The following is a 62,872-nucleotide window of genomic DNA, read 5'->3' on the forward strand; positions in this document are numbered from 1 at the left end:
AAACATAGTGTAGACATTGATAATGTTGTAAATGACTACTGTAGCTGGAAATGGCAGATTCTTTATGGAATATCTACATAGGTGTACAGAGGCCCATTATCAGCAACCATCACTCCTGTGTTCCAATGGCACGTTGTGTTAGCTAATCCAAGTTTATCATTTTAAAAGGCTAGTTGATCTGTCACGCCTGCTCCCGCTCTTCCCCTCTGGTGCCTGAGGGCGCCAGACTGCCCTGCATTACGTACTCCTGCCACCATAATTAAGCACACCTGCCTTCCCTCATCACGTGCATCAGCGATTTATTGGACTCACCTGGACTCAATCAACTGTTAATTACTTCCCCTATATCTGTCTGTCCCCCAGCTCTGTTCCCCACTTCTGCATTATAGTTTGCATGTCATGTTGTTACCTGTGTGCTGACGCTATTCCTGTCTTGTTCCTTATTAAATGTTTGACTCCCCGTACCTGCTTCTCGACTCCAGCATCGGCCCTTACAGAATGCAGCAGCCATCAAATGAAGCATCGGGGAGTGCTGGCGGTTCTGTTGGTGGTGACGTTGGGTCCGGGGCTACCGCCGGTGGAACTGGGGGTGCTTTAGCTGGATCGTCGTGTTTCCATGCCCTAGCCGACTCAAGAGGTTTCCTTGCCCCAGTTGGCTCGGAAGGGGCCCATCCCACGTAAGGCCTCAGCTAGATCGTCAGGTTTTTACGCCCAGCCGGCTCGTCAGGCTGCTACATCTCAGCCGAATCATCGGGCTCCCACGCCTCAGCGGGATTGACAGGCTTTCACGCCTCAGCCGGATCGTCAGGCTCCTATGTCTCAGCCGGCGCGCCAGGCTCTGCCGTTTTTGGGGGATTTTACGCCTACGCCTAAATGTCAACTCCCGTACCTGCTTCTCTTCTGCAGCGTTGTTTCTTACAAGAAAACCCTATTGCAATTATGTTAGCAAAGCTGAAAACTATTGTTCTGATTAAAGAAGCAATAAAGCTGGGCTTCTTTAGACTAGTTCAGTATCTGGAGCATCAGCATTTGTGGGTTCGATTACAGGCTCAAAATGGCCAGAAACAAAGACCTTTCTGATGAAACTCGTCAGTCTATTCTTGTTCTGAGAAATGAAGGCTATTTCATGCAAGAAATTGTCAAGAAACTGAAGATCTCGTACAACGCTGTGCACTTCTCCCTTCACTGGACAGCGCAAACTGGCCCTAACCAGAATAGAAGGAGCGGGAGGCCCCGGTGCACAACTGAGAAAGAGGACAAGTACATTAGAGTGTCTAGTTTGAGAAACAGACACCTCACAAGTTCTCAACTGGCAGCGTCATTAAATATTACCTGCAAAACACCATTCTCAACATCAACAGTGAAGAGGTGACTCCGGGATGCTGGTCTTCTAGGCAGAGTTCCTCTGTCCAGTGTCTGTGTTCTTTTGCCCATCAGTCTGAGATATGGGTTTTTCTTTGCAACTCTCCCATGATGCGCAGCTCCAGCCACAGGACAACGCCGGCCAGAGTGACGGCTCTGAGGACGAGGAGCGGGCCGGTCTGAGTGGCAAAGATGGAGATCACGGATGATGTTGTGATCCAGAATGTCCTCCACCAGAACCCAACACCACTCCTCTGGACTGTACCCCTCCCAGTCCACCAGGTACTGCAGCCGACGCCCACGATGTCAGGAGTCCAGTAGGGATCTAGCGGCATAGGCGGGACCTCCCTCGACATCCACGGGGGGGTGGAGGGGAGTCGTGGGGGACAGCCTCAGCCAGGGGACCAGGGGACCAGGGGCCACCGGCTTGAGAAGGGAGACATGAAACGAAGGTGAGATGCAGTAGTCACTGAGGAGCTGTAATCTATACGTCACATCACTGACCCTCCAGAGAACCTTGAACGGACCTTGGGGGCTCAGCTTTTTGCAGAGCAGGCGGAGTGGGAGCTTCTTGGTAGAGAGACATACACGATCACCAGGATGGAACACTGGAGTCTCACTGTGGTGGCGGTCTGCCTGCTTCTGACAGTGGATGGCGTGCTGGAGTCTCACGTGAGCTTCGCCCCACACTTCTGTGCACCTGAACCACTCATCCACTGCAGGTTTCGCTGGTCTGGCCCTGGGTCCACGGAGTCAGGAGTCAGGAGTTAGGACCGGTTGATAACCCAGAACACACTGGAAGGGAGTCAGGACCGGTTGATAACCCAGAACACACTGGAAGGGAGTCAGGACCGGTTGATAACCCAGAACACACTGGAAGGGAGTCAGGACCGGTTGATAACCCAGAACACACTGGAAGGGAGTCAGGACCGGTTGATAACCCAGAACACACTGGAAGGGAGTCAGGACCGGTTGATAACCATAGCAAATCGACACATACACCAACACAGAGTTACACATGGAATAAACAAAACATACAGTCAATAATACAGTAGAACAAAATAAAACAAAAAGTCTATATACAGTGAGTGCAAATGAGGTAAGTTAAGGCAATAAATAGGCCATGGTGGCGAAGTAATTACATTTACATTACATTTAAGTCATTTAGCAGACGCTCTTATCCAGAACGACTTACAAATTGGTGCATTCACAATTAAACACTGGAATGGTAGACGTGCAGAAGATGAATGTGCAAGTAGAGATACCAGGGTGCAAAGGAGCAAGATAAATAAATAAATACTGTATGGGGATGAGGTAGGTAGATAGATTGGCAAGTTACAGATGGGCTATATACAGGTGCAGTGATCTGTGAGCTGTTCTGACAGCTGGTGCTTAAAGCTAGTGAGGGAGATATGAGTCTCCAGCTTCAGAGATTTTTGTAGTTCGTTCCAGTCATTGGCAGCAGAGAACTGGCAGGAAAGACAACCAAAGGAGGAATTGGCTTTGGGGGTGACCAGTGAGATATACCTGCTGGAGCGCGTGCTACGAGTGGGTGCTGCTATGGTGACCAGTGAGCTGAGATAAGGCGGGGCTTTACCTAGCAGAGACTTGTAGATAACCTGTAGCCAGTGGGTTTGGCGAAGAGTATGAAGCGAGGTCCAACCAACGAGAGTGTACAGGTCGCAATGGTGAGTAGTGTATGGGGCTTTGGTGACAAAACGGATGGCACTGTGATAGACTGCATCCAGTTTGTTGAGTAGAGTGTTGGAGGCTATTTTATAGACAACATTGGAGATGCTTAATGTGAGTCTGGAAGGAGAGTTTACAGTCTAACCAGACACCCAGGTATTTGTAGTTGTCCACGTATTCTAAGTCGAGTACTGACGCTGGACGGGTGAGCAGGTGCCGGCAGTGATCGATTGAATAGCATGCATTTAGTTTTACTTGCATTTAAGAGCAGTTGGAGGCTACGGAAGGAGAGTTGTATGGCATTGAAGCTCCTCTGGAGGTTAGTTAACACAGTGTCCAAAGAGGGGCCAGAGGTATACAGAATGATGTCGTCTGCGTAGAGGTGGATCAGAGAATCACCAGCAGCAAGAGCAACATCATTGATGTATACAGAGAGGAGAGTCGGCCCGATAATTTAACCCTGTGGCATAACCATAGAGACTGCCAGAGGTCCGAAAAAAACAGGCCCTCCGATTTGACACATTGAACTCTATCAGAGAAGTAGTTGGTGAACCAGGCGAGGCAAACATTAGAGAAACCAAGACTGTCGAGTATGCCAATAAGAATGTGGTGATTGACACAGTCGAAAGCCTTGGCCAGGTCGATGAATTCGGCTGCACAGTAATGTCTCTTATCGATGGTGGTTAAGATGTCGTTTAGGACCTTGAGCGTGGCTGAAGTGCACCCATGACCAGCTCTGAATCCAGATTGCATAGCAGAGAAGGTACGGTGGGATTCGAAATGGTCGGTAATCTGTTTGTTAACTTGGCTTTCGAAAGACCTTAGAAAGACAGGGTAGGATAGATATAGGTCTGTAGCAGTTTGGGTCTAGAGTGCCACCCCATTTGAAGAGGGGGATGACTGCGGCACCTTTCCAATCTTTGGGAATCTCAGACGATACGAAAGAGAAGAACAGGCTAGTAATAGGGGTTGCAACAATTTTGGCAGATAATTTTAGAAAGAGAGGGTCCAGATCCTTACCACAGATCTACTCTGGAAACCGCAAATAAGCTAAAGGTATTTTACAAGATTTAGTCTTGGCAAGGTAGCTGCTTTGGTGTCCCCTGCAGTTGGCATGATCAATGGCCAACGTACATGATGACACAAAACATAGAAGAACAAATCAAGCAGCAATCATGGGGTTCAAAAGCACTATTGTGCGCAAGGGAGAGCAGGTGTCTATGTTACATTATTACTATGCTATGCCTTCTATTGTATAGTATTGTATTGTATATCCTATTAGGCTGTTATAACAAAGTTATACAATCTGGATATGAGGGTCATTTACGGGTCTCCAATGTTTGTCATTTGAGGAACCCTCATTGCACTTGGTACAACCAACGATGTGTACAGAACAAACCCTGAATGACTGAGAGCTGGCGCTTTATTGAAGAAACCACACCGTTATCTTGGTACTCCTCCTCAATTGTAAAAAAAGATTTTGGAAGCAATAGAAATGCATTTATTAATTAATTTATTAATTGACACCTTTATTATATTACAGACGCCTTAATGCATTCTTTGAAATGATATTACGTGAACTAAACATTTTTTAAAAAGGAAAAAAATGTAAAAACATTTTCCTTAATGTATTTTCTTTAGAGAGTACCAATGTTACTGTCCCCACTACAACAAACAAATACTTAAATACATGTCATTTTGTCCTTTTAATTAAAATACTGTAGAATTCCATTAATTCCTATGGAGGACTGCTCCTACTTGGGAGTGCCAATATGGCCGACCAGTGGTTTCCAAAGCCTCTCAATGGGCAATACATCGCTTCAGCAAGCCAGGGTTTATATACATCATGCTTTACAATTGCAACCTCTTTGTACATGCATAAGCTTACCACTCAATGTTATGCTGCTGGGATCCCCAGAAACATGTTAGGGGGATATGGACTCAGTAATGTAAAGAGTGACTAAAAAGTAGGCCAACTCTTATTGGTCAACTGGGCTATTAATTATTTTCAAATGACATATAAATCTAAACTTTCCATTCACTCTGCCTCCGACCAGCAGGGCAATGTCAGTGTGACGAATGTGTGGTTCGCTCTGTTTAAAGAGTGGCCAGCCACCCCATTACTCTCAAAGCATCTACCAAATAGTTCTCTGATGCAATGGACACAACTGTCATGAGACTGGAGGGGATTTATGACACCAATTAATCACTGGGATAAGCTCCAAATTTGTTGTGAACATTTAAAAAAAATATATATAATTGTAATTAGGTGGGGCAAGAGTTTATATGGAAAGCACTTTAAACACATGGGGCTGGTATTATTGAGCCAAGCTAATCATTGATACAGCATATTGTATAAACAAAATAGTGAAGAACAAAAACAAACACTTTAAAGTGAAATATACAAATTATAATTCAAGATAAATAGCACAATAACATTACACTGTACATTTGTGTTGGTACAAAAATACATACAAGACTTTATATTGCCATATGTCAAACACTTTGAAATGAGAATAAATTGACGTCTGGTTTGAGAGATCTCCGCACCCGTCTCTGTCTTCAATGTGACCGTCTAGGTTTATATCTGATGGCCAGGTCTCCTTCGGGCTGCAACATTCCAAACCCATAGCGACTGGAGTTCACCTCTGGCATCTGAGCCTCTGGATCGCACAGCTCCAGTTCTAGATGAGACAGCACCAGGTACACAAACCTGAACACACAGAGAGAGACACAATAGGTAAGTTGTTGACATAATACATTACAAACGTGTCTAAACTGTAACATTTTCTGTTTGCATATACCAGTTTTTGCATACCCCATTTGTATTTTCCTTTGGAATGGGCTATTTGCATAGCAGTGAAATTCATCTCACTGGAACCCAATCTTGCATAGACACCTGGAGGAGTCTGCATAGTCACAAACAGCTGCTAAGCCTTCCATCTCCCCAAATCAATTGTCTGTCCCAGAATTTAGTTTGTCCTCTGGTGAGGTGCCCCCCCCCCCCCCCCCACGACTTCCTCTGCCCTCCCCTAACACCCACAGGGAACACTCAGACACTCACTGTCTGATTGAGCTGATAGCAAAGCGTTTGCCCACACAGCCATTGGTGCCCGCGCCCCATGGCATGGTGTAGTACTTGAGCCGTCTCCCTCCTTTAAAGAAGTCCTTCTTCACAGAACCTTCCTGGTTGAGGAAGCGGTCATACTTGAATCTCTATGACAGGAAACACAGGGAGGTAAAGCAGTGAATCCAGCTCATACTGACAAATGATGATCAAACATGACTGTTCCCCCACGCTTCCTGCAACACGCAACCATATCATATCGGATGGCAATATTAGCCTATTATTTCAATTTCCCTGCATATTCCACTAATTGGATGGTACTGTAGGGTGGAGAAGGACAACAGAATGACACAGCCGTGTAACTAAATCCCTTCCCATACAGGGTAATCCGCAGATGGACTTGAAACTAATCTTTATTGTCCAAAAATTAGGGAGCTATTCTTTGATAATGTGGGAGGGACAAGTGACATCCATACTTGTGGTTCCAGGTGGATCTCAGGGTCCATCTGAGGGCTTATGAATGGGAACAGACACACTCTGTCCCCACTCCTGAGTTTGTACTCCTGCCCATCAGCCATGTGCAGGGTCTTTGCCTGTACTACCTCTCTGGTAATGAAAGGGGCAGCACTGAGCCTCAGCGTCTCCTCTAAGGCACTGTCTGGGATGGGGAGGGCAAAGAAAAGAAGAGGATTAACACGAATGTACTCATTAGGCATATCAAATCAAATTGTATTGGTCACATACACATATTTAGCAGATGTTATTGCGGGTGTAGCAAAATGCTTGGGGTTATGTAAGGGTTATGTCCTCATAATAGATTCACCAATATACAGTGCCTTGCGAAAGTATTCGGCCCCCTTGAACTTTGCGACCTTTTGCCACATTTCAGGCTTCAAACATAAAGATATAAAACTGTATTTTTTTGTGAAGAATCAACAACAAGTGGGACACAATCATGAAGTGGAACGGCATTTATTGGATATTTCAAACTTTATTAACAAATCAAAAACTGAAAAATTGGGCGTGCAAAATTATTCAGCCCCTTTACTTTCAGTGCAGCAAACTCTCTCCAGAAGTTCAGTGAGGATCTCTGAATGATCCAATGTTGACCTAAATGACTAATGATGATAAATACAATCCACCTGTGTGTAATCAAGTCTCCGTATAAATGCACCTGCACTGTGATAGTCTCAGAGGTCCGTTAAAAGCGAAGAGAGCATCATGAAGAACACACCAGGCAGGTCCAAGATACTGTTGTGAAGAAGTTTAAAGCCGGATTTGGATACAAAAAGATTTCCCAAGCTTTAAACATCCCAAGGAGCACTGTGCAAGCGATAATATTGAAATGGAAGGAGTATCAGACCACTGCAAATCTACCAAGACCTGGCCGTCCCTCTAAACTTTCAGCTCATACAAGGAGAAGACTGATCAGAGATGCAGCCAAGAGGCCCATGATCACTCTGGATGAACTGCAGAGATCTACAGCTGAGGTGGGAGACTCTGTCCATAGGACAACAATCAGTCGTATATTGCACAAATCTGGCCTTTATGGAAGAGTGGCAAGAAGAAAGCCATTTTTTAAAGATATCCATAAAAAGTGTCATTTAAAGTTTTCCACAAGCCACCTGGGAGACACACCAAACATGTGGAAGAAGGTGCTCTGGTCAGATGAAACCAAAATTGAACTTTTTGGCAACAATGCAAAAAGTTATGTTTGGCGTAAAAGCAACACAGCTCATCACCCTGAACACACCATCCCCACTGTCACACATGGTGGTGGCAGCATCATGGTTTGGGCCTGCTTTTCTTCAGCAGGGACAGGGAAGATGGTTCAAATTGATGTGAAGATGGATGGAGCCAAATACAGGACCATTCTGTAAGAAAACCTGATGGAGTCTGCAAAAGACCTGAGACTGGGATGGAGATTTGTCTTCCAACAAGACAATGATCCAAAACATAAAGCAACATCTACAATGGAATGGTTCAAAAATAAACATATCCAGGTGTTAGAATGGCCAAGTCAAAGTCCAGACCTGAATCCAATCGAGAATCTGTGGAAAGAAATGAAAACTGCTGTTCACAAATGCTCTCCATCCAACCTCACTGAGCTCGAGCTGTTTTGCAAGGAGGAATGGGAAAAAATTTCAGTCTCTCGATGTGCCAAACTGATAGAGACATACCCCAAGTGACTTACAGCTGTAATCACAGCAAAAGGTGGCGCTACAAAGTATTAACATAAGGGGGCTGAATAATTTTGCACGCCCAATTTTTCAGTTTTTGATTTGTTAAAAAAGTTTGAAATATCCAATAAATGTCGTTCCACTTCATGATTGTGTCCCACTTGTTGTTGATTCTTCAAAAAAATACAGTTTTATATCTTTATGTTTGAAGCCTGAAATGTGGCAAAAGGTCGCAAAGTTCAAGAGGGCCGAATACTTTCGCAAGGCACAGTAATTCTTAATTGATGACTCCCTGCAGAGGAATTGCACATTAAAAAGGGCTAGTCAGGTTACTATATTCAGGTTAGTGTCATTATTTGCACTAGAGGTTAGACCACCTGTTGATGGTGACATGGGAGCCATTAGCTAATTGAGAGCATCTTTCATAGTCGGAGCAGGTGGATCTGCTCTGGTCTTTTAGTCATTGAGTTCCTTGTCTTTGTGCAGATTACCCAGGAAACAAGTAACCCTCACCAAACACAGGTGTGTGCTGTAGCCTGTCTAGTAGGGGACACTGTGCTGAGTCCTGCCCTGAGATCTTGCTGAACTCCTTCTTCACCGCCCTCATGGCCTCAGGATTGGTCAACAGGAAACCCAAGAGCCAGAATGCAGCAGGTCCAACGTTACCCTGGCCACAAATGAAGATAGACATGAAGGCAATGACAGTGAGTTCCCTCTCCGATAGTTCACAGAGAGATTGTACAGGTAGCAATTATGTAATCGGAGAAGAGAACATTACACACTACATGACAGCTCTTATTATTTTCTCTCATAGTCGTGTAGTTCACACAAAGGGCAACTAACACTTGTCTGTACAGTTAAATCCTTTCCTGTGTTTCTATGATAGAAAACCACGTCCTGGCTACTGTCAGGAAGTAAGTGCTGTAATGGCTTACTTCAAAAGGAAATACATTAGACACCAAACAGAGACTCAATATGGAGGGTTTGAGGGCACACTGGCCTGTCCATGGCCATCTCTCTGTGTTTGTACATGACTGGAAAGACCACTGAATTTACATTGCCTCCAGACCAAACAATGTTTGCTATGTAACAAACTGCACACAATATAATACCACAAGGAGGAGACCGGGTTTGGTGAGGATATTGTTGGTAACACTTTTTGTTCTTTACTAAATTATTAGTGTTACTGAAAAAAAGGGAACTGAAAGATGGCAATCAAGAGTTGCATGATGATGGTAGATCATGTGTCTGCGGGAAATGTTAGAGGCAGTTGTCAGTTCTCAATGGGTGAAGTAATGTCTACGCAGCACGGTTGGGGTCAATTCCATTTCAATTCAGAAAGATAACATTGACCCCAACCCTGCTAAGAAGAGTGTACTCGGAATGTACTTAAGTCTCAGAATGTGTTCAGACATCTTTGCATTTACAGCCTACTTTTTCCATCTTGGGATTCCAAGGGTTCATCTAGCTGACATCATACACCTTTCTCTACATAAAGAGGCTACCAGTGCACTCTTGTGGTAAAGATGAGTATTAAACTCATGTCTGTCTTTCTGTTGTGAAGTACTTATAAGAGCAGGAGGAGCAGACTGCAGTGTCACTCTGTGACAACAATTCCAGCACGGAAGAGCAATACAGCTTGAGACAATCCCACTGAGGCCATGTACCACTGGGACTCGCAGTAGTCTAACTTAGAGATAGTATATCTGCCCTCTCTTAGCTAACAACACTAAAATAAGGTCTAACTGTTCTGGGGGTTTTCCATACACTCCAGTGGTTGAGAATACAGCGTTAGTATTAATCTTAAAGCACTGCAATTATTTATAGTCTTTCAAGAATCATCACTTATTATAAAATCATTCTACAATGGTTGGACAAGGCGTAAAATGTGGCAGACAAACAGGCACAGTAGAATCCGAATTTGAGAGGCACACTGTGTTGGAAGCCGAATTTTACAAAGGCTAACCCTAACCAATCGAGACTAGCATCTGACATTGGCATGTGAGCGTCTTTGTATTGGAACATTGTCATGTTTAAGATGGCTGCCAGCCAAAAGGGTGTGCTGCTGAATAACAGGTTTTCCGACTTACAAAGCATGTAGATGTCTGTCATTTTTATCATAGGTACACTTCAACTGTGAGAGACTAAAATCCAGAAAATCACATTGTATGATTTTTAATTAATTAATTAGCATTTTATTGCATGACATAAGTATTTGATCACCTACCAACCAGTAACAATTCAGGCTCTCACAGACCTGTTAAGAAGCCCTCCTGTTCTCCGCTCATTACCTGTATTAACTGCATCTGTTTGAACTCGTTACCTGTATAAAAGACACCTGTCCACACACTCAATCAAACAGACTCCAACCTCTCCACAATGGCCAAGACCAGAGAGCTGTGTAAGGACATCAGGGATACAATTGTAGACCTGCACAAGGCTGGGATGGGCTACAGGACAATAGGCAAGCAGCTTGGTGAGAAGGCAACAACTGTTGGCGCAATTATTAGAAAATGGAAGAAGTTCAAGATGACGGTCAATCACCCTCGGTCTGGGGCTCCATGCAAGATCTCACCTCGTGGGGCATCAATGATCATGAGGAAGGTGAGGGATCAGCCCAGAACTACACGGCAGGACCTGGTCAATGACCTGAAGAGAGCTGGGACCACAGTCTCAAAGAAAACCATTTGTAACACACTACGCCGTCATGGATTAAAATCCTGCAGCGCACGCAAGGTCCCCCTGCTCAAGCCAGCGCATGTCCAGGCCCGTCTGAAGTTTGCCAATGACCATCTGGATGATCCAGAGGAGGAATGGAAGAAGGTTATGTGATCTGATGAGACAAAAATAGAGCTTTTTGGTCTAAACTCCACTCGCCGTGTTTGGTGGAAGAAGAAGGATGAGTACAACCCCAAGAACACCATCCCAACCGTGAAGCATGGAGGTGGAAACATCATTCTTTGGGGATGCTTTTCTGCAAAGGGGACAGGACGACTGCACCGTATTGAGGGGAGGATGGATGGGGGCCATGTATCGCGAGATCTTGGCCTACAACCTCCTTCCCTCAGTAAGAGCATTGAAGATGGGTCGTGGCTGGGTATTCCAGCATGACAACGACCCAAAATACACAGCCAGGGTAACTAAGGAGTGGCTCCGTAAGAAGCATCTCAAGGTCCTGGAGTGGCCTAGCCAGTCTCCAGACCTGAACCCAATAGAAAATGATCTGGAGAAGGTCTGTATGGAGGAGTGGGCCAAAATCCCTGCTGCAGTGTGTGCAAACCTGGTCTAGAACTACAGGAAACGTATGATCTCTGTAATTCCCAAACAAAGGTTTCTGTACCAAATATTAAGTTCTGCTTTTCTGATGTATCAAATACTTATGTCATGCAATAAAATGCAAATTAATTACTTAAATATCATACAATATGATTTTCTGGATTTTTGTTTTAGATTCTGTCTCTCAGAGTTGAAGTGTACCTATCATTAAAAATTATAGACCTCTACATGCTTTGTAAGTAGGAAAACCTGCAAAATCGGCAGTGTATCAAATACTTGTTCTCCCCACTGTATGTGTGTAATGGAACAACAGGGATTTTCACCAATCATTCATGAGACCTGTTCAGAACAGCTATAAATAGCTGGGCAGCCCTTGCTTTTTAACAATGACAGAACTCACAGGGAGCTGAGTTCAGGGATTGAATGTGACTCACCTGTGTGGCCCAGAGCTGCAGCAGCAGGGCTCTCCTCTGTGTCTCCTCGTCAGCTCCCTCCTCCTGCAGAAGGTGCCTGTAGCATCTCAGCCAGGTGCTGGACCCCGAGCCCTCGCCCAGCCCCACCGGGGCCAACAGATCCCACAGACGCACCCGTACACTGTGGGCAGTCCTCTTCTCCTCTGACCGACAGACAGACACCCACGCAAAAACACACAGGCACAGACAGTCAAGAGTAAACACAAAAAACACACACACACACACACACACACACACACACACACACACACACACACACACACACACACACACACACACACACACACACACACACACACACACACACACACACACACACACACACACACACACACACACACACACACACACACTAAACAGAGTTAATGTGATTAGTGCCGTGAAAAAGTATTTGCCCCCTTTCTGATTTTCTCTATTTTTACATAGTTTTACTGAATGTTATCAGATCGTCAACCAAAACCAAATATTAAATAAAGGGAACCTGAGTGAACAAATAACACAACATTTGGATACTTTTTACATTTATTTAGTGACAGTGAAGCATGGTGGTGGCAGCATCATGCTGTGGGGACGTTTATCAGCAGCAGGGACTGGGAGACTAGTCAGAATCGAGGGAAAGATGAACGGAGCAAAGTACAGAGATAGATCCTTGCTGAAAACCTGCTCCAGAGTGCTCATGGCCTCAGACTGGGGCGAATGTTTACCTTCCAACAGGACAACAACCCTAAGCACACAGCCAAGGCAATGCAGGAGTGGCTCCGGGACAAGTCTTTGAATGTCCTTGAGTGGCCCAAGCAGAGCCCAGACTTGAACCTGATCATTGAACCTTGAACATCTTTGGAGAGACCTGAAAATAGCTGTGGAGCGACACTCCCCATCCAACCTTGCAGAGCTTGAGAGGATCTGCAGAGAAGAAATGGGAGAAACTCCACCAAATACAGGTGTGCCAAGCTTGTAGCGTCATACCCAAGAAGACTCGAGGCTGTAATCGCTGCTAAAAGGTGCTTCAACAAAGTACTGAGTAAAGGGTCTGAATACTTATGTAAATTTGATATTTCAGTATTTATTTTTAATACATTTTCTAAAATGTTTTTATTTTATTTTTTGATTTGTCATTATGGGGTTGTGTGTGTAAATTGATGAGGGGGAAAAAAGCGATTTAATCCCATTTAGAATAAGGCTAACGTTAAAAAATTTGGGGGAAAATTTCAAGTGGTCAGAATAGTTTCGGAATGCACTGTATTTTACTAATGTAAATGAGCATGACATAAATATGAAGCAATGAGTGAGTCGTCGATGTGACATGAAACATCAATGATATCCACATGCCACATGAATGGAAAGAGGTGACAATAGAGACACGGGTGGGGCAGATACTATCAGAAACAGGAGATATGTGGTAGTAAGTCTGGAGGTAAAAACATATACAGTATGTACTGTGAGGAAAGAGTGCAATCGTAGATAAGAGAATGAAAGGGACAGGTGACAGTGAAATGGTGAGAGAAGACATAGGTGTGTCAGGTGACATCAGATAGAGCCTGTATGAAACAGGTGTGAGAGGAGACGACATAGCGACCATGAGTAATATGCCAGTGTGAATCGGAAATAGGATTCAAACATATGACCCGCTCAGATAAAATAATTCACTGCAGTGATCGCACCATGGCAACCGAGAAACAAACCTAAAGTCCTTTCACTGATGAGGTCACCACAGGGAGTCCATGGACAAATGACATATCAAAAACAGCCAGACGACTCAATGATACAAAAGCTGAGTCATATAAAGTGATAATAATACAGATTGAAAGCTCCCTCTATTCAATCTTTATAATACATTCAAAATCAGGGTAAAACATTCCATCTATAATACAACATTCATAATTAATTGAGCCCTAAGATCGGACACAATTACTCTTTATTTTTATCCACTCACATCCATCTGCCATTGTACTTTTACACAGATTTAAAACCTTGTGGATCATAATGTTTCTTTCAGAGACCATGTTTCATTTAGTCACCTGGTTTTAGCATGGTCCTGGCCATTTTGGTCAGGAGGTTGTCAAACTTCCGGTACTCCGCGTAAACGGCAATGGGGTCTCTTCTGTTACTTTTCTGCTCCCCTTCGAAATGTGTGAGGTACCCTGCCCTGAGGGAGAGAGAGTGGGTAGGTGAGTTTGTGGGTGTAGGGTAGTATGTAGTTTCCCTAGTCAGACAGGTTGCCTCCCACAATGTAACAATGTTCCGGTTACCTGAGGTCTCAGATATACAGTAGGGCAAAAAAGTATTTAGTCAGCCACCAATTGTGAAAGTTCTCCCGCTTAAAAAAATGAGGCCTGTAACTTTCATAGGTACACTTCAAATGTGACAGACAAAATGAGAAAAGAAAATCCAGAAAATCACATTGTAGGATTTTAAATTAATTTATTTGCAAATTATGGTGGAAAATAAGTATTTGGTCACCTACAAACAAGCAAGATTTCTGGCTCTCACAGACCTGTAACTTCTTTAAGAGGCACCTCTGTCCTCCACTCGTTACTTGTATTAATGGCACCTGTTTGAACCTGTTATCAGTATAAAAGACACCTGTCCACAACCTCAAACAGTCACACTCCAAACTCCACTATGGCCAAGACCAAAGAGCTGTCAAAGGACACCAGAAACAAAATTGTAGACCTGCACCAGGCTGGGAAGACTGAATCTGCAATAGGTAAGCAGCTTGGTTTGAAGAAATCAACTGTGGGAGCAATTATTAGGAAATGGAAGACATACAAGGCCACTGATAATCTCGTTGTGTTTGGAGGACAAAGAATGCTGAGTTGCATCCAAAGAACACCATACCTACTGTGAGGCATGGGGGTGGAAACATCATGCTTTGGGGCTGATTTTCTGCAAAGGGACCAGGATGACTGATCCCTGTAATGGAAAGAATGAATGGGGCCATGTATCGTGAGATTTTGAGTGAAAACCTGCTTCCATCAGCAAGGGCTTTGAAGATGAAACGTGGCTGGGTCTTTCAGCATGACAATGATCACAAACACACCGCCCGGGCAACGAAGGAGTGGCTTCGTAAGAAGCATTTCAAGGTCCTGGAGTGGCCTAGCCAGTCTCCAGATCTCAACCCCATAGAAAATCTTTGGAGGGAGTTGAAAGTCTGTGTTGCCCAGCAACAGCCCCAAAACATCACTGATCAGTGACAGTGTGACAGTGTGTGAAAACCTTGTGAAGACTTACAGAAAATGTTTGACCTCTGTTATTGCCAACAAAGGGTATATAACAAAGTATTCAGATAAACTTTTGTTATTGACCAAATACTTATTTTCCACCATAATTTGCAAATAAATTCATTAAAAATCCTACAATGTGATTTTCTGGATTTTATTTTCTCATTTAGTCCGTCATAGTTGAAGTGTACCTATGATGAAAATTACAGGCCTCTCTCATCTTTTTAAGTGGGAGAACTTACACAATTGGTGGCTGACAAAATACTTTTTTGCCCCACTGTACAAGCCTAGGTGGTATGCCAAACAAACCGAGCTTGCTAGTTTAAGTAGCAATTACGCATAGGAAACCATGTCAAAGAGTAGTCATTTCATTGATTGACGTTGCCTTAAGTGATGGTTAAGATGAATTTCCTATCGCTGTCCTCCCACTTAAGGTCAACAGGTACACTTCCTGTGTTCCACTGCTCACCCACATGATTAGTGTTCACAGCGCGGGCCATTACGAGTATAAACTTCTCTCACGCGAAAAGTTGTAATGGCTACATTATCTGCTTCGCATCAGGACGCTGAGTGTTTAAATGACCAACTCAAACATCTCTGGCATCGCTATAAATAAAAAGCCTTCTACAGTGTGTAGGCGTGGAGAGTGCTACAGGAAGGGCAGCCTAGAAGCATAGCGTTTGTGTGAGAGGGAGGCTCAAATAAGCATGGGTGGCACTACTCTTTCATTAGATGCCTCTTACGTGCCACTCAACATTCTTCTTGGTGTATTTACAAACAAAGTGGCTCGTGGAACGGGCTTGTGCGTAAACTGTTTATCCCAGGTGTTTGATGTAGGCCCTGGTTGATGCGTCGGTGAGTGAGTGAGTGAGTGAGTGAGTGAGTGAGTGAGTGAGTGAGTGAGTGAGTGAGTGAGTGAGTGAGTGAGATAGAGAGAGATGAATAGTGTTGGACATTTTTTGTGTCCTCGGTGTCTCTGCAAATGCGTGACTACATGTAACGTGTTGAGTCCTGATTATTGTGTTAGGATGTTCTGTGACTGCTCTCAGGGAAGGGACTGATCGAAGAACACAAAGAAGGGAACACATTGTTACTTTGGCCCAATGCCCAGAAACTGTGTGTGCAAGGTCATGATCAGCCTATTTAGTACTTACTTAGTTCTGGGAACTCCATTTTAGGATTTAGAGAATAGTAAGTGATTGAGTGGAATGATTTTTGTATGATTGACTAATTTACTGAAAAAGGGAAATTAGTTCACAGAATGATTGAGGTATGAGTAAAGTGTTAGAGTAACGTAAACTGATAAGGTATAATTAAAAGTAATAATGGGGAAATGGAACAGTAAAAGTATATATAAAGACCCAGATTGGGCAACAAAGGGACCCAGTAAAGTGATGGCAAAGAAATTTGGTAAGGGGCTACTGTGTCAGACAGCATGGACTGACCCTGCGAAAGATGCTGTGAAGTTTGAAGAGGTGAGAGCAATCATTTCCATGTATAACCCCCCCACCTGTGAAATTGAGGAAATACCCTGTCGGTGCTAGAAGTGGGACAAGTGTAAGGTAGGTTGGAACAGTGATGCAACCAGAGCCAACCATGCTGACCAACTCATTGCTGTGTTTGATAATGTAAAGACAACATACCCAAAAGCACACAGACTGGCAGAAATACATTCCACCATGATGAAGGCCGATGAGAGCTTTGAGGAATATCAGGAACGAATGGAGAATATCTTCCTCCACCACTCTGATCTGACCCCTGACCAAGAATGATATGGCAGCCTGCTGTGCCATGCCATGGTTACTAGCCTGCGACAAGACCTGAAGACAGCTGTGACCCCTACATGCATTTGGTGGGAGACAAAGACCCTAGCTGATGTCAAACCTTTAAATCACCCATGCAGAAAGACAGACTAAGTGAAAGAACTCCAAGACTGGAGCTAAACTACACGCTGCACAGTTTATGTTTTTCACTGGAGGAAGAGGATACCGTGGAGGTGGAGGTCAAGGATAATGCTGAGAGAGGAATGGGAAGAGGGCGAGGAGTGCAAGGCGCCTCTGGAGGAAGAGACTGGAGCTGCTACAACTGTGGCAAGCCAGGACATTTAGCAAATAAAATACAATTTTATACAACCGTGAAATGCTTATTTATAAGCCCTAAACCAACAAAGCAGTTCAAGAAATAGAGTTAAGAAAATGTGAACTAAATAAAAGGAACACAAAATAACAATAACAAGGAAATATACAGGGGATACCGGTACCGAGTCAATGTGCAGGGGTACAGGTTGGTTAGTCAAGGTCATTTGTACATATAGGTAGGTGTAAAGTGACTATGCGTAGATAATAAACAGTGAATAGCAGCAGTGTTTACTTCATGTGTAACTCTGTGTTGTCTGTTCACACTGCTATGCTTTTCTTGGCCAGGTCGCAGTTGCAAATGAGAACTTGTAGCCTACCTGGTTAAATAAAGGTGAAATAAAAAAATAAAAAGTGTAATAACAAAGGGAGCAGGGGGGGGGGGGGTCAATGTAAATAGTCCGGGAGGCCATTTGATTATTTGTTCAGCAGTGTTATGGCTTGGGGGAATTTATATATATTATGGGTAGAAGCTGTTGAGGAGACTTTGGTGGTACCGCTTACCTTGCAGTAGCAGAGAGAGCAGTCTGACTTGGGTGACTGGAGTCTGACAATTGTTTGGGCCTTCCTCTGACACCACCTAGGATATAGGTCCTGCATGGCAGGAAGCTTGGCCCCAGAGATGTACTTGGCTGTACGCACTACCCTCTGTAGCGCCTTACGTTCGGATGCCGAGCAATTGCCATACCAGGCGGTAATGCATTCGGTCTGGATGCTCTCGATGATGCAGTTGTAGGACTTTTTGAGGATCTGAAGACCCATGCCTCCCCTGAGTGGGAAAATGTGTTGTCGTGCCCTCTTCACAACTGTCTTGGTGTGTTTAGACGATGATAGTTTGTTGGTGATGTGGACACCAATGAACTTGAAACTGTCGACCCGCTCCACTACAGCCCTGTCGATGTTAATGGGGGCATTTTCAGCCCTCCCTTTCCTGTAGTCCACGATCAGCTCCTTTTTCTTGCTCACATTGAGGGAGAGGTTGTTGTCCTGGCACCACACTGTCAGGTCTCTGACCTCCTTCCTATAGGCTGTCTCATCGTTGTCGGTAATCAGGCCTACTAATGTTGTGTCATCAGCAAACTTATTGATGGTGATGGAGTCATGCTTGGCAACGCAGTCGTAAGTGAACAAGGAGTACAAGAGGGGACTAAGCATGCACCCCTGAGGGGCCCCCGTGTTCAGGATCAGCGTGGAAGATGGTTTGTTGCCTATCCTTACCACCTGGGGCGGCCCGTCAGGAAGTCCACAATCCAGTTGCAGATGGAGGTGTTTAGTCCCAGGGTCCTTAGCTTAGTGATGAGCTTTGTGGGCACAATGGTGTTGAACGCTGAGCTGTAGTCAATGAATAGCATTCTCACATAGGTGTTCCTTTTGTCCAGGTGGGAAAGGGCAGTGTGGAATGCGATTGAGATTGCATCATCTGTGAATCTGTTCGGGCGGTAAGCGAAATCGAGTGGGTCTAAGGTTTTTGGGATGATGGTGTTGATGTGAGTCATGACCAGCCTTTCAAAGCATTTCATGGCTACCAATGTGAGTGCTATGAGGTGGTTGTCATTTAGGCAGGTTACCTTCACTTTCTTGTGCACAGGTACTATGATGGTCTGCTTGAAACATGTAGGTATTACACACTCAGTCAGGGAGAGGTTGAAAATGTCAATGAAGACACTTGAGCATTGGGCCGCGCATGCTCTGAGCTTTTAGCTAGGTGCAGATCTTGTCTGTAGTACATGGCTTCTGGTTGGGATATGCACGTAAGGTCACTGTGGGGACGACGTAGTCAATGCACTTATTAATGAAGCCGGTGACTGAAATGTTATACTCCTCAATGCCATTAGATGAATACCGGAACATATTCCAGTCTGTGCCTGCAAAACAGTCCTGTAGTGTAGCATCCGTGTCATCTGACCACTTCTGTATTGAACGAGTCACTGGTGTCATGTTTGTCATTTATTATCATGTCTTGTCCCTGTGCTCCCCATTCTGTTCGTTTCCCTCTGCTGGTCTTATTGGGTTCTTTCCCTCCTTCTATCCCTCTCTCTCCCCCCTCCCTCTCTCACTCTCTCGCTCTCTCTTCTCTCTATCGTTCCGTTCCTGCTCCCAGCTGTTCCTATTCCCCTAATCATCATTTAGTCTTCCCACACCTGTTCCCGATCCTTTCCCCTGATTAGAGTCCCTATTTATTCCTTTGTGTTCCGTTCCTGTCCCGTCGGTTCCTTGTTTAGTATTCACCATGCTGTGATTGCGTTTCGCCCTGTCCTGTCGTGTTTTTGCTGTGATTGTGTTTCGCCCTGTCCTGTCGTGTTTTTTGCCTTCATCAGATGCTGCGTGTGAGCAGGTGTCTCTGTCTACTACGGCCTGCGCCTACCCGGAGCGACCTGCAGTCTGTGGCCGCTTCTCCAGTCATTCCCCCTCTACAGACTAGAGGATTTCTGTTATTCCCTGTTTGGACTTAAATAAACTCTGTTTCTGTTAAGTCGCTTTTGGGTCCTCTATCACCTGCATGACAGAAGGAACCGACCAAGGAATGGACCCAGCGACTTCAGACGCTCGTTACACTGCCGTCAAGATCCAAGGAGCCATGCTCGGCAGACACGAGCAGGAATTGTCTGCTGCTCGCCATGCCGTGGAGAACTTGGCCGCTCAGGTTTCCGACCTCTCTGGACAGTTCCAGAGTCTACGTCTCGTGCCACCTGTTACTTCCTGGCCTGCCGAGCCTCCAGAACCTAGGGTTAATAACCCACCTTGCTACTCCGGGCAGCCCACTGAGTGCCGCTCCTTTCTCACGCAGTGTGAGATTGTGTTCTCTCTCCAACCCAACACATACTCTAGAGAGAGAGCTCGGGTTGCTTACGTCATTTCACTCCTTACTGGCCGGGCTCGAGAATGGGGCACAGCTATCTGGGAGGCAAGGGCTGATTGCTCTAACAAGTTCCAGAACTTTAAAGAGGAGATGATTCGGGTTTTTGACCGTTCAGTTTTTGGTAGGGAGGCTTCTAGGGCCCTGGCTTCCTTATGCCAAGGTGAACGGTCCATAACGGATTATTCTATTGAGTTTCGCACTCTTGCTGCCTCTAGTGAGTGGAACGAGCCGGCGCTGCTCGCTCGTTTTCTGGAGGGACTCCACGCAGTGGTTAAGGATGAGATTCTCTCCCGGGAGGTTCCTTCAGATGTGGACTCTTTGATTGCTCTCGCCATCCGCATAGAACGACGGGTAGATATTCGTCACCGGGCTCGTGGAAGAGAGCTCGCATCAACGGTGTTTCCCTGCTCCGCATCGCAACCATCTCCCTCCTCTGGCTTTGAGACTGAGCCCATGCAGCTGGGAGGGATTCGCATCTCGACTAAGGAGAGGGAACGGAGGATCACCAACCGCCTGTGCCTCTATTGCGGAGTTGCTGGACATTTTGTTAATTCATGTCCAGTAAGAGGCCAGAGCCCATCAGTAAGCGGAGGGCTACTGGTGAGCGCTACTACTCTGGTCTCTTCATCTAGATCTTGTACTACTATGTCGGTCCATCTACGCTGGACCGGTTCGGGTGCTACATGCAGTGCCTTGATTGACTCTGGGGCTGAGGGTTGTTTCATGGACGAAGCATGGGTTCGGAAACATAACATTCCTTTCAGACCGTTAGACAAGCCTACGCCCATGTTTGCCTTAGATGGTAGTCATCTTCCCAGTATCAAATTTGAGACACTACCTTTAACTCTCACAGTATCTGGTAACCACAGTGAGACTATTTCTTTTTTGATTTTCCGTTCACCGTTTACACCTGTTGTTTTGGGTCATCCCTGGCTAGTATGTCATAATCCTTCTATTAATTGGTCTAGTAATTCTATCCTATCCTGGAACGTTTCTTGTCATGTGAAGTGTTTAATGTCTGCCATCCCTCCCGTTTCTTCTGTCCCTACTTCTCAGGAGGAACCTGGCGATTTGACAGGAGTGCCGGAGGAATATCATGATCTGCGCACGGTCTTCAGTCGGTCCCGAGCCAACTCCCTTCCTCCTCACCGGTCGTATGATTGTAGTATTGATCTCCTTCCGGGGACCACTCCTCCTCGAGGTAGACTATACTCTCTGTCGGCTCCCGAACGTAAGGCTCTCGAGGATTATTTGTCTGTGTCTCTTGACGCCGGTACCATAGTGCCTTCTTCTTCTCCGGCCGGGGCGGGGTTCTTTTTGTTAAGAAGAAGGACGGTACTCTGCGCTCCTGCGTGGATTATCGAGGGCTGAATGACATAACGGTTAAGAATCGTTATCCGCTTCCCCTTATGTCATCAGTCTTCGAGATTCTGCAGGGAGCCAGGTGCTTTACTAAGTTGGACCTTCGTAACGCTTACCATCTCGTGCGCATCAGAGAGGGGGACGAGTGGAAAACGGCGTTTAACACTCCGTTAGGGCATTTTGAGTACCGGGTTCTGCCGTTCGGTCTCGCCAATGCGCCAGCTGTTTTTCAGGCATTAGTTAATGATGTTCTGAGAGACATGCTGAACAACTTTGTTTTTGTCTATCTTGACGATATCCTGATTTTTTCTCCGTCACTCGAGATTCATGTTCAGCACGTTCGACGTGTTCTACAGCGCCTTTTAGAGAATTGTCTCTACGTAAAGGCTGAGAAGTGCTCTTTTCATGTCTCCTCCGTTACTTTTCTCGGTTCCGTTATTTCCGCTGAAGGCATTCAGATGGATTCCGCTAAGGTCCAAGCTGTCAGTGATTGGCCCGTTCCAAGGTCACGTGTCGAGTTGCAGCGCTTTTAGGTTTCGCTAATTTCTATCGGCGTTTCATTCGTAATTTCGGTCAAGTTGCTGCCCCTCTCACAGCTCTTACTTCTGTCAAGACGTGTTTTAAGTGGTCCGGTTCCGCCCAGGGAGCTTTTGATCTTCTAAAAGAACGTTTTACGTCCGCTCCTATCCTCGTTACTCCTGACGTCACTAGACAATTCATTGTCGAGGTTGACGCTTCAGAGGTAGGCGTGGGAGCCATTCTATCCCAGCGCTTCCAGTCTGACGATAAGGTTCATCCTTGCGCTTATTTTTCTCATCGCCTGTCGCCATCTGAGCGCAACTATGATGTGGGTAACCGTGAACTGCTCGCCATCCGCTTAGCCCTAGGCGAATGGCGACAGTGGTTGGAGGGGGCGACCGTTCCCTTTGTCGTTTGGACAGACCATAAGAACCTTGAGTACATCCGTTCTGCCAAACGACTTAATGCCCGTCAAGCTCGTTGGGCGTTGTTTTTCGCTCGTTTCGAGTTTGTGATTTCTTACCGTCCGGGTAGCAAGAACACCAAGCCTGATGCCTTATCCCGTCTGTTTAGTTCTTCTGTGGCTTCTACTGATCCCGAGGGGATTCTTCCTTATGGGCGTGTTGTCGGGTTAACAGTCTGGGGAATTGAAAGACAGGTTAAGCAAGCACTCACGCACACTGCGTCGCCGCGCGCTTGTCCTAGTAACCTCCTTTTCGTTCCTGTTTCCACTCGTCTGGCTGTTCTTCAGTGGGCTCACTCTGCCAAGTTAGCTGGTCATCCCGGTGTTCGAGGCACTCTTGCGTCTATTCGCCAGCGCTTTTGGTGGCCGACTCAGGAGCGTGACACGCGCCGTTTCGTGGCTGCTTGTTCGGACTGCGCGCAGACTAAGTCGGGTAACTCTCCTCCTGCCGGTCGTCTCAGACCGCTCCCCATTCCTTCTCGACCATGGTCTCACATCGCCTTAGACTTCATTACCGGTCTGCCTTTGTCTGCGGGGAAGACTGTGAGAGCCGCCAATAAACGCAGGAATAAGAGTCCAAGGTATTGTTGCGGCCAGAGAGTGTGGCTTTCCACTCGCAACCTTCCTCTTACGACAGCTTCTCGTAAGTTGACTCCGCGGTTCATTGGTCCGTTCCGTGTCTCCCAGGTCGTCAATCCTGTCGCTGTGCGACTGCTTCTTCCGCGACATCTTCGTCGCGTCCATCCTGTCTTCCATGTCTCCTGTGTTAAGCCCTTTCTTCGCACCCCCGTTCGTCTTCCCTCCTCCCCTCCCGTCCTTGTCGAGAGCGCACCTATTTACAAGGTACATAAGATCATGGACATGCGTTCTCGGGGACGGGGTCACCAATACTTAGTGGATTGGGAGGGTTACGGTCCTGAGGAGAGGAGTTGGGTTCCGTCTCGGGACGTGCTGGACCGTTCACTCATCGATGATTTCCTCCGTTGCCGCCAGGATTCCTCCTCGAGTGCGCCAGGAGGCGCTCGGTGAGTGGGGGGGTACTGTCATGTTTGTCATTTATTATCATGTCTTGTCCCTGTGCTCCCCATTCTGTTCGTTTCCCTCTGCTGGTCTTATTGGGTTCTTTCCCTCCTTCTATCCCTCTCTCTCCCCCTCCCTCTCTCACTCTCTCGCTCTCTCTTCTCTCTATCGTTCCGTTCCTGCTCCCAGCTGTTCCTATTCCCCTAATCATCATTTAGTCTTCCCACACCTGTTCCCGATCCTTTCCCCTGATTAGAGTCCCTATTTATTCCTTTGTGTTCCGTTCCTGTCCCGTCGGTTCCTTGTTTAGTATTCACCATGCTGTGATTGCGTTTCGCCCTGTCCTGTCGTGTTTTTGCTGTGATTGTGTTTCGCCCTGTCCTGTCGTGTTTTTTGCCTTCATCAGATGCTGCGTGTGAGCAGGTGTCTCTGTCTACTACGGCCTGCGCCTACCCGGAGCGACCTGCAGTCTGTGGCCGCTTCTCCAGTCATTCCCCCTCTACAGACTAGAGGATTTCTGTTATTCCCTGTTTGGACTTAAATAAACTCTGTTTCTGTTAAGTCGCTTTTGGGTCCTCTATCACCTGCATGACACACTGGTACTTCCTGCTTTAGTTTTTGCTTGTAAGCAGGAATCAGGAGGATATAATATGGTTAGTTTTGCCAAATTTAGTTTTTTTCCTCTCTGGTGAAACATAAGAAATTGCAGTTTTTAATGTCCCATTTGTAGGATTGTCTTAATTGTAGATCATCCAGTTTATTTTCCAGTGATTGAACGTTGGCCAATAGGACGGATGGTAGTGGCGGTTAACCCACTCCCCGACAAATTCTCACAAGGTACCCCGATCTCCGCCCCCTGTATCTCAGTCTTTTCTTCATGTAAATGACAGGGATTTGGGCCTGGTCTCGGGGAAGCAGTATATCCTTCGCGTCGGACTCTTTAAAGAAAACATCTTTGTCCAGTTTGAGGTGAGCAATTGCTGTTCTGATGTCCAGAAGCTCTTTTCGGTCATAAGAGACTGTAGTAGCAACATTATGCACAAAATAAGTTACAATGTGAAAAAATTATAATAGCACATTTGGTTATGAGCCCGTAAAACGGCAGCCATCCCCTCCGGCACCATTATCTCAATGGGACTGTCCTGGTGATGGAGATGACCAGGGTGAATGGGAATGGCCAGGACTACCTGGAGATGTAAGGGTTGGAAATCCCTTTGGTGGGAAAAAACATAAGATGAGGTGGAAACAGAAGAAGACTGATGATGAAGAACCACATGCTAGATGTTGACACTTACCACCTTGCTGAAAATCCCCTGATAGAAATTGAAATACTTGGCCAGAAAATTAAATTCCTAGTAGACACCGGGGCTGCTATCTGCCCATCTAAATTAAACTTTTGAGCTCCTCGGACTGCCCTGTCAACCTCCTGGGAAGAGATGTGCAAGATAAATCTGACTGCTGTATGCACTGCTGAAGGCGTGTCCCTCCGTTCCCCTACAAATGAGATATACCCGTGCAAGTCCCAGTGTTATTATGCCTGGCATTTGAACGATCCTGAGGTGGCAGGTGAACTACGAGAGATCACTTACCTCACGTCCCAGAACATTTTCACTGCACTGCAGCGGTCCCCTTGTGTGAAGAAGACCCTGAATATCAACAAAGATGGACAAAGCAGAAAAGCAGAATGGAAGTGACAATTGATGGGATATACTACGGTGAGGAATTTACAGCTGCCGGAGTTTTGCTGTCTGATGTACAGAGAGCACTGTATGAAGTAACAGGTGTTGTCCCACACTGTTGTATTTTTTTTAATGAATAATTGAGAATGTAGAGATGTTGACCCTTGGATGAAGAGTGTGATGACAGCCACTGATTGGGTGGCCTGGGAAGATGATGGGAAGTGGTCACCATCAACAGCAACCTTATTCTCCTTTCTGGTCTACCACCCGAACGATACCAAAGAAATAACCTATTCCTACCGAGACTATGATGGTTGTGTCTCAAGATAACTCCCACATACTATGGCTGGATGAAGTGCCAGAACAGCTCTGGGCTGTCTCCAAGATTGATATTGGGAAGATGAGAGGTGCCACCCCAGTGAAAGTTGTCCCGAAGAATAATCACAGACCATATAAAAATCAGTACCCTCTGAGCAAAGAAGCAAAAATTGGTATTATTCCCATCCATGAGACCATGGTTGAAAATGGGTCTTTGATCCCATCCCCAAATTATCTGTGTTAACACCCCTATTTGACCTGTTAGGAAGCCATTTGGTGAATATAATTTTGTGCAAGATTTTCGAACAGTTAAGAATGCTGTTCACGTAAGAGCACCCGTGGTGCTGAACACAGTTACTATTATTCCCCAAGTTCCCCCAGGGAGCTATTGTTTTTCGGTTATAGTTTTGGCTAATGCATTTGTCAACATCCCTGTTGACCCTAGGTTTGGTTCTCTTTTACTTGGACAGTGATGCCACAAGGCTACATTGAATGACCTGCCGTTTCTGCCCAGGAAATGTCGAGGAACCTGGAAGGTTGTATTCCCTCTTTCTAGATAGATTGATTGATTTGAGAAACCAAAGTGCGTATCATCCTCAATCTGGGGATGCGGTAGAATGGGAAAACCAAACCCTAAAAGATGTATTGATTAAACTGATTGGTGAAACAAGCCAGACATAGGTGAAGGTGCTTCCATTGGCACTGATGAGCATGAGAGGCAGATCCCACACAGTGACTGGTCTCTCACCCCAGGAGGTGCTGACAGGGCAACCAATGAGAATGACTAATACGCCATTTCCTCAAAAGAGGTTGCCGTTGCAGGGAATGGAAGAAGACTTGGGAGCATACTGAGTCTCACTTAACAATGTTCTTAAGACTCTTCCCACAGATGAAGGCTTCTCTGCCCAACCTATCAGGAGGAACTGAGCATTGTCAGTGCCCTGAAGACTTCATTGTGTTAAAAGACTACAGAAGAAAGAGCTGGAAGGATCCTTGTTGGAGAGGACCATATCAGGTTTTCCTGACCACCCGAACTGCAGTAAAAAGGTAGCTGAGAGGGACACCTGGATTCATGTCTCGCACTGCAGACAAGTTCCTGCCCCTGAGGAGGATGGCTGGAGTCCCATCCCTTAGGCTGTGTGGCCTCCCTGGATCGGAACCATTGTGCTGATTGGAACCGTTGATTGCCCAACAGTGAGTGACCGTTCAGGTGAAGATGAAAGTCCCGAGCTAAAGGGACCACTGCAGACTCAGAGTAGTGGTCCAGGAGGAGAAGTCAGCCAAAGGAAAACTGAGGTAAAAGGTCAAGATGAGGGAGGGAATCTGTTCCTCTCTCGAGCTGGAATGGTGGCAAATGTCACCTCATATAAGACTTCTTGTTGGGTATGTGGGTTGGGTCCAGTGGGAGTAGGTAAGGGTCTCCCATATGTAGGGGTTTCCTTGCAGGGGTAAACTTAACTATTCAACTGTCCTTAAAATTGTCATTGGCCATGACTTGTTTTGTGATATACAATGTTACTGTCAGCCTTGTATATCCTAGACCAAACAATTACAGTGACCCATGCATACCTACAGTAGGATCCCTGGTAGCCCTCTGGTGTATTAGAGGAATTGGGAGTAACAATTTGGGTGAAAATGTTTGTAACTGTACTATGGGGATACTATGTTGGTGAATGGTAGCAATAACTGCTCTCTTGTACATGATTCTGTTACAGGAGCACCAGGAAATGTGAGTTATACAATTATTGTTTAAAAAAAGTCTATCAGACTGAAAGGAGCCCCAAATGGTACCTATTGGTTATGTGGCAGATTTGCTTATTATAGTTTACCACCTAATTGGTGAGGGAGGGTACTGGGTACTGTTGGGTTTGTGGTGCCGGCCATGGGAGTCCTTGGAAACACTGAAACAGAATTGAGGTTTCTGTTCAGAGACTATCATCAACCGGCCACTAATTTTAATAAGTAATCCCTTGCAGATGTCACTCAGGTGCAGACTTTCTTCTCCCAATTCGCTCATGTTTTGCTGCCCCAATATGGAGTTGCATGTGCCTCAGATCAAATTTGAGATTTGGCTATTAAAAGTTGAGAAAATGGAAAATCCTACTGGAGACGCCTTTGTTGTTCGGAATGGGGAAGTAAAAGCAAGGTGCAAAGTAAGGTGGCCCTGCAAAACAGGGAGGCACTTGACTACTTATTGGCTGGTCAAGGGGGTACTTGTGCAGTCATTGGCGACGTATACTGCACTTTTGTCCCAGATGTGTCATCAAATGTGACTGACCTTGCTGACTACATTGCCATAGTTACAAAGTCTCATTCTGGGAAATCAGAGTGGTTGTTTACTGGTTGGCTGAAAGGCCTCTTTGGAGCTTGGGGCTCACAGATAGCTAAGTGGGTGATAGCTGGAATCTTTTGTTTGAAGTGTTTGATCATTTTGCTTTCTTGTTGTAAGTCCTTTTGTACTTCCCTGGCAACTGGAGTCTCAGCAACTATCATATTCAATGCTACTAAAAGAAGGCGATACTGATAACTTGCTGTCTTTCCAGGAACTCCCCTTTTCCCCTATAATAGATGATAATATGCAAGAATGAGTTAGTATCCATGTTTGATCAAATACCTGAAGGTTTTAAGTTAGGTTGTTAAACAACAGCAACCTTATAATGTAAAGGGTAATGGGAAAAGTATTAAATATGAAGATACATTTTTGTCTATTGTATGTAAGAATCAGCATTTACTAAATGCACTCCTGATATTGACCCAAAACATACAGCCAAGGCAACAAAGGAGTGGCTCAAGAAGAAGAACATAAAGGTCCTGGAGTGGCCTAGCCAGTCTCCAGACCTTAATCCCATAGAAAATCTGTGGAGAGAGCTGAAGGTTCGAATTGCCAAACATCAGCCTCGAAACCTTAATGACTTGGAGAAAATCTGCAAAGAGGAGTGGGACAAAATCCCTTCCTGAGATGTGTGCAAACCTGGTGGCCAACTACAAGAAACGTCTGACCTCTGATTGCCAACAAGGGTTTTGCCACCAAGTACTATGTCATGTTTTGCAGAGGGGTCAAATACTTATTTCCCCCATTAAAATGCAAACCAATTTATAACATTTTTGACATGTGTTTTTCTGGATTTTGTTGTTGTTATTCCGTCTCTCACTGTTCAAATAAACCTACCATTCAAATTATAGACTGATCATTTCTTTGTTAGGGAGGGTATGGGAGGGTATGGCCGGTAGGGAAATCCTTGTCTCATCGCGCACCAGCGACTCCTGTGGCGGGCCGGGCGCAGTGCGCGCTAACCAAGGTTGCCAGGTGCACAGTTTCCTCCGACACATTGGTGCGGTTGGCTTCCGGGTTGGATGGCGCTGTGTTAAGAAGCAGTGCGGCTTGGTTGGGTTGTGTATCGGAGGACGCATGACTTTCAACCTTCGTCTCTCCCGAGCCCGTACGGGAGTTGAGCCCGTACGGGAGTTGTAGCGATGAGACAAGATAGTAGCTACTAAAACAATTGGATACCATGAAATTGGGGAGAGAAAGGGGTCAAATTCACACACAAAAAGAAGAGGGAGTGTAGTGGACATTTTTAGTGTCCTCTGTGTCTCTGCAAATGCATGTAGCGTATTGAGTCCTGATTATTGTGTTAGGATGTTCTGTGACTGCTCTCGGGGGAAGGGACTGATAGAAGAACACAAAGAAGGGAACACATTGTTCCCTAGAAACGCCTAGAAACTGTGTGTGCAAGGTCATGATCAGCTTATTGCACCCTGAGAGCAGAGACACCTAGTTATAGGTATAAATATATATTGAGTATAAAGAGTGCTGAAGGGAGAGCATCCCTTCAGAGCTTCTGACAAACTTGTACTTAGAGTATTAAGTTGGTTGTAACCTCTCCGGCATTGATACTAAAGACCTGATAATTTAACTTTAAATCCTTAGTGGTAATTTCCATGACAATTTGAACTCCTCCAAAAATACCTGAAGAGAAGACTGTAACAGAAGCTGAAGAGCCCGTCCGTGTTCCAGTCAGTCTGGTTGTGACAGGGCCTCTGGGCTTGCAGCAGCAGGGACTGGAGATGGCAGTGCATAGTGCTGGTCAGGCAGGACAGGCTCTCCCCCTCAAAGTGCCTGAGGACACAAAGGTTTAAGTCAAGAAACTAAGGTCAAGAGAGAGGAACGTTCATCATCCAGACCAAACCCGTAATTCCCTCCTACCTAAATTATATGAATGTGGAAAAACACCATAAAACACCTGTGGTCCTAGAATTAAGAAACACTATCATATGGCTGTGTAGTAAACATGTGTGGCAGGGTACAAAACACTGATACTGTGGTTTCAAAATCCACTCCACAGAGCCAAGTAAGCACTGTAGCACTGTAACCAACACAATGACGATATGGCTGAGAGACTGAGGTAGTTCCACAACAGTGCCCAGCAACAGCATGGTGGGGGGTGAGCACATTTGTTGTATGCACCAGGGGTTGGAACTGGTTCAGGGAACAGAACAGAAAACTGGAAAATAATGATATTTTTCAAGGAACAGAAACTGAACCTGGAATGAAAGTGATCCTGAACAGAACCATTATTTTAAAAGCATGGTAACTGGTTAATAACGTTATTTTACCTTCCATTTATTTCTAGTCCCACAACAAAACGCAACAAAGCGCCTATGCAAAGTCCTCACTGTGTCCCTCAAACTTTTGTCAGTGTGTGCCTACAAGATGAAAATCTTAGCCTGTGTGTGTTTAGGTGACCTGCCCCTCCCCTCTTCAATTCAGAAGATAGGGAGAGATATTTTTAAGTAGCTAGAGAAGAATGGGGTAACTTTTTCAATGCTAGTTAAGAATACTATAGGCCGAATTATCATGTTTCACGGAAGGTAAGACGTGTTTTGAATTTTGGTGCCACTCTGCACACCCAAGCTTGTTAGGTAGCTAGCTCAAAGAACATTAAAAGTTCCTCCATAGAAGCCTCCCTCCTATGTATAATTCTGTGGACCTATTTCAGATAATGCAAGATGCCCAGCTCTTCAAGCCTCCTCCTCAAACCTTTTTATGAGCATGGCCTTATTTCTATTACAGCAGATTGGATAACTGTCATTCATATTCCATTCACTCCACTCAGCTCAATGTAACATCAATACATTTACAGTGCCTTGCTAAATAATTCATCCCCCTTGCAATTTTTCCTATTTTGTTGCATTACAACCTGTAATTTAAATTGATTTTTATATGGATTTCATGTAATGGACATACACGAAATAGTCCAAATTGGTGAAGTGAAATAAGAAATAAAAAATGTTTCCAAAAATGTAAAATAATTAAAAACAGAAAAGTGGTGCGTGCATATGTACTCACCCCTTTGCTATGAAGCCCCTAAATAAGATCTGGCATAACCAGTTACGTTCAGAAGTCACATAATTAGTTAAATAAAGTCCACCTGTGTGTAATCCAAGTGTCACATGATCTGTCACATGATCTCAGTATATATACACACACACACACACCTGTTCTAAAAGGCCCCGGAGTCTGCAACACCACAAAGCAAGCGGTACAAAGAAGACCAAGGAGCTCTCCAAACAGGTCAGGGACAGTTGTGGAGGAGTACAGATCAGGGTTGGGTTATAAAAAAATATCAGAAACTTTGAACATCCCACAGAGCATTATTAAATCCATTATTAAGAAATGGAAAGAATATGGCACCACAACAAACCTGCCAAGAGAGGGCCTCTCACCAAAACTCACAGACTAGGTAAGGAGGGCATTAATCAGAGAGGCAACAAAGAGACCAAAGATAATCCTGAAGGAGCTGCAAAGCTCCACAGCGGAGAATGGAGTAAATGTCAATAGGACCACTTTAAGCCGTACACTCCACAGAGATGGGCTTTACATAAGAGTGGACAGAAAAAAGCCATTGCTTAAAGAAAAAAATAAGTACACGCATTTGGTGTTCGCCAAAAGGCATGTGGGAGACTCCCCAAACATATGGAAGGAGGTACTCTGGTCAGATGAGACTAAAATTGAGCTTTTTGGCCATCAAGGAAAATGCTATGTCTGGCGCAAACCCAACACCTCTCATCACCCCGAGAACACCATAGCCACAGTGAATCATGGTGGTGGCAGCATCATGCTGTGGGGATGTTTTCATCAGCAGGGCCTGGGAAACTGGTCAGAATTGTAAGAATGATGGATGGCGGTAAATACAGGGAAATTCTTGAGGGAAACCTGTTTCAGTCATCCAGAGATTAGAGACTGGGCTGGAGGTTCACCTTCCGGCAGGACAATGACCCTAAGCATACTGCTAAAGCAACAATTGAGTGGTTTAAGGGGAAACATTTAAATGTCTTGGAATGGCCTAGTCAAAGCCCAGACCTCAATCCAATTGAGGATCTGTGGTATGACTTAAAGGTTGTTGTATACTAGCGGAACCCATCCGACTTGAAGGAGCTGGAGCAGTTTTGCCTTGAAGAATGGGAAAAAATCCCAGTGACTAGATGTGCCAAGCTTTATAGAGACATACCCCAAGAGACTTGCAGCTGCAATTGCTGCAAAAGGTGGCTCTACAAAATATTGACTTTTGGGGGGGGGTGAATAGTTATGCACACTCAAGTTTTCCATTTTTTTTGTCTTATTTCGTGTTTGTTTTACAGTAAAACATATTTTGCAATTTCAAAGTGGTAGGCATGTTGTGTAAATTAAATGATACCCCCCCAAAAATCAATTTTAATTCCTGGTTGTAAGGCAACAAAATAGGAAAAATGCCAAGGGGGGTGAATACTTTTGCAAGCCACTGTAGGTACTCACATTTTCCCTGTACCCATTACAAGGTTGCTTCAACCTAGCCTATGAACGAGTTTACAATGTAGGTGCACAGGTCAAAATATTATATATATTTTTTTTTGTAATCAAGGTGACAGACAGTGACACATTCAATACTGCCTTTCACACTTTTCTATTAGACAAATGTAGGTATGTTTATCCCCGTTTTGTTCCGTTTGCTTCCGTTTAAGAAACATTTTACAACAGAATTGGCTGATTGAATACACCCCTGATCACATGCAAACATAGTTCACTTTCATAGCAGCCACATTAAAACAGCATGATCACTTTGCTCATTGTATATATATATATATTATATGTTTGCTTCTCACAACTATCTACGCGCTCTCCTCTTCTCCTCCTCTTCGCTTGTGGACTTCAGTGCACAACACATACATCAGCTGTCTGACCAGGCAAAAAAAACCTTTCCAAGCCAAACCTTCATATCATGACTGCTAATTGCTACACACAGCCTACATCATTGTCATGTCATAGTCAACATAGCTACTACAACTAACGTGTTAGTAAACCTGCTACAATCATGCACTACAGTGTAAAGTCAGAAAGCAGTTACACCGGTGGGCTCCGGTGGCAATAAATTAATAAAACTAAAAGCCACATAGCTAACGTAGCATCCTTTTTTTTAAATACAGCCAAATATAGCTAGCCAAATCTCTCTCGCTCTCTCGAAATAAATTAATTTGTTCAAATCTGTTCAACTATTGTCTTTCTCTCTCTCTTTGAGTCAACTACTCACCACATTTTATGCACTGCAGTGCTAGTTAGCTGTAGCTTATGCTTTCAGTGCTAGATTAATTATCTGATCTTCTGATTGGGTGGATAACATGTCAGTTCATGCTGCAAGAGCTCTGATACTGTAGGTTGGAGAAGGAGGTGAGGAAGGGGGTGAGAACCATATGCCTCCTAGGTTTTGTATTGAAGTCAATGGACCCAGAGAATGACAAACGCTAGCTGTCCTCAGGCTACACCATTGTGCTACCCTACAGAGTGCTGCTGAGGCTACTGTAGAACTTCATTGCAAAACAGTGTGTTTTAATCAATTATTTGGTGACAGGAATATGTTTAGTACAGTTTTATCAAAAAAGGATAACTTTTTAAATATTTCACTACTCTATTTTTATGAAATTCCCCGGGGAGAATGGTCCTTCCCTTCTTCCTCTGAGGAGCCTCCATCTGGTGTACACATATGTTGCAGATGTTATCGCGGGTGTAACGAACTGCTTATGTTCCTAGCTCCAACAGTGTAGTAATAACCAACAAGGGGCTAGGAGCTAGGAACAGAGCGTCCATGTCTTACGCTAATGGTAGTGATATCTGTGATGGTTGATGTAGTATTCCCTGGTCCCAGACACCTCTGTCTCAGGGAGGGAAACATTTTGATTTAGACTACGGTGGAGCCAGGCAGCAACTTTACACACACAGAGTTGTGTATTATACCTGTGTAAGGATTCAGTAATTGGCTGGATAAGGCTGTCCTCAATTGTCTTATTTAAAAACATGTCCTTTTGAACTCTGACCATATCAATAGGCATGTAGAGCTGTTTTTGGGCTGCCCACATAAAAGAGCGAGTGACAATGTGCTAGGGATAAGGATAGGGACGTACTGTTTCATCATGGCCTTCTCTACAGCAGGGTTGTGATGGGGGAGCCGCAGGCTAAAGATCCTGTCCATGAGAACCTGTGCATAGCGTGTGAAGTCCAGGGACACAGAGTCCTCTATCACAGCATCATAAGAGCTGGGGTCCAGCAGCACTGTCACATAACGTCCAGCCACACGCACCTACACACACAGACACAGACACACACACACACAGAGACACAGACACACAATTAATAAGGGTGACACAAACAAACACTCACCTTGAATGGTGAAGAATTGAATCTACTATAGATGTATTTGAGAATTAAGGCAAGAACAGATGATCAGGTTAAGGTACATTTACATATATGATATTGAGGCTAGTGTTTTATGTCCTCCTGAGACCCCAAAACAGTGTTTGGGGTAAAATGAAAACGTTACTAAGATTGAGATTTTGTAAAATATTGTTATTTATCTTTTATTGTAAGTGCAAAACTGTCCCCTGTAACGGTCATTAGGAAGTAAATATGAAAACATTTAACATTACAGTCAATGGGTACAGTAGGTGAAAAACATAGTTGCGGCATCCGGTTGTCCACTACAGACGATATAAGCTCTTATTTAATGTGAAAAAAAAATTACACCGCCCTGACAACTCACTTAACTATTCCTGAGGTATTCACTTACTAGAAAACAATTTGAATATCAAAGTCGCAAAAATAATAATTACACACTTCTTTTCAAATTTCTATAAAATGTGCTAATTTTGACAGCAGCCATTTTTTTAGGAACCAGGAAGATAACGTTGTCAAAGTCACACCTTCACACATGTGATATCATTGAAAAGCCCAGAATGTCATCTCAAAGGGACAACAGGACTTAATACTGTGGCTTATATGGCCTTAGAGATATGGACCAAGAATTGATGTCCACTTGAGGACAAAAATGAATTGCTGGGTGTCAGGAGGATATCGCCACTCTTACCGTGAAGATATCACCATGCTTCACCTTCATACGGGTTAGGAACTTGGCAGCATCTCTTCCAAACTCAAGGGCATGGCCTAACCAGGGAATAACTCCTTTGTCTAAAGGTGGCTCTTTCTCTGACCTGTATAGAAAAGAACAGAATTACAATTCATTTTGAACAGCTAATATTCACACCTATATTTGTTCATATCAACATTACTGATTGCACATATTTTGTATTTTAATATAGTGACTGTACCCATGTATCAATTGAATCAATATTTGCATGCCTGGCTCTTATCAGTACATTGTGTAACACAGCTGTGTGTAAAATATATACAGTTTTTCCAGGCTGTTTTAAAGCCGGAACTCTCCCATTAACATTTAGAATAGAACAAGCCCACCAGTTCCTCACAACCAAGGATACAGCAACAAGGATGAAAACAGATGTGCCTTCATGAACCTTTGATACAAAATCTTTGCCAAGTTTACATTTAACTGGCCAGCAGAAATAGTCCTTAATTAGACAGAAGTTTCGAAGTCTGGCTGTTTAACCAAACTCCAAACACAGCATTGAGTGGGAGGATAAATTGGTATATAACAGGCCACTAAACTAACAGATTGAGTCATGTTGTTTACTTCTTATAATAAATCCATTGGTTTTAGGTTTAACTCAGAATTATCTAAATTGTGCCTCTCAAAAATGATTGACAGGCGACAGCTCATATATATACATCGCTCAATACAACTATGATATTATCAAGATCTATTTAGATTATTTTAGGTTTATGGTAAATACTACTTTATGCTGGGTTAGTTTATACTGGGTAGGCAATACATATATTAATAAGTAGGCTAAGCAAATATGCCCACAGGTGAAAACAAATTTGAAAAGGCTACAATACAGTATTATACAGAAAGCATGCATGCTATGTTTAATGTATGCATTGCAAAAGTATAAATAAAATCGAATAAAACCGTGATTTTTGAAAAGGGTACTCACCTAGAGCGTTTCGAAACAAGTATGAATAAGATAAGGATGCCCTGGACAATCAAAAGTATCGTCCAAATCATAGCTCGTAGTCTTGACGATTTACCTGCACGTTGGTGCGCAGCAGTGAAAACATATGAATATTTTAAAACGACAGGGTCCACCTGATATAGTGCCGTTTTATGTCATCCGATGACGGCGTTCCAGGGTGTTCCCCGACCTCACCCTGCATGTTTCCTCATCCATCTTCCTATCCGCAAGAGCTCACGTAGGACGCCTTAAAAGCCCATTTACGCTTGATCCGCAATTGTGGACGAAGGGTGTGACGCAATTGCAGAGTTTCTGGAGGCATGCAGAGGCCAAATCAAGCTCTGTAGCGTATTGCTGCGCGCCTCTCAAATGTAACAATGTGGAGGGCTCAGTATAGCTCCAAATTGAGATTATTGGTTGACAGTAGGTGTGGGCGGGAGGTCCTGTATAAACACAAACTCACTTCCTTGACAACATCTCTGCAAAGCGCAAAAAGTATGTTTGCTCTGACTTCTGCGGAGGCCGCATGCAGTAAATGCTCTATGGCCACAGAAGATGACAATTGACCATGCAGAGCCTTTTAGTGGGCAGTTCACTAAAGATTGGTTCATTTTGAATTTCTCTTTTTACTGACTGAGAGTCACGACTCCTTCATTTTAAAGCCAGGCTTCATATGGATGGTGTGAAGCAATTGCGGAGCCTCCAGAGGCATGCATAGGCCAAATTGAGCTCTGTACAATGGGGAGGACTCTGTATAGCTCCGCATCGACATAATTGGTTGACACAAACTCACTTCCTTGACAACTTCCTTCACAGCAGCTCTGCTCAGCGAAGCACAATACATATAAACGACTTAAAGCCAATTTATGCTTGACCTATTGTTTTTTTGCTCAGAAAACTTGGGGGGCCAAATAAAACCACCCTCGTTTGCCTGCGGGCCACCAGTTGGGGAACCCTGCCCTATGGTGAACGAAATGTGAATGAGAGGCTCGTAGAATCTTACTCTTTTGAGTTTTCAGTTCATCGTTTGCCAGTAGGGGGGTCCTGCGTGCTCTGGGCATTGCTGACTCAAATGAATGAAATGAGTCAAAGATCAGAGTCAGTAAAAAGAGCAGAACTTCCCATAACTAGTAGGACTATGACTAGATCTATTTTCAGATACATCTATGCCTAAACAAAACCAACCAACAAACCCACGTTTGATTGCAATCAGATTAGGTTTAATAAAATCCATACAGAATAATTACATTCCACTGAGGAAGTGTCATCATGGATAGCCTCAATAAATGACACTGTTTACTAACATGTTATTCAAGTCAACATTATTAAACTAATATTTCAATCAAGTAAGATTTAATGTTCCTAGTCAGTCATATTTCGATAAAGCATGCATGAGAACATAGTCACTTTTATTTCAATTCCGGATGTGATACGATCATGGTGATGCGTGAAACTCCCAAACTTAAAATAAGGTAGACTTGTCACACTATCAATGGTGTATCTGTTTTGCAACAGCAGCAGACATAACAGCAGGATCAATGAGTTAGCCAGCTAACTTCGTAAACAACCAGAAATAACTGTTGATTTTCTGATTCAACAAGACAGCTAAAGTTCTATGAGTTTGTGCCAATTTCAAACATATCTTTCAACAAAATCTGAAGTTATTTCAGAATATGTAGGCAAGTTGGCTGACTAACTCCTTGATCTTGCTTTGTATACCCCTCTGATGTAAAGATGAGACACCTTTGTCATTGTTTATGCAGCTGGGTGATACATGAGTGTGTGCAGTCTGTGTCATCAAAAAAGTCCATTACATCAACATTAAAAGGGCAATCTGCAGTCGCTTCATCCATTTTTGGACTCCTGAATTAAATAAATGTACCCATTGATTCTTGAAGAACATTACTTATGACTCAAGAGCTTAGTTCAACTGTCGTACCCCATCAGAAGCCAAAGTATAAGCTTGTAGTAAATGTAAACAAACACAATAGCCTAAAAACATGGTTAAAACTATAATGTGTATTTCATGGATGGTCAGTCCTTGCATCTATAGCTCTGTCTCCAGCACTACCCCTCAGCTTTGTCCCGAAACAGGGATGGAGAGGATGCTTTATTATTGTTTCAAATAATGATTGTCGCTTTAAAAAGATACTGCCCCTAAAAAGCAACTTCTGGTTTTGAAAATGGCATATGTGGCATTGATATGTGTCTGACACATTTATTCTAGTGTCAAAATTGACCACAAAGTGTAAATTGGATCATTTGAGTCATTCAGTCTCGTCCAAAACTGACATTTGCGAGATGGTAGGAAACAATGTTATATCATGGAATGATGGGTACCATAACCGTTTTCTATGTGTAGGATTTATTTTAATCCTGCCCTCATGCCCCCAGCACCCAAGTAATCATACATTCAGAGAACAGCTGCACAGAACCCAATCGTAATGCCCTCCGTCAATTTGGTTTGACATTTGATATCCCTATGGGGCTAGTTAAGGACCATCAGTCAATTTTTTAATTTATTTTTTATTTAACCTTTATTTAACCAGGTAGGCCAGCTGAACAAGTTCTCATTTACAACTACGACCTGGCCAAGATAAAGCAAGGCAGTACGACAATAAACAACAACACAGAGTTGTTGTGGGATAAACAAAAGTACAGTCAATAACACAATAGAAAATCTGTATATAATGTGTGCAAATGGAGTAAGGAGGTAAGGCAATAAATAGGCCAATAGTGGCGAAGTAATTACAATTTAGCAAATTAAAACGAGTGATAGATCTGCAGATGATGATGTGCAAGTATAAATACTGGTGTGCAAAAGAGCAACAAAAAAAGATAATAAAAACAATATGGGGATGAGGTAGGTAGTTGGATTGGCTATTTACAGATGGGCTGTGTACAGCTGCAGCGATCGGTAAGCTGCTCAGACAGCTAATGCTTAAAGTTAGTGAGGAGATATAGGTCGCCAACTTCAGTGATTTTTGCAATTTGTTCCAGTCATTGGCAGCAATTACACAATGTACATGGGACAATATTTTAACTTCTCTAGGGTAGGGGGCAGCATCTGGAATTTTGGATGACAAGCATCCCCAAATTAAACTGCCTTCTACTCAGGCCCAGAAGATAGGATTTTTTTTTAACCTTTATTTAACCAGGAAGGGCTCGTTTAGATTAAAATCTCTTTTTTTCAAGAGCACCCTGGCCAAGATAGGCAGCACCAAGTCATTACAAAAAAAATACAGAAAGACAACATGAAAAACTACAAGTATTCTAGTAAAAACCAGTGAATTCACAAGAGTATAAAACAGCAAATTAAAAACATTGACAGGTTAGGGAATCAGCCTCAAAATCCTTCACCGGTGATTTAAAAACACCAATCGGGACACGTTCTTCCAGTTTAAAAGTATTTTGTAAGGTGTTCCAAGACGATGGCGCAGAGTACATGAAATCCCTTTTACCAAATTCAGTTCGGACATTTGGAACAGTTAGCAGGATAAAGTCCAGCGAACGAAGAGAGTACCCACCACATTTCTGAACAATAAAAATGCACAAATAAAAAGGTAGTAAACCCAAAATGGCTTTGTAAATAAATGTATACCGGTGACTGTGATTAGAGAATACAACCCTGGTATACAAAGTGCAGTGGTGTGTAAGGGTTTTGCAGTTTAAAATAAAACTCAAAGTGCCATGGTAAAGAGTGTCAATTGATCTCAAACAGTGAGCGGAAGCATTCCTATATAAAATGTCCCCATAGTCTAGTAAAGGCATAAATGTAGCTGATACTAGCCTCCTTCTGGCTTCAAAAGAAAAACCTTATTAAAGCCTAATTCCTAAAATAAAATCCCAATTTCAGCTTCAATTGTTTTGAATATGCAATTTAAAAGGGAGACCGTCATCAATTAAAATTCCAAGATATTTATATGAGGTTACAACCTCAATCTCCGTGCCCAGGTAGTAATAGGTGAAAGGTTCAGAGGTCTATTTCTTGCAATAGAAAACACCATTAGTTTAGTTTTGTCAGTATTGAGGATAAGCTTCAATTGACACAAGGTATGTTGAACAGTATAAAAAGCAGTTTGCATGTTCTGGAAAGCTTTTGTAAGAGACGAGGCACAACAGTACATAACAGTATCATCAGCATAAAAATGAAGTTGTGCATTTTGGACATTTTTGTCTAAATCATTTATATAAATAGTGAATAAGAGAGGACCAAGTACAGAGCCTTGGGGCACGCCATTCAAGACAGACAATTTAACAGACATAAGCCCATCAAATTGAGTGCACTGAGTTCTATCAGACAGATAGTTAGCAAACTATGCAACTGCATGCTCCGAAAGACGTACACTCGACAATCTCTGCCTTAGTATAGCATGATCAACTGTATCAAAAGCCTTAGAGAGATCAATAAAAAGTGAGACACAGTGCTGTTTTTTTGTCAATGGCTTCAGTGATATCATTTAAAACCTTCATGGCTGCTGTAATTGTGCTATGCTTTTTCCTGAAACCCGATTGGATTATTGATAAAATAGAGTTAGTAAATAAAAACTCTTTTAGCTGTTCACTTACAAGGGTTTCAAGTATTTTCACCAGGGGTTGACAGCTTTGAGATTGGCCTATAATTATTTCAAAGAGTTGGATAACCCCCTTTTAAAAGTGGTAGGACAAATGCTGATTTCCAGATCTTTGGAATTTCATTACATACCAGGGTTAGATTGAACAGAGATGTAAGTGGTTCTGCTATGAAATCAGCTGCCAGTTTTAAAAAGCAGGGATCCAAAAGATCAGGACCTACAGGCTTTCTCTGATCTAAGGATTTCAGGGCTTTATGACCACCTGCACTGAGAATGGCAAAAAGCTAAAAGTTTGACCAGCTCTCACTGGTTCATCCACACGGGGTTGTACAGATACAGGGGACACTGAATCAAACAGCCTACCAGATGATACAAAATGCTCATTGAAACAATTCAGCATTTCAGTTGTCATATACAGCAACAGAGTCCTTCAAAACACATGACGGTAATTCATTAACATTACTGTTACCAGAAATAGCCTTAATAGCCTTCCAAAACCTTCTAGGGTCATTCAGGTTATCAGTGGTAACAGACATAATATATTCAGACTTGGCCTTCCTGAGAAGAAAAGAACACTTGTTTCATAACTGCTTAAAAATAAGCCAATCAGCATCAGAACATGATTTCCTTGCGTTAGCCCAGGCTAGATTACGGTCGTGAATAATACAAGACAGCTCAGAAGAAAGCCATGGATTATCCTGCCCTTTAACCCTGAACCTGCGGAATGGGGCATGTTTGTTTACTACTTGGGAAAAACCATCATGAAAGAATTTCCAGGCAGTTTCCTCATCAGGGATAAGCTCAATCTTGCTTCAGTCAAAATAAAACAAATCATGAAAGAAAGCCTGCTCATTCAAACACTTCAAGTTTCTCTTACGAATAAAATGTGGGTTTGTCTTTGGAACCTTAGTAATTCTAACAGCAACAACAGCACAATGGTCACTTAAAATCATTACAGTATTTCTGTATTTGAATTTGGCGCTCTGCAATCTCACTGTATGTTGGCCAGGTGGGACCCTAGAGGTTAAAAGGTCAATAGTTCCAGTTTTCAATTACTTATAAACATCCAACTATACATTTTAGAAATGTATATATAAATATTGAAAGCTTTGAATGAGATATTAATATTTTCTCCAATTTACATTGTGCAATTTATTGACAGTCCCTAACTTTCCTCAGAGATAGGCTATCCAAAGTCAATCCAACTTTGCCATGGTCTCACACCAGCCAGCACAAGCTAATTGGCGAAATAACATTTTAAAAAGTATGAAATGTTCCTAGTCTGTCATATTTATACAAACTTGCATGAGAACAGTCACTTTTATTTCAGTTCATGATGTGATTTGATCATGGTGATGTCTGAAACACCCAAACTTAAAATGAGGTAGACTGATGTCACACTATCAATGTTGCATGTGTTTTGAAATGGCAGCAGACATACCAGAGGGGTATACTACAGTCATGGCCAAAAGTTTTGAGAATGACACAAATATTAATTTTCACAAAGTTTGCTGCTTCAGTGTCTTAAGATATTTTTGTCAGATGTTACTATGGAATACTGAAGTATAATTACAAGCATTTCACAAGTGTCAAAGGCTTTTATTGACAATTACATGAAGTTGATGCAAAGAGTCAATATTTGCAGTATTGACCCTTCTTTTTCAAGACCTCTGCAATCCGCCCTGGCTTGCTGTCAATTAACTTCTGGGCCACATCCTGACTGATGGCAGCCCATTCTTGCATAATCACTGCTTGGTTTGTCAGAATTTGTGGGTTTTTGTTTGTCCACCCACCTCTTGAGGATTGACCACAAGTTCTCAATGGGATTAAGGTCTGGGGAGTTTCCTGGCCATGGACCCAAAAGATCAATGTTTTGTTCCCCGAGCCACTTAGTTATCATTTTTGCCTTATGGCAAGGTGCTCCATCATGCTGGAAAAGGCATTGTTCGTCACCAAACTGTTCCTGGATGTTTGGGAGAAGTTGCTCTTGGAGGATGTGTTGGTACCATTCTTTATTCATGGCTGTGTTCTTAGGCAAACTCGTGAGTGAGCCCACTGCCTTGGCTGAGAAGCAACCCCACACATGAATGGTCTCAGGATGCTTTACTGTTGGCATGACACAGGACTGATGGTAGTGCTCACCTTGTCTTCTCCGGACAAGCTTTTTTCCTGATGCCCCAAACAATCGGAAAGGGGATTCATCCTAGAAAATGACTTTACTTTACACCTTCTTTGCTGCCCTTCTTGACACCAGGCCATCTCCAAAAGTCTTCGCCTCACTGTTCGTGCAGATGCACTCACACCTGCCTGCTGCCATTCCTGAGCAAGCTCTGTACTGGTGGTGCCTCGATCCCGCACCTTAATCAACTTTAGGAGACGGTCCTGGCGCTTGCTGGACTTTCTTGGGCGCCCTGAAGCCTTCTTCACAACAATTGAACCGCTCTCCTTGAAGTTCTTTGATCCAATAAATGGTTGATTTAGGTGCAATCTTACTGGCAGCAATATCCTTGCCTGTGAAGCCTTTTTTTGTGCAAAGCAATGATGACAGCATGTGTTTCCTTGCAGGTAACCATGATTGACAGTGGAAAACAATGATTCCAAGCACCACCCTCCTTTTGAAGCTTCCAGTCTGTTATTCGAACTCAATCAACATGACAGAGTGACCTCCAGCCTTGTCCTCGTCAATACTCACACCTGTGTTAACGAGAGAATCACTGACATAATGTCAGCTGGTCCTTTTGTGGCAGGGCTGAAATGCAGTGAAAATGTTTTTTTTTTAGGATTCAGTTTATTTGCATGGCAAAGAGGGACTTTGTAATTCATCGGATCACTATTCATAACATGCTGGAGTATATGGAAATTGTCATCATACAAACTGAGGCAGCAGACTGAAAATTAATATTTGTGTCATTCTCAAAACTTTTGGCAATGACTATACAAAGCAGGATCAATAAGTTAGCCAGCTAACTTCAATAAACCAGAAATAACTGTTGATTCCCTGATTCAACAAAAAAGCTAAAGTTGTGTGTTGTTGTGTCAATTAGACCATGCCAATTTCAAGCTTATCTTTCAAAACAAATCTAAAGTTATTTCAGAATATTAGGCATATTGGCTGACTAACCCCTCTGATGTAAGGAAAGAGTACCCACCACTGAGACACTGTTGTCATTGTTTATGAGGCTGGGTGATGCATGATTGTGTGCAGACTTGTGTCATGAAAAAAGTCCATTACATCAACATTAAAGGGGCAATCTGTAGTAGCTTCATTCATTTTAAGAGGACTTCTGAATTAAATAAATGTCCACATTGATTCTTGAAGAATCTCTTTGGGCTAACTCTTCCCACTTGCAAACCACAACCTGAAAACAACTGACATTTGATTTCAGTCATGGAAATGAACATTTCTTAATAAAACAAATATAAAACGAGGCCAAATTAGGAAGTAGTCACCCTTTAACGCATGTTTGGAAACAGGTTTTATTTACCATAAAGTCTCATGTTACAGAACCTGCCAACAAGTCATCAATGGAGTGGAGAGGTGTGGTCATTTGAACTGATTCCCTCAACAACACAATAGGCATATAAATCAAGTCTTGCTTACCTACAGTAGCTAAAAGAACAACGGATGATTAATGACTTACATTCAATATAACTGGCACTCAGGTGTAGCAAGACAACTTTTTATAAAGCTTGGGTTTAACATGAAAATTAAACTGGTTGTAGTAAGTAGGCAGTCAACTTTTTTCACTTCACCAAAACCTTGTCTGTCTATAACACAGTAAAACTTAGGAAAGGTTTCCCTTTGAGACACTCACTTTTGGACCTTCAACAAATAAAATAGATTAATCAAATAAATAATGGCAAAAGGTCATTTCTATGCCATTTCTAAAGTATATTCTGTATAGGTGGGGCTTAACTCGGTCACTTAACCTCCTTTTCCCTTTCCTCTGCTGTTTTTTCCTTCCCTGGTTGCTCTTCTAGAGGTTCCCTGACATCTTCTGGGGTTTGGCCAAAGATCCCTGCTGTGCGCTTGAGGAGGAACACCCCTGCGTGTAGGCCCCCTACGTTGACCCAGACAGTGTGGTGCTTCCGCCAGAGTCCTCCCATCCTCGATATGGCCTGAGGGAGACAGATGCACCCGGTCACAAGACACTCATGGCACAAAGTCATTAAAGTTGACACACCACAGTATTGCTTGAATAAACACCATCTGGCCAAGGGACCTCCTATTTATTTATTTATTTCACCTTTATTTAACCAGGTAGGCAAGTTGAGAACAAGTTCTTATTTACAACTGCGACCTGGCCAGGGTAGCCTAGTGGTTAGAGCGTTGGACTAGTAACCGGAAGGTTGCGAGTTCAAACCCCCGAGCTGACAAGGTACAAATCTGTTGTTCTGCCCCTGAACAGGCAGTTAACCCACTGTTCCCAGGCCGTCATTGAAAATAAGAATATGTCCTTAACTGACTTGCCTGGTTAAATAAAAGGTACAAATAAAAAAATAAAGCAAAGCAGTGCAACAAAAACCAAACGTACAGTCAATAACACAATAGAACAATCTGTATACAGCGTGTGCAAATGAAGTAAGGAGGTAAGGCAATAAATAGGCCATAGTGGTGAAGTAATTACAATTTAGCAATTGATACTGGAGTGATATGTGCAGATGAGGATGTGCAAGTATAAATACTGGTGTGCAAAGAGCAGAAAAACAAAAACAAATATTGGGATGAGGTAGGTAGTTGGATGGGATATTTAGATGGGCGGTGTACAGCTGCAGCGATCGGTAAGCTGCTCTGACAGCTGATACTTAAAAAGTTAGTGAGGGAGATATAAGTCTCCAACTTCAGTGATTTTTCACTTCATTCCAGTCATTGGCAGCAGAAAACTGGAAGGAAAGGTGGCCAAAGGAGATGTTGGCTTTGGGGATGACCAGGGGAAATATACCTGCTGGAGCGCGTGCTACGGTGGGTGTTGTTTTCATGACCAGTGAGCTGAGATAAAGCAGAGCTTTACCTAACAAAGACTTATAGATGACCTGGAGCCAGTGGGTTTGGCAACGAATATGTAGCAAGGACCAGCCAATGGGAGCATACAGGTCACAGTGGTGGGTAGTATATGGGACTTGTGACAAAACAGATGGCACCGTGATAGACTGCATCCAATTTATTGAGTAGAGTATTGGGAGGCTATCTGCCGAAGTCGAGGATCGGCAGGATAGTCAGTTTTATGAGGGTATGTTTGGCAGCATGAGTGAAGGAGGCTTTGTTGCGAAATAGGAAGCCAATTCTAGATTTAATTTTGGATTGGAGATGCTTAATATGAGTCTGGAAGGAGAGTTTGCGGTCTAGCCAGTCACCTAGTTATTTATAGTTGTCAACATATTCTAAGTCAGAACCGTCCATAGTTGTGAGGCTAGTCGGGCGGGCAGGTGTGGGCAGTGATCGGTTGAAGAGCATTCATTTCGTTTTACTAGCATTTAAGAGTAGTTGGAGGCCACAGAAGGAGTGTTGTAGGGCATTGAAGCTCGTTTGGAGGTTTATTAACACCGTGTCCAAAGAAGGGCCAGATGTATACAGAATGGTGTCATTTGCGTAGAGGTGGATCAGAGAATCACCAGCAGCAAGAGCAACATCATTGATATATAGAGAAGAGTCGGCCAGAGAATTGAACCCTTCAACACACCCATAGAGACTGCCAGAGGTTCGAACAACAGGCCCTCCGATTTGACACACTGAACTCTATCAGAGAAGTAGTTGGTGAACCAGGCGAGGCAGTCATTTGAGAAACCAAGGCTGCTGAGTCTGCCGATAAGAATACGTGATTGACAAGAGTCGAAAGCCTTGGCCAGGTCGATGAAGACGGCTGCACAGTACTGTCTTTTATCGATGGAAACAGAGTAGACTCAGTCCATACCATACACTAACAACAGATGTTTGTTTGTTCACACAGATATTGGTGTGGACGAATTTAATAAGACACCACAACCTCCTCAACTACTCATTCTCTGGTTATCCTGGAATTTCCTATTGATGACCGAGCCTTCTGGTACAGACAGGTTAGGACACTCCATCTACCACAGATTACACAATCTTACTGTATGTGTGGTACATTACCTTTTGAAAGCATTTCTTATCCTGGGTCAGGATGACGGCCTTCCCTGAGCCTGGTCTGGACACCCGGGCCATCTCTCTCAGACAGGGTGGGTACAGGTCCCAATTCTTCTTCCTGGAGCCCATTCTATAACAAAACCACACAATGTACACCTCAGCCACGGAAACAATACCAATACATTCCATGTAGAAATTAGCAATATCTAGGAGTTTTAGTCAATGTTGGGTGTAGGTCCTAATTGAAATAGTTCTGTGGTTCCTACCTCTTCCCAAAGGGCATGTCAGTGATGATGATGTCCACTGAGTTGGTTCTCATGGGTAGATGGCACAGGTCCCACTGCACTGTGTCTATGGGCAACCCTGGCGTACTGCAGGGTTGGGGAGTAAATGGAGTTAACACAACTAACGATCAAAGGGGGGTGACTAAAAAGGGGGGTGACTAATTCACATAAAGTAACTTGTGTATGATTTGATTGGTTGCGTCTCACCTGCTCTTGTCTAGTCTCTTCTTCTGGATGTGACAGATGTTGTTGACTGTGCGGCTCACTGCCATGTCATTGTTGTCTCCGGCCAGGTAGAATGCCTGCTGCCATTCAATGGCTCCCTGATCGAGACAATCAATTACTCAGTAGGCTATACTATCTGATTACTACTTCATGGAAGTCAAAGTCAGTTACCGTAGTCATATTTTCTCTTTTTAATAACAGTGTATTGTGATTCTCCTTCTTACCTCTAAAGGTATTGCTCCAGTTCCACACATGGGATCAAGTATAACATCAGATGCCTGAGGCTTAGAGAGTCTGTCCAATGAAAGAAGTATCACAGTTGTCATTTGATTTTCACAAATTTGAATCAATTAGAGGCAACATACTTTAACGAAGCACTACAATTGCTGTATGTGTTGTGTATATCAAAATAGGTTGCATCAAGAAATCACAGAACGGGGTTATTTTATCACAATCCGTATTTCACCCATGTATTATCAAAGTGCAGGCATGAGGTAGAGAGAGCTTTCCGTTTAGCTTGACTGTACTGAGTGTGAATGGAGGGAGAGTAGGAGACCTGAGCATGCCATAGCACAGCGTGGAGCGCAGCGTGGTGGGTCCAAAGTGGGTGATGTTTCTTCTGTGGAGACTCTCCTCTGTCAGGGCAATGCCAATCACCACCTCAACGTTATGTATGTTCAGAAGGACCTGCCAACACACACACAAACACACAGTGAAATCATAATGAAAACACACTTTCATTTCACATTATGTGACCCCACCTATTTATTTTAAGGTCAAATATTTGCTCTCAGAACTGTTATTCCTAACCTGTTTGTTTTTTTTGTAATGTAATCAACTAAGTCTTATCTTGACAAGCCTGGCTAGGGCAGAGGAATTCAGTGGGTGCCAGTCCCGTTGGAACAGGATGCAATGTTATGTTATTTTTACCTCAATATCAAACTTGGTCATGTCTGCTTTCCACTGGAAGAAGTCTTGCACGGCACCACCAAAGTCCCTGGCGGCCTCGTTGGAGGAAAAGCTGTGCTTGTCTCCTGCTCGGCTGCACGTCACACGAAACTTCAGGGCCTTTGGTCCTGGCTCCTGTCCCTCCACCTCCTGCTGCTCACCCAGGGGGCTGTTCTCCAGGTCAGGTGACCCGCCCCCTTGGCCTGTAGTAGGTGCCTGAGGCTCCAGCTGCAGCTTCTCTATCTCTGCGGTGACCATCTCCATGGTGTCCGTCTCCACAACGTCTTTGTTGGCTTTGCCTCTATCTCTGAAATTTCGGCCTCTCCGTCCCTTCCCCTTAGGACCTTGGGGCCGTCTATGGGGTCCCCTCTTCTTCTTCAGAGAGGTGTTCAGTTTCCAGACCTTTAGTGCGTTGGTCCATGGCAGCTTGGAGGCCAGCTTCTGCAAGTCCTCCAATGTCTCCTCCTGTTGGACAGAATTGGTAATGTTTCTATCAAATACCCTAACAGGGAAAAAGCATGGTATAAAGTGTAGTGGACTTTTATTACCAACATGAATGTTATAATTGAAGTGAATGTGTATGGGCTGTATGAATTCAGGTTGGCTGTGCTGTAATGAAAAGAGACATACCTTTGAGTCTTTAAACTGATAGTTGTCATACTCTTCAACCACAACAAACAGGTTGTCCACAGACCTCAGATTATGGACCTAGAAAGAGGAGGCACAGGTAAAAAAGCTAGGTTATATTTTGAATTTACTCAATGGTACTGTAACAGCCAGGTGAACAAACCATTATGAATGTGTACAAAATTAATCAAAAGTTTGATGCATTGTATTTTTTAAATCTGACCACAATTCTATCCTCCTGATTCCTGCTTACAAGCAAAAACTTAAGCAGGAAATACCAGTGACTCACTCAATACGGAAGTGGTCAGATGACGCGGTTGCTACACTACAGGACTGTTTAGCTAGCACAGACTGGAATATGTTCCGGGATTCATCCAATGGCATCGTGGAAAAATAATATGTTGTTCTGCCCCTGAACAAGGCAGTTAACCCACTGTTCCTAGGCCGTCATTGAAAATAAGAATTAAGTGCATCGATGACGTCATCCCCACAGTGACTGTACGTACATATCCCAACCAGAAACCATGGATTACAGGCAACATCCGCATCGAGCTAAAGGCTAGAGCTGCCGCTTTCAAGGAGCGGGAGACTAATCCAGATGCTTATAAGAAATCCTGCTATGCCCTCAGACGAACCATCAAGCAAGCAAAGCGACAATACAGGATTAAGATTGAATCCTACTACACCGGCTCTGACGCTAGTCGGATGTGGCAGGGCTTGAAAACTATTACAGACTACAAAGGGAGACCCAGACACGAACTGCTCAGTGACACGAGACTACCAGATGAGCTAAAAGCCTTTTATGCCCACTTCGAGGCAAGCAACACTGAAGCATGCACGAGAGCACCAGCTGTACTGGATGACTGTGTGCTAACGCTCTCGGTAGCCGATGTGAACAAAACATTTAAATAGGTCAACATTCCCAAAGCCACGGAGTCAGACGGATTACCAGGATGTGTACTCAAAGCATGCGTGGGCCAACTGTCAAGTGTCTATAATTACATTTTCAACCTCTCCCTGACCGAGTCTGTAATACCTACATGTTTCAAGCAGACCACCATAGTCCCTGTGCCCAAGGAAGCAAATGTAACCTGCCTAAATTATTACCGCCCCGTGGCACTCACGTCGGTAGCCATGAAGTGCTTTGAAAGGCTGGTCATGGCTCACATCAACAGCATCCTCCCGAACACCCTAGACCCACTCCAATTCGCATACCGCCCCAACAGATCCACAGATGACGCAATCTCAATCACACTCCACACCGCTCTTTCTCACATGGACAAAATGAACACCTATGTGAGAATGCTGTTCATCAACTACAGCTCAGCGTTCAACACCATAGTTCCCACGAAGCTCATCACTAAGCTAAGGACTTTGGGACTAAACACCTCCCTCTGCAACTGGATCGTGGACTTCCTGACGGGCCTCCCCAGGTGGTAAGAATAGGCAACAGGTGGTAAGAGTCTGCAATGCTGATCCTTAACACTGGGGCCCCTCAGGGGTGTGTACTTAGTCCCCTCCTGCATTCCCTGTTCACCCACGACTGCGTGGCCAAATACGACTCCAACACCATCAATAAGTTTGCTGACGACAACAGTGGTAGGCCTGATCACCGACAAGATGGCCTATATGGAGGAGGTCAGAGAACTGGCAGTGTGGTGCCAGGACAACAACCTCTCCCTCAATGTGAGCAAGACAAAGGAGCTGATCGTGGACTACAGGAAATGTTTTCTTCTTGAACCGCACTGTTGGTTAAGGGCTTGTAAGTAAGCATTTCACGGTAAAGTCTACACTTGTTGTATTTGGCGCATGTGAAAAACAAAGTTTGATTTGATGCCCACACAAAGAATAATAGGCTTTTTTATCAAGCATTTAAACTAGGCTTAAATGGCATCTGTATTTCATCATATTCAAAACACTCTTGTAATAGTCATATTAAAGTAGCCAAAAAAGGTGGTTTTGCAATACTCATAAATCAAGATGAAGGATATTGACTAATTCTGCAGTTACAGTAATAGGAAATGTAGGTTGGGTCGTTCCACCGATAGTGCTTTTCGGGCAGTGTAATTTGGTAAAAGAAAACAAATAATTTCAACTAATTTTAACATTATGTCATAAAGTACACATGTTCAACTTTATAAAAAACATGTTTTCCCATCTCAAGAGGTTAAATTAAGAAAAATTACAATTAGTGCCAATTACATCAAACAGATTTGATGTAACAGGATTGAAATGGTCATAACTCCCCTTGTGACAGGAGAAATGGAAGCTTGCTGTGTGCAACAGGGAGGGGAAATTGAATGCAAGCTTCATGTTTTTTATACATATACATATATTTACATTTCTAGCTATCTATCTATCTATCTATCTATCTATCTATCTATCTATCTATCTATCTATCTATCTATCTATCTATCTATCTATCTATGGGTAACGGGGTTGACGTGTTATGCTCAACCCACTCAGTTTTCCTCCACAAAATGGCCAAAGAGCAGAACCAGCTCACCTGCATGTTTCTTTAAAAAAAAAGGAAGTTTCACCATAGTAAAACGAGAGTTAAGTTCACGTAACAGGGTTGACCTTAAAACGTATTTACTAATCACGTGAAATAAATCATAATCTTCAGAAATAACTTTGTTGTTTTGACACCAGGCATACCGTCGGCAAAGCCAATGGCATCTTACCTGTGAGAGCTTATCTGTGGTTATTTGGAAGTATATTCGACCGCGGTCCTTGCTTATTGTTGCATCAGCCCCAATCTTCTCCTGGACTTCCTCTGCAGCAGTGTTTTCAAACCCTGTGGGGACTGTTGCTCCAATGGTGACCGTAATGACCTCACAGTCTGTCTCCCCATCACTGGCAGACTGGCTGCTTGTCTCCACACCCACCGCCAGGGGGCACTGCTGCCCCTCAATACTGTCTTGTGAAGACATGGTACTGTAAGCTGCCAATCACTGGATAAATAATGCACTTTGATGTTCCCAGTGACTACAAGAAGCAGGAATGTACCTGGAGAAGATACATAGAAACACCATTGTACGCAAATAGTACAAATCACCACGGGGTTGCTGTAGGCTTGACTGAAATATTTTCTCAGCAAGCACATGTCAGATATATCGGCTATTATGGCTAGCCAGCTAATTGGCCGAAGCTACACTTGAGTCAAAACATCTGGCAACAGCTATCAGCATTCCTTTTAATCAAATGGTTGTTTGGTGAAACCTACCGGTGTTTTGCTGTTTCAAAGCTCAGTTCATGGCTTGTTCACTGCACTCTCATGGTTCCTCAAACAACTGCAAACGGAAACCCATGTGGGTAACAGAAGTACTTCCGGGTTACAGCAACGAAAATAAAAAGTTCCGCGTTTCATATTCCTTTCTGATTTATCACTAGTTGTGGATTAATACAAATAGGTCAGTAGATAAACGTATTTTCGTTGACGTGTTATTATTATATTATCATGGATAAAGTTGCTTAGCGAACATTATATAGCTGTATCTACTAGCTTGTATAGCAGCTGGTGGCAAAAAGGTACATTTCCGGTAAATTTCCATGAAAAATTTCAACGAACTGTTTGTAATGTTGGGAATTTTAGAAGCACTTCTGTATTTTTAATGTGGAGAAACACGGTACTCTTTTTGAAAGGAGCTATTCTTTATACTTCAGCAATACATATATTATATTTGCTACATCAGGACAGGATACCATTGTTAACGATATCCTCCCTAGTGAGTAAGGTAAGTTGATTATGGTTTTGATTGAGCATCTTGTTCTTTAAATAACTCCACACTTGTCTATTTCCACACAAGCTAAAACATATGTATATAAAAACATTTCAAGCCCAATAGGCTAATCATACTTCCAACTTATTGTTTTATGAATTTGCCAGTGCATACTGTAGGCTGCCTTTAACATTTTATGTTGTTTCATGCTGTTATGTGTTGGCTAATTTAAACATTCCCACTTTATTTCTATAGGGGGAAGAATGCCACGTTTAGTATCAGATGTGTGGAAGCATTTCACCCCAGCCATTAATGACGATGGGAAGACTATGTACATGTGCAACTACTGTACAAAGCAGTATGTAAAGAATGCCACAAAGTTGCAGGTGCATTTAACCAAATGCAAAAATGCAACATTATATCAAAGCGCACAAGAACCATTGTTCTGCCATACAATGGAAGACCACAGCCAGAAGAATGCTGATGAGTGCCTGGCTCGAGCTGTATATGCCACCGGCTCACCCCTCATGCTCAGTGAGAATGTGTACTGGAAGAGATGTTTCAATGTTATTTGCCCTGGATACTCTCCTCCGAACAGAGATGCTCTGTCTACTAATTTACTGGAAGCTGAGTTCAACAGAGTGCAAGGAAAGGTGAAGGAAACAATAGAGAAGGCAGACAGTGTTGCTGTTGTCTCCGAAGGGTGGTCAAATGTACAAGGTGATGGCATCATAAACTACATAGTCTCTACTCCTCTACCATTGGTTTTCAAGACGACAGACAAAAAGGACAACACACACACGAGCACGCACATTGCTGATGAGCTGAAGGCTGTAATCAATGACGTTGGACCACAGAAGGTGTTTGCTGTTGTTACTGATAGTGCTGCAAACATGAAGGCTGCCTGGGCACAAGTGGAGGAGGCCTACCCTCACATTACACCTATTGGGTGCATGGTTCATGGGCTTAACCTACTCATCAAGGACATCATGAGTTTGCAAACAATGGAAACACTATACAAGACAGCCAAGCAAGTTGTACAGGATGTCAGGAGCAAAGAGGAAGTGTCAGCAACCTACAGCAATAAAAATACAAAGAAAAATAACACCACACTGAAACTGACCTGCAACATTAGATGGGCTGGGGTTGTCACCATGTACAGCAGCCTTCTGAAAGACAAGGAGTCTCTGCAAGAAATGGCAAGATCACAGTCTGTGGAAATTGAAATCTCCATCAGGAAAATACTGCTTGATGATGTGTTTTGGGAGAGAGTGGTCCGCAATCTTACGCTACTCTCACCGATTGCATTTGCCATTGATCAGATTGAAGGAGAGGATGCTGTCTTGTCAGATGTTCTCAGGATTTTTGCTGATTTAAAAGACAAAATCAGCACAGCCCTCCCTTCAGCCTTGCTACTCAACACAGAGGAGACGGCAGTTGTTCGATTTCTGGAGCTGTGTGGAGAGTTTTGTATCAAGCCAATTCACGCAGCAGCATACATGCTGGATCCAAAGCATATTGGGAAACAAATACTTTCTGGAGAACAGATCAACAGCGCATACTATGTGATTTCTACCCTCTCACACCACCTCAATCTTGATGAGGGCAAAGTTCTGGCAAGTCTGGCAAAGTTTTCTACCAAGCAAGGCCTTTGGAATGGGGATGGGATATGGCAATCATGCCAGCACATTTCTCCCTACACCTGGTGGAAGGGTCTCTGTGCATCCGAGGCCCTGTCACCCATCGCCTCTGTGATCCTTCAGATCCCACCAACATCAGCAGCTTCTTTGCGCCTCAGAGCATTCTTTGGGAAAACCAAAACAAAGGTGGGCAACAGTTTAACAAACAACAGAGTGGAGAAATTGGTGGCTATTAGGGCCAACCTTAACCTTTTTGAGCCAGGAACAGAACTAGGGTCCAGCACACAGCTTCAGAGTGACACAAAGGATGAAATGGACATTAAATCAGAGTCTGAGTGAACAACTAAGGATGAAAAGGGGACAAAATATGAACAACGAGCTTAATAAGTGGACATGTCATTTATTATTATTTTTAGATGCCTTTTTGGGGGGGGCGGGGGGGTTCAGGTGGACATGAGAAATAATTTGAAATTGATAGTTTTGTTAAAATAATGTTTTTGGGATGGATAATTTGAGCAATGTTACATGTTAGGCTACTGTTGGATTCTAGCTTGAAATATACTTATTCATGTTACCATACCAGAACCATACCAGAACGTATTGATTACTTTACATGTATAAGGAATGTGTTAGGGTCAATGAAGGGTACAGAGGAACTCTGTGTGTGGAAAGTTATTGAGTGATATGGAAAGTTACCAAGAGGGAAAAGGGGAAGTGCAGAAAGTTGATATTCTGTTCAAATATGTTATCGTTGAATATGAATGTTCCTACCGAGGGAGGCAAAGGGCAACAGTAGACTAGTTTTAGTACCTGATAAGGCAGGCCAGTTGCTGCGGAACCAGGACCACGAGGGATGTGGGACTCAACTCGAGACAAGGTCAACAGTTGAAGACAAATGACACTGCTGGGAGGGGGGCCACAGAGGCCCACCATGAAGGCCATCTGAACACAGTCCTATCTCACGCACACATATTTCCAAGCCCATGAGGGTCCTAGACTTAGGCAGGGCCATGACAATACCAGTAAGAGGAATCTACTATGTTTCTGCCTAACAACAGATACTACTTTCCTATCTTAGACATGCAAGGAGATGACTCTGCCTAGTTGGAAGGTATAAAGATGTGCTTGTGTGACTTGTAATGTTGTCTTTGCAGCTGTATGACCCAGTGGGTGAATAAACTTGGTTTGAGCTTTTCCTAGTTGTTCGTTTGAGTTTTTACTCTGTTCAGAACCTAGCACTACTTAATTGAAGTTCAAAACCTAAGTAGATCCTGTTATTTGTATGGAAGTGTAAGTCTTATTTGATGACAAAGAGAACAAAAGAGTAAGTCAGTGTGCAAAAAAATCCCCACAAAAAGTCCCATGGTATATTTCCCATTTGGAGATTTCCCAGGATTTCACAACCCTGGGCAATGATTATAGGAGGCATGTGATGAGTTTACAATAAATCACCAGAAGAGGGGGGTAGTGGACCACAGGTGAATAGCCTAGATATAGGCATGCAGAACTGGCAAGCAGATAAACAGTCGACTGGAAATTAAAATATTAATTTGATGGTTGTCTGATTTGAAAAAAAAAAACTCCAAAGGACTTCACATGTTACAGTGACAAGAATGGGATTATACCACAAATGGCAAGCCTAAAGTTATTTGCAATCTATCTGGATGTGAGCAATAACTTATGTAACTTAAAGTTACATTAAGAATACCACACCTGGTCCTTGCCAAGCACAACGTTATTGGCTAAACCCAATCTAAGGGAATTGTTTTGCTATGCTTCATTAAAAGCAGTTTTGTACTATAAACATCTTCTAGCCTTCCTAGAAAAGGAGGGCTGAACAAGCCCCCATTAACATCGACGGGACTGAAGTGGAGCGGGTCGAGAGTTTCATGTTCCTTGGTGTCCACATCACCAACAGACTATCATGGTCCAAACACACCAAAACAGCTGTGAAGAGGGCACGACAACTCCCTTTCCCCCTCAGGAGACTAAAAGGATTTGGCATGGGTACCCAGATCCTCAAAAAGTTATACAGCTGCACCATCGATAGCATCCTGACCGGTTGCATCACCGCCTGGTATGGCAACTGCTCGGCATCTGACTGTAAGTCACAACAGAGGGTAGTGTGTAATGCCCAGTGCAATACTAGGGCCGAGCTTCCTGAAATCCAGGGCCTACAGTTTTAGTCTGAAATTTACATACACTTAGGTTGGAGTAATTAAAATTTGTTTTTCAACCACTCCACAAATGTCTTGTTAATAACAAACTATAGTTTTGGCAAGTCAGTTAGGACATTACTTTGTGCATGACACAAGTAATTTTTCCCAAAATTGTTTACAGACAGATAAGAAATCAGCCAAGACCTCAGAAAAACAATTGTAAACCAAAAATATGGTTCATTCTTGAGAGCAATTTCCAAATGCCTGAAGGAACCACGTCCGTCTGCACAAACAATAGTACGCAAGTATAAACACCATGGGACCACGCAGTCGTCATGTCGCTCAGGAAGGAGACGCGTACTTTGGTGCGAAAAGTGCAAATCAATCCCAGAACAACAGCAAAGGACCTTGTGAAGAAGCTGGAGGAAACAGGTACAAAAGTATCTATATCCACAGTAAAATGAGTCCTATATCGACAATCTTAAAGGCCGCCCAGCAAGGAAGAAGCCACTGCTCCAAAACAGCCATAAAAAAAGCCTTCTACGGTTTGCAACTGCACATGGAGACAAAGATCATACCTTTTGGAAAAATGTCCTCTGGTCTGATGAAACAACAATAGAACTGTTTGGCCATAATGACCATTGTTTTGTTTGGAGGAAAAAGGGGGAGGCTTGCAAGCCGAAGAACACCATCCCAACTGTGAATCACAGGGGTGGCAGCATCATAGACGGCATCATGAGGAGATAAATGATGTGGATATATTGAAGCAACATCTCAAGACATCAGTCAGGAAGTTAAAGCTTGGTCGCAAATGGGCCTTCCAAATGGACAGTGACCTCAAGCATACTTCCAAGTTGTGGCAAAATGGCTTAAGGACAACAAAGTTAAGGTATTGGAGTGGCCATCACAAAGGCTTGACCTCAATCCTGTAGAAAATTTGTGGGCAAAACTGAAAAAGCATGTGCGAGCAAAGGAGACCTACAAACCTGACTCCGTTACACCAGCTCTGTCAGGAGGAATGGGCCAAAATTCACCCAACTTATTGTGGGAAGCTTGTGGAAGGCTACCCAAAACGTTTGACCCAAGTTAAACAATTTAAAGGCAATGTTACCAAATACTAATTGTGTGTATGTAAACTTCTGACCCACTGGGAATGTGATGAAAGAAATAAAAGTTTAAATAAATCATTCTCTCTACTATTATTCTGACATTTCATATTGTTAAAATAAAGTGGTGATCCTAACTGACCTAAGACAGGGATTTTTTAAATGGATTAAATGTCAGGAATTGTGAAAAACTGAGGTTAAATGTAATTGGCTAAGGTGTTTGTATATACTAGGCGTTGTCAGAGGAAGGCCCAAAAAAATGGTCAAAGACTACAGTCACCCATGTCAAAGACGGTTCCCTCTGCTACCGCAAGGCAAGTGGTACTGGAGCGCCAAGTCTAGGAGCAAAAGGCTCCTTAACAGCTTCTACCCCCAAGCCATAAGACTGCTGAATAACTAATCAAATGGCCACCCTGATTATTTACATTGACACTCCCCCTTTGTTTTTACACTGCTGCTATTCACTGTTTATTATCTATGCATAGTGTAAGGGTTGTCGTCGGTGGAAGAAGGATCGGACCAAAGTGGTAAGTGTTCATGATGATATTTAATTGAAACGAACTGAACACTGAAATACAAAACAATAAATGGTGTGAATAAAATTAAAACCGAAACAGTAACGTGTGGCCCAAACACTCACACGGAAACAAACACCCACAAACCAAAAGTGAAACCCAGGCTACTTAAGTATGATTCTCAATCAGAGACAACTAACGACACCTGCCTCTGATTGAGAACCATACTAGGCCGAACACAAAAACCAACATAGAAAAACAAACATAGACTGCCCATCCCAACTCATGCCCTGACCATACTAAAACAAAGAATAAACTGTCATGTTTGTCATTTATTATCTTGTCTTGTCCCTGTGCTCCCCATTCTATTCGTTTCCCTCTGCTGGTCTTATTAGGTTCTTTCCCTCCTTCTATCCCTCTCTCTCCCCCTCCCTCTCCCACTCTCTCGCTCTCTCTTCTCTCTATCGTTCCTGCTCCCAGCTGTTCCTATTCCCCTAATCATCATTTAGTCTTCCCACACCTGTTCCCGATCCTTTCCCCTGATTAGAGTCCCTATTTATTCCTTTGTGTTCCGTTCCTGTCCCGTCGGTTCCTTGTTTTGTATTCACCATGCTGTGATTGTGTTTCGCCCTGTCCTGTCGTGTTTTTTGCCTTCATCAGAGGCTGCGTGTGAGCAGGTGTCTCTGTCTACTACGGCCTGCGCCTACCCGAAGCGACCTGCAGTCTGTGGCCGCTTCTCCAGTTATTCCCCTCTACAGACTAGAGGATTTCTGTTATTCCCTGTTTGGACTTAAATAAACTCTGTTTCTGTTAAGTCGCTTTTGGGTCCTCTTTCACCTGCATGACAGAAGGAACCGACCAAGGAATGGACCCAGCGACTTCAGACGCTCGTTACACTGCCGTCGAGATCCAAGGAGCCATGCTCGGCAGACACGAGCAGGAATTGTCTGCTGCTCGCCATGCCGTGGAGAACCTGGCCGCTCAGGTTTCCGACCTCTCTGGACAGTTCCAGAGTCTACGTCTCGTGCCACCTGTTACTTCCTGGCCTGCCGAGCCTCCAGAACCTAGGGTTAATAACCCACCTTGCTACTCCGGGCAGCCCACTGACTGCCGCTCCTTTCTCACGCAGTGTGAGATTGTGTTCTCTCTCCAACCCAACACATACTCTAGAGAGAGAGCTCGGGTTGCTTACGTCATTTCACTCCTTACTGGCCGGGCTCGAGAATGGGGCACAGCTATCTGGGAGGCAAGGGCTGATTGCTCTAACAAGTTCCAGAACTTTAAAGAGGAGATGATTCGGGTTTTTGACCGTTCAGTTTTTGGTAGGGAGGCTTCTAGGGCCCTGGCTTCCTTATGCCAAGGTGAACGGTCCATAACGGATTATTCTATTGAGTTTCGCACTCTTGCTGCCTCTAGTGAGTGGAACGAGCCGGCGCTGCTCGCTCGTTTTCTGGAGGGACTCCACGCAGTGGTTAAGGATGAGATTCTCTCCCGGGAGGTTCCTTCAGATGTGGACTCTTTGATTGCTCTCGCCATCCGCATAGAACGACGGGTAGATCTTCGTCACCGGGCTCGTGGAAGAGAGCTCGCATCAACGGTGTTTCCCTGCTCCGCATCGCAACCATCTCCCTCCTCTGGCTATGAGACTGAGCCCATGCAGCTGGGAGGATTCGCATCTCGACTAAGGAGAGGGAACGGAGGATCACCAACCGCCTGTGCCTCTATTGCGGAGTTGCTGGACATTTTGTTAATTCATGTCCAGTAAGAGGCCAGAGCCCATCAGTAAGCGGAGGGCTACTGGTGAGCGCTACTACTCAGGTCTCTTCATCTAGATCTTGTACTACTATGTCGGTCCATCTACGCTGGACCGGTTCGGTGCTACATGCAGTGCCTTGATTGACTCTGGGGCTGAGGGTTGTTTCATGGACGAAGCATGGGTTCGGAAACATAACATTCCTTTCAGACCGTTAGACAAGCCTACGCCCATGTTTGCCTTAGATGGTAGTCATCTTCCCAGTATCAAATTTGAGACACTACCTTTAACTCTCACAGTATCTGGTAACCACAGTGAGACTATTTCTTTTTTGATTTTCCGTTCACCGTTTACACCTGTTGTTTTGGGTCATCCCTGGCTAGTATGTCATAATCCTTCTATTAATTGGTCTAGTAATTCTATCCTATCCTGGAACGTTTCTTGTCATGTGAAGTGTTTAATGTCTGCCATCCCTCCCGTTTCTTCTGTCCCTACTTCTCAGGAGGAACCTGGCGATTTGACAGGAGTGCCGGAGGAATATCATGATCTGCGCACGGTCTTCAGTCGGTCCCGAGCCAACTCCCTTCCTCCTCACCGGTCGTATGATTGTAGTATTGATCTCCTTCCGGGGACCACTCCTCCTCGAGGTAGACTATACTCTCTGTCGGCTCCCGAACGTAAGGCTCTCGAGGATTATTTGTCTGTGTCTCTTGACGCCGGTACCATAGTGCCTTCTTCTTCTCCGGCCGGGGCGGGGTTCTTTTTTGTTAAGAAGAAGGACGGTACTCTGCGCCCCTGCGTGGATTATCGAGGGCTGAATGACATAACGGTTAAGAATCGTTATCCGCTTCCCCTTATGTCATCAGCCTTCGAGATTCTGCAGGGAGCCAGGTGCTTTACTAAGTTGGACCTTCGTAACGCTTACCATCTCGTGCGCATCAGAGAGGGGGACGAGTGGAAAACGGCGTTTAACACTCCGTTAGGGCATTTTGAGTACCGGGTTCTGCCGTTCGGTCTCGCCAATGCGCCAGCTGTTTTTCAGGCATTAGTTAATGATGTTCTGAGAGACATGCTGAACATTTTTGTTTTTGTCTATCTTGACGATATCCTGATATTTTCTCCGTCACTCGAGATTCATGTTCAGCACGTTCGACGTGTTCTACAGCGCCTTTTAGAGAATTGTCTCTACGTAAAGGCTGAGAAGTGCTCTTTTCATGTCTCCTCCGTTACTTTTCTCGGTTCCGTTATTTCCGCTGAAGGCATTCAGATGGATTCCGCTAAGGTCCAAGCTGTCAGTGATTGGCCCGTTCCAAGGTCACGTGTCGAGTTGCAGCGCTTTTTAGGTTTCGCTAATTTCTATCGACGTTTCATTCGTAATTTCGGTCAAGTTGCTGCCCCTCTCACAGCTCTTACTTCTGTCAAGACGTGTTTTAAGTGGTCCGGTTCCGCCCAGGGAGCTTTTGATCTTCTTAAAGAACGTTTTACGTCCGCTCCTATCCTCGTTACTCCTGACGTCACTAGACAATTCATTGTCGAGGTTGACGCTTCAGAGGTAGGCGTGGGAGCCATTCTATCCCAGCGCTTCCAGTCTGACGATAAGGTTCATCCTTGCGCTTATTTTTCTCATCGCCTGTCGCCATCTGAGCGCAACTATGATGTGGGTAACCGTGAACTGCTCGCCATCCGCTTAGCCCTAGGCGAATGGCGACAGTGGTTGGAGGGGGCGACCGTTCCTTTGTCGTTTGGACAGACCATAAGAACCTTGAGTACATCCGTTCTGCCAAACGACTTAATGCCCGTCAAGCTCGTTGGGCGTTGTTTTTTCGCTCGTTTCGAGTTTGTGATTTCTTACCGTCCGGGTAGCAAGAACACCAAGCCTGATGCCTTATCCCGTCTGTTTAGTTCTTCTGTGGCTTCTACTGATCCCGAGGGATTCTTCCTTATGGGCGTGTTGTCGGGTTAACAGTCTGGGGAATTGAAAGACAGGTTAAGCAAGCACTCACGCACACTGCGTCGCCGCGCGCTTGTCCTAGTAACCTCCTTTTCGTTCCTGTTTCCACTCGTCTGGCTGTTCTTCAGTGGGCTCACTCTGCCAAGTTAGCTGGTCATCCCGGTGTTCGAGGCACTCTTGCGTCTATTCGCCAGCGCTTTTGGTGGCCGACTCAGGAGCGTGACGCGCCGTTTCGTGGCTGCTTGTTCGGACTGCGCGCAGACTAAGTCGGGTAACTCTCCTCCTGCCGGTCGTCTCAGACCGCTCCCCATTCCTTCTCGACCATGGTCTCACATCGCCTTAGACTTCATTACCGGTCTGCCTTTGTCTGCGGGGGAAGACTGTGAGAGCCGCCAATAAACGCAGGATTAAGAGTCCAAGGTATTGTTGCGGCCAGAGAGTGTGGCTTTCCACTCGCAACCTTCCTCTTATGACAGCTTCTCGTAAGTTGACTCCGCGGTTCATTGGTCCGTTCCGTGTCTCCCAGGTCGTCAATCCTGTCGCTGTGCGACTGCTTCTTCCGCGACATCTTCGTCGCGTCCATCCTGTCTTCCATGTCTCCTGTGTTAAGCCCTTTCTTCGCACCCCGTTCGTCTTCCCTCCCCCCTCCCGTCCTTGTCGAGAGCGCACCTATTTACAAGGTACATAAGATCATGGACATGCGTTCTCGGGGACGGGGTCCCCAATACTTAGTGGATTGGGAGGGTTACGGTCCTGAGGAGAGGAGTTGGGTTCCGTCTCGGGACGTGCTGGACCGTTCACTCATCGATGATTTCCTCCGTTGCCGCCAGGATTCCTCCTCGAGTGCGCCAGGAGGCGCTCGGTGAGTGGGGGTACTGTCATGTTTGTCATTTATTATCTTGTCTTGTCCCTGTGCTCCCCATTCTATTCGTTTCCCTCTGCTGGTCTTATTAGGTTCTTTCCTCCTTCTATCCCTCTCTCTCCCCCCCTCTCTCACTCTCTCGCTCTCTCTTCTCTCTATCGTTCGTTCCTGCTCCCAGCTGTTCCTATTCCCTAATCATCATTTAGTCTTCCCACACCTGTTCCCGATCCTTTCCCTGATTAGAGTCCCTATTTATTCCTTTGTGTTCCGTTCCTGTCCCGTCGGTTCCTTGTTTTGTATTCACCATGCTGTGATTGTGTTTCGCCCTGTCCTGTCGTGTTTTTTGCCTTCATCAGAGGCTGCGTGTGAGCAGGTGTC

The 62,872-nt window shown here is 44.1% G+C and overlaps 3 protein-coding genes across 5 annotated transcripts; 1 reads left to right on the forward strand and 2 right to left on the reverse strand.

Moving 5' to 3' along the window:
• Positions 1 to 4,547: 4,547 nt before the first annotated feature.
• Positions 4,548 to 36,389, reverse strand: LOC124003982 (prostacyclin synthase-like). 2 transcript variants are annotated; one of them, XM_046312688.1, is made up of 11 exons: positions 36,005 to 36,389; positions 35,020 to 35,143; positions 34,061 to 34,236; positions 29,595 to 29,744; positions 25,217 to 25,273; positions 14,066 to 14,193; positions 12,009 to 12,190; positions 8,812 to 8,965; positions 6,595 to 6,776; positions 6,116 to 6,267; positions 4,548 to 5,764 (listed from the first exon to the last, which is right to left on the reverse strand). In XM_046312688.1, the coding sequence occupies exons 1-11, from the start codon at positions 36,073 to 36,075 to the stop codon at positions 5,614 to 5,616; spliced, it is 1,527 nt and encodes a 508-aa protein (XP_046168644.1). In that variant the 5' UTR covers positions 36,076 to 36,389; the 3' UTR covers positions 4,548 to 5,613. The 2 variants fall into 2 exon arrangements, with proteins under 2 accessions (XP_046168644.1, XP_046168645.1); XM_046312689.1 differs by lacking the exon at positions 25,217 to 25,273 and having other exon boundaries at positions 36,005 to 36,387.
• A 7,659-nt stretch (positions 36,390 to 44,048) lies between these two features.
• On the reverse strand, positions 44,049 to 52,121 carry thumpd3 (THUMP domain containing 3). The gene is made up of 10 exons (XM_046311823.1): positions 52,013 to 52,121; positions 51,471 to 51,795; positions 48,790 to 48,867; positions 48,142 to 48,624; positions 47,768 to 47,898; positions 47,436 to 47,505; positions 47,194 to 47,309; positions 46,969 to 47,073; positions 46,709 to 46,832; positions 44,049 to 44,715 (listed from the first exon to the last, which is right to left on the reverse strand). Exons 2-10 carry the CDS (start codon positions 51,717 to 51,719, stop codon positions 44,518 to 44,520), a joined length of 1,554 nt encoding a protein of 517 aa, XP_046167779.1. The 5' UTR covers positions 51,720 to 51,795; positions 52,013 to 52,121; the 3' UTR covers positions 44,049 to 44,517.
• Positions 52,090 to 55,343, forward strand: LOC124003515. 2 transcript variants are annotated; one of them, XM_046311820.1, is made up of 2 exons: positions 52,090 to 52,523; positions 52,764 to 55,343. In XM_046311820.1, the coding sequence occupies exon 2, from the start codon at positions 52,772 to 52,774 to the stop codon at positions 54,485 to 54,487; it is 1,716 nt and encodes a 571-aa protein (XP_046167776.1). In that variant the 5' UTR covers positions 52,090 to 52,523; positions 52,764 to 52,771; the 3' UTR covers positions 54,488 to 55,343. The 2 variants fall into 2 exon arrangements, with proteins under 2 accessions (XP_046167776.1, XP_046167778.1); XM_046311822.1 differs by having other exon boundaries at positions 52,096 to 52,199.
• The last annotated feature ends 7,529 nt before the right edge of the window (positions 55,344 to 62,872 follow it).

The sequence above is a fragment of the Oncorhynchus gorbuscha genome, linkage group LG18 (genome assembly GCF_021184085.1).
Source record: "Oncorhynchus gorbuscha isolate QuinsamMale2020 ecotype Even-year linkage group LG18, OgorEven_v1.0, whole genome shotgun sequence".
In the NCBI taxonomy this organism is placed as follows: Eukaryota; Metazoa; Chordata; class Actinopteri; order Salmoniformes; family Salmonidae; genus Oncorhynchus; species Oncorhynchus gorbuscha.

Excerpts from the sequence above, each read along its gene's own strand:
- LOC124003982 (XM_046312688.1), bottom strand. The coding sequence starts at position 36,075 with ATGATTTGGACGATACTTTTGATTGTCCAGGGCATCCTTATCTTATTC. Across the intron at positions 34,237-35,019 it reads AGCATGGTGATATCTTCACG|GTGCGTGTGGCTGGACGTTA; the intron begins GTAAGAGTGGCG and ends CTGTGTGTGTAG. Across the intron at positions 14,194-25,216 it reads AAAATGTTCTGGGACGTGAG|GGCAGGGTACCTCACACATT; the intron begins GTAAGTGATCTC and ends TCTCTCCCTCAG.
- thumpd3 (XM_046311823.1), bottom strand. The coding sequence starts at position 51,719 with ATGTCTTCACAAGACAGTATTGAGGGGCAGCAGTGCCCCCTGGCGGTG. Across the intron at positions 47,506-47,767 it reads CTGTGCTATGGCATGCTCAG|ACTCTCTAAGCCTCAGGCAT; the intron begins GTCTCCTACTCT and ends TTCATTGGACAG. Across the intron at positions 46,833-46,968 it reads GACATGCCCTTTGGGAAGAG|AATGGGCTCCAGGAAGAAGA; the intron begins GTAGGAACCACA and ends GTTTTGTTATAG.
- LOC124003515 (XM_046311820.1), top strand. The coding sequence starts at position 52,772 with ATGCCACGTTTAGTATCAGATGTGTGGAAGCATTTCACCCCAGCCATT.